This window comes from Leptonotus elevatus, chromosome 8, assembly GCF_054856555.1.
Source record: "Leptonotus elevatus isolate MCC_2025b chromosome 8, RoL_Lele_1.0, whole genome shotgun sequence".
Classification (NCBI taxonomy): domain Eukaryota; kingdom Metazoa; phylum Chordata; class Actinopteri; order Syngnathiformes; family Syngnathidae; genus Leptonotus; species Leptonotus elevatus.
This window is the reverse complement of record NC_141246.1, coordinates 22189457-22260935: the sequence shown is the minus strand read 5'-3', so window position 1 is coordinate 22260935 and position 71479 is coordinate 22189457. Positions and strand designations below refer to the sequence as shown.

At 38.5% G+C, this 71479-nt stretch overlaps 5 protein-coding genes across 13 annotated transcripts; 1 reads left to right on the top strand and 4 right to left on the bottom strand.

Annotated features, from left to right (window-relative positions):
• Positions 1–3382: 3382 nt before the first annotated feature.
• Positions 3383–20613, bottom strand: LOC147170214 (multidrug and toxin extrusion protein 1-like). The gene is made up of 16 exons (XM_086083216.1): positions 20287–20613; positions 17142–17243; positions 16157–16225; positions 15802–15950; positions 15452–15494; positions 15322–15366; positions 15129–15226; positions 14590–14687; positions 13988–14169; positions 12738–12846; positions 7141–7216; positions 6028–6097; positions 5819–5951; positions 5651–5745; positions 5497–5563; positions 3383–4126 (listed from the first exon to the last, which is right to left on the bottom strand). The coding sequence occupies exons 1-16, from the start codon at positions 20443–20445 to the stop codon at positions 3927–3929; spliced, it is 1695 nt and encodes a 564-aa protein (XP_085939342.1). The 5' UTR covers positions 20446–20613; the 3' UTR covers positions 3383–3926.
• Positions 20614–24202: 3589 nt separating this feature from the next.
• Positions 24203–27489, top strand: LOC147170213 (RIB43A-like with coiled-coils protein 2). Of its 5 annotated transcripts, none has more exons than XM_086083063.1 (3): positions 24203–24370; positions 24631–24713; positions 26034–27489. In XM_086083063.1, the coding sequence occupies exon 3, from the start codon at positions 26137–26139 to the stop codon at positions 27139–27141; it is 1005 nt and encodes a 334-aa protein (XP_085939189.1). In that variant the 5' UTR covers positions 24203–24370; positions 24631–24713; positions 26034–26136; the 3' UTR covers positions 27142–27489. The 5 variants fall into 5 exon arrangements, with proteins under 5 accessions (XP_085939189.1, XP_085939190.1, XP_085939192.1 ...); XM_086083064.1 differs by having other exon boundaries at positions 24631–24762; XM_086083066.1 differs by having other exon boundaries at positions 24203–24385.
• A 1331-nt stretch (positions 27490–28820) lies between these two features.
• Positions 28821–41032, bottom strand: LOC147170212 (coiled-coil domain-containing protein 40-like). Of its 4 annotated transcripts, none has more exons than XM_086083211.1 (19): positions 40966–41032; positions 40604–40746; positions 40410–40497; positions 40078–40196; positions 39707–39790; positions 38319–38538; positions 37291–37448; positions 37092–37214; positions 36626–36747; positions 36194–36437; positions 35935–36117; positions 34329–34574; positions 33274–33487; positions 33012–33181; positions 32830–32921; positions 32605–32719; positions 30631–30819; positions 30406–30564; positions 28821–29932 (listed from the first exon to the last, which is right to left on the bottom strand). In XM_086083211.1, exons 2-19 carry the CDS (start codon positions 40739–40741, stop codon positions 29675–29677), a joined length of 2922 nt encoding a protein of 973 aa, XP_085939337.1. In that variant the 5' UTR covers positions 40742–40746; positions 40966–41032; the 3' UTR covers positions 28821–29674. The 4 variants fall into 4 exon arrangements, with proteins under 4 accessions (XP_085939337.1, XP_085939339.1, XP_085939340.1 ...); XM_086083213.1 differs by having other exon boundaries at positions 40422–40497; XM_086083214.1 differs by lacking the exon at positions 34329–34574.
• Positions 41033–42346: 1314 nt separating this feature from the next.
• On the bottom strand, positions 42347–66279 carry LOC147170211 (testis-expressed protein 2-like). Of its 2 annotated transcripts, none has more exons than XM_086083018.1 (13): positions 65987–66279; positions 65488–65579; positions 56164–57669; positions 55822–56022; positions 55278–55584; positions 54879–55102; positions 52960–53124; positions 50648–50747; positions 47656–47773; positions 46066–46173; positions 45139–45354; positions 44874–44994; positions 42347–43892 (listed from the first exon to the last, which is right to left on the bottom strand). In XM_086083018.1, the coding sequence occupies exons 3-13, from the start codon at positions 57652–57654 to the stop codon at positions 43749–43751; spliced, it is 3195 nt and encodes a 1064-aa protein (XP_085939144.1). In that variant the 5' UTR covers positions 57655–57669; positions 65488–65579; positions 65987–66279; the 3' UTR covers positions 42347–43748. The 2 variants fall into 2 exon arrangements, with proteins under 2 accessions (XP_085939144.1, XP_085939143.1); XM_086083017.1 differs by having other exon boundaries at positions 46066–46179; positions 65987–66278.
• Positions 66280–68601: 2322 nt separating this feature from the next.
• Positions 68602–69673, bottom strand: LOC147170210 (myeloid-associated differentiation marker homolog). The gene has a single exon (XM_086083643.1). It carries the CDS (start codon positions 69475–69477, stop codon positions 68602–68604), a length of 876 nt encoding a protein of 291 aa, XP_085939769.1. The 5' UTR covers positions 69478–69673.
• Positions 69674–71479: the final 1806 nt, after the last annotated feature.

Sequence of the window (71479 nt, the reverse complement as noted above, 5' to 3'; positions counted from 1 at the left end):
TCTTTTTTTTTTTTTTTTTCAGGCCAGCCACGCCGTGGAGTACTTGGATGCGTGTGATGGAGCATTGTCCTGCATAAAAATCTTTTTTTATCAGTTTTTCTTGAACGATGCTGACTTCTTCCTGTAGCACTGCTTGAAGAAGGTGTCTTCCAGAAACTGGCAGTAGGACTGGGAGTTGAGCTTGACTCCATCCTCAACCTGAAAAGGTCCCACAAGCTCATTTTTGATGATACCAGTCCATACCAGTACCAGAGTTGGAGGGGAGCTCTCTGCCCTTTACTGATCCAGTCACGGGCCCATCAAGATTCACTCTCATTTCATCAGTCCATAAAACCTTAGAATAATCAGTCTTATGATATTTTTTGGCCCAGTCTTGACATTTTATCTTGTGTGTCTTGTTCAGTGGTGGTCGTTTTTCAGCCTTCCTTACCTTGGCCATGTCCCTGAGTATTGCACACCTTGTGCTTTTTGGCACTCCAGTGATGTTGCAGCTCTGAAATATGACAAAACTGGTGATAAGTGGCATCTTGGCAGCTTCACGCTTGATTTTCCTCAGTTCATGGGCAGTTATTTTGCGCCTTGTTTTTTCAACACGCTTCTTGCGACCCTGTTGACTATTTTGAATGAAACGCTTGGTCGTTCGATGATCACGCCTCAAAAGTGCTGCATCGCTCTGCAAGACATCTCACTAGTTTTGACATTTCGGAGTCTGTCAAGTCTCTTTTCTGACCCATTTTGCATAAGGAAAGGAAGTTGCCTAATATTTGCGCACACCCCCCCACACACACACACCCCCACACACACATATATATATATATATATAAATAAATAAATATATATATATATATATATATATATATATATATATATATATAAATAAATATATATATATATATATATATATATATATATAGTGGTACCTCAGAGTTTGAACATAATTTGTTCCTGCGAAGTGTTCAAAGTCCGAATTGTTCAACCTCCAAAACATTTTTTCACATAGGAAATAATATAAATGCAATTAATCCGTTCCTAAGCTCCAAAAACAGAAAATTCCCATTTTAATTTCTATGATTGTTTTTTTAGATTTACAGTACAGTACAGTATTTAAACAATAAAAATACCTTACCTTTTTGTTGTGGTGTGATTGCCTCAGTGGATGATTAAATGCTATGTTAATGCTAGCTTTAGTTCAGTGCTGAGTTTGTGTATTTTACATTGGGCAAATTGTTAGACTACTCAGCCGTCCTTGCGTGTGTTGTTTAATGTCAGACAGGTTGTTGAACAACTAAGGGTGGTCCTCGTGCCAGTATTTACAGAAGTAGTCATGGTAGTTACAACTATGCGATAATCTCCTTCCTAATTCCACTGTGGTTGTGGCACTGTATGTTTTGCTTTGCTGCCACTGGCACTGTTGTCTTTCTTTGGGCCCATGGTGAGGAAAATTGTCATGGAAAAAATCAAAATGCACTCGCGAGTATGGAGCACCTCCGGGAGTATTCACGATCTGACTGGAAATGAGCAGTGCATCGTCTCAACTACCGCAACGTGAGCATTCAGCATTGCTCGGCTTTGCTCGGCTTCATTCGGCTACCCGTTTTCAAGGTACGTTCGGCTTAGCTTGCTTTGCTTGGGTGTTCAAACTCTGAAAATGAGTTCAAACTCCAAGGCATTTTTTTTTACTAAGATTATGTTCAAACTCTGAGGTTCCACTGCATACCACATCACTTTAGTCTTACCCAGGTGAACCCATACAGGTCAGTCATGCTGAGAGGAAGAGAAATCTCAGGAAGTGGGTAGTGACAGCACATCTGTCTGGGGAAAGCTATAAAGTCATCTAAAATAATTGAGCTTCATCATTCCACTGTGAAGCAGATCATCTGCAACTAGAGAACACTGAAAATGACTACAATACAAAGTGAATGACCTTCTAAAATATCAGCAAGACAAATGATAATTCAGGTGAAAGCCAACCTGTGCATCACATCGAGGGATTTACAGACCTCTTTTGCTGTACCTGGGACACATGTGCATTCTTCAACAATCAGAAAAGTCAACCGTCAAGGCTTTCATGGAAGGCTTGCTAGGTAGAAGCCTCTGCTCACAAAAAAAGATCAAAGCTGCCCATCTCAACTTTGCCAGAGAGTACCTGGACAAACCTGAAGCTTTTTGGAAGTCCCTTCTGTGGACAAATGAGTCCAAAACTGAACTGTTTAGTCACAACTTAAAGAGTCATGTTTGGTGAAAACACTGCATACCAGCAAAAGAACCTTCGCCCAACAGTGAAGCAGGGTGGTGAGAATGTTAAGTTGTGGGCTGGCTTTTCATCCTCAGGACCTGGACAACTCCACATAGTCCAGGGAATCATGAATGAAGAGGAGTATTGTGAAATCTTGGCCTGAAGCCGTTCTTTCTGAAGTTACAGCCTGGTAGACGATGGATCATGCAACATCACAATAATCCAAAGCATTCCAGCAATGCAACCAAGGAATGTCTGAAGAACAACAAGATTCATGTTCTGGATGTGCCCAGTTAAAATCCTGATTTAAATTATTTCAAAATACTGTGGCGCGACCTGAAGCAGGCAGTTTATGCTAGATGCCCAGCCAACCTCTCTCAATTGGCTGCATTTTGCAAGGATGAGTGTCAAAAATCCCCCAAAGTAGATGTGAAAGACTGATAAGTCACTCAAGAAAGTGTTTGGATGAAGTTCTCATTGCAAAAGGAGGTGCAATGTCCAATTAAGTGAAAGGTTCACATACTTTTGTTTTTCTTAAATCATCAACTTTTGCTTAATAATGAATGACAAAAAGTCCATTATTTTCAATGTCAGCATTGTAGATTTGGGTATGACTAAACATTTAATAAGGTTATTTTAATATTTTATACAAAAAATCTGACCATGCATGCAGGGTTCACAAACCTTTGAGCAACAGTGTATATATATATATATATAGTAATTGGCTGCCGACCAGTTCAGGGTGTGCCCCAGTTACTGGGATAGACTCCAGCACACCTGCGACCCTAATGAGCATAAGCGCTACAGAAAATGGATGGATGGATGTTCATAAATATATACTGTTGTATATATTAACCCCCCCCCCCCCCCTCCAACTATAAAACCTAGTGACACCCGACCTGTGTTATTTTTATTGAACCACAAAAATATGGCACAATCTTCAAAAAAGAAGCCAATGGCCAAAAGGAGAGGAATTGGGCGGTAATAAAGGAGAGTGAGGATATTTTCAGAGGTTGCTGGCAAGGAGCATTCGCTGACTGCACGGGTGCCTTCCAGCTATAGAGACTCTGTCACATGTTTCCTTTCCTAACCACAGGTGCAAATAAAGTTAAGTACTATTGTAAAGAACATTATGTAGACACTGTATTGTATAATGGCCTTTTAATATCAAAAACAGTTATGTCAGCATCTACAGTCATCTGGACTTTGTAGAATATGATCGTGACAACAAAATATACTTTTCAAATGATTATGCACAATAGTGTGTAAAGAATTGGAAAATAGCCATCATATCTGGGGTAAAAGTGAACATAAAAAAAGAAACAGTACTTGTATCAAAAACCCCTACCTTCACACAGCTCGTCTTTTTGCTCAGTCAGCATGTATTCAACATTTGCAGTGCTTTGTTTTTGTTTAAGTCCCACCTTCTAACACGTGCATGGCTTTCCAGTCACTATTCTTGCAATCATTGGCCCGTCAATCATGGGGGGAAAAAAAAGTACAAAGGTGCAAAATTAACATTAGTAATTAATTTTACATACTTATTGAGACCATTATGACAGTTGGTCTGATCGTGACGATTCACTCAAAACAAAAAGATCACTTTATATTAGAAGCAACTAAAACAGAACCACTTATGTCTCTTCCCGTGTTCGCTTGATGACTGTCAGGTCCAAACCAACGCGATTGATCATTTCAGGAGTTTGACAAGGAAGTGACTGGCAAAGATTCCAGCTACAAGGATGAGAACCGAGACAAGTAAAATCAAGCCCCGCCGTAAAAGCAGCTGTGTGACGGTGAGAACATGGTCGACTGTGGTGGTCGCACGTTCATGCTGGTCCTCCGCAGAGCTCTCACACCTGGCCGCAGGGGCCTGGCCCGTGTTTGAGTCTGTAGATTGAATAATGCAACTTTAGTTTTACTCACACTTGACCGACAAAAACATGTTTCTGTTTGTACTAGGGCAGGGACAAAATGTTCAGATCACGATATATCACATAATGGAATTTCTCAATATACCGTACAGTAATGACACTCCAGAATCAGATATCGATCCATTTGCTGTCCAACATCCAAGTATGTGCAGTTGCAACTTAACGGTCAACTTTACTTTTTAATGTGGTCTCAGAATCTCCATACTCACCTCCATGGTGTGTAAATGAAAGCATGCTTGGTTGTCTACTTTTAGTGATTGTTTTGCCCAGCTACTTCTTTGCTTGCATGTCGCTTGTGATATTTATGAGGCCAGCCAATATAGTTTTTTTTAATTTGACAGTTAAATTCTGATAATCGATTAATTTTAAAAAGTACATAATGATTTCTTTTTTGGTCCCTTCACGCTTTCAACAATAAATAATTATACAGGGATTTGACTCTTTACATTACTTTTTCCTTCACTATTTGTTCAATTTTAAGTAACTTTGATTTGTTTATTTGTTGAGATGTATTTTGGGCAGGGAATGTTTGAACATCATTATTTGTCTTATGTTGTATTCATGTTTAAAAGAAACATACTGTCAATAGAAGACTTGTAGGTTATCTGGCCTCTTTATACGCATTCAATTTGACTTAAACTTTTTTCTTTGAGGACCTCATACAGAAAAATTGAAGGATGCAAGGGCCACTTAGAAATTATTTGATATTAATTTATTACACATTGCAATCAATCAAGCAGGCGTGTACTGTTTTTATTCTATCTTTATATCTATCTATCTATCTATCTATCTATCTATCTATCTAGACTAGATCCACCCCTACACTCACTACAATTGAATTATCTTTATTCGCCACCGTGTTTTGAGAAATTGTGTTACTTTAGTCATAAATAATTCAATTGTATCTTTGCATATATAGAACATTTCTACAGTATATGAACCAATTTATTACCAGTAGTGGCACTTATTTTTTCAACACCCTCACTTCACGCTAAGCCCACTTTTACCCTTTCTGATCAACTAGCCTTGATGGCCGTGTCAAATGTCATTTTTACGACACGAAAGATGGATGGCGGGCCGCAAAAAGCAATAGTTTGGACACCCCTGACTTAAACATTTGAAAACATTCAACTTATAAAATATACACTGATTCGCATTTCTGGTGCTAAATATATTGTAACAACAATACTGCCATTTGTGTTAAAAAATAAATAAATAATAAATTAAAAAAAATAAGATGTGTGTGTTTTTTTTAAAATTGAACATCATTCAATCATTTCATCCAATGTGTATTGTATGAAATGTTGACATTGTTTGTACACTTACCTGGTTTGCAATCTTCCATCTTAATCGTGTTTTCAAAGGTGACCTCGACGCCGGATCTAATTTGAGCCTGATCAAAGACATTCAAATATATTATTAAGACAAAAACCTCTTGAATTACGTCACACTTGTGTTTTCAGGGAATTTAGTTACACACCTCTACAGCAGCCTTTTTCCAATCAAGTTTGTACAAATATATGAGGAAGAAAATAGCCTGCATTAACACACAGACGGTCAGTCCTGTCCAAAGTCCTGTAAAAGAACCAAGAGCGGCGTTCCTGAATCTCATCTGACACATTTGGATTGCAGAACATGCAAGTCTTACCGACGATGCCCATGTTTGCCGCAAAGGTTAAGGCCACGCCAATGGGAAAGCCGATGAAGTAGTGTCCCACCAGGTTACATAGCGCACCGACCTTTTGTTTGCCGGCTCCTCGGATTATACCTCCGCTCACACCCTGCGGCGACCGTTGCACGTTTATACAAAGCACACTTTCAAGTTATCCTCGAATGTCAGATATATATTTTTCTCACCGCAACAGCATCAAAAATATGGAGGAAGACGAAAACAATCAGGACATCGTAAACTCTTGTCAAAATGTCTCTGGAGGAAAAGGTGAAGTTATGACACAAATATGATGAGATGAGATACAATATTAACATTCCAGCTACAGAAAAGCAAGACTCAATGAGGTGCTGACGTCAAAAATACTCCATTGTACATAAGAGCCATCAAAATATCTTCCCTAGCTACAGTCTTGAGTTTGGGACTTCTGTCATTGTTTCCCCCGCACGCACTTGTTTACATTGTACTGACCAACAGTTGTGTGATGTGACTTCAACCTGTATTGATGTGACCATGCTGAGATTCAAACCGTTAACCTCCAGATGTATCTGCTAACCAATCCATATTAAACTTCTGTATAAAACATTTGGACCCATGCCGGAATTTTATTTCAGTACTTATCAATAGCAGTGTGAGCGGTTGTTTGTCTGTGTGTGCCTGTGACTAGCGACCAGTCGAAGTCGCAGCCTAGTGTGCCTTTCTCCCGACGTCTGTTGGTACGTACGTGAGCTTTAAAAAAAAAAAGAAGAAGAAGTGAGCCATAATTGGACGTGTCCTGAGCCTTTAAGCAATGTGATGTCATTTTGGGTCAACAGCAAGTGGTAAAATGGCCGCCCTCTGAGATGGACAAAAATGGGTGGATTTTATTGCATAACTCATATCCATCCACAAGTGCAATATAATAATCAGAATGCTGTGTTTAGACTAGTGGGGCTGTATAGAACATATTGTAAAGAACATTTTTGAGTTGACTTCTTCTCTAAAGACAATTTCGCTCACTCCTCCATATTTAAGTGCATGATAATATTCAAATTGTGCATAATATTAAATATACCTTAAAGTAATAAAACCTCTTTTACGTTTTTGATGAACACTATTGGTTCTACTATGCCTATAATGGTACTTGACGAGCTATGTTGTTTTGAGAACCACTGCACGTACACCAAGATATATATAAAAAATAAAAAAAAAGCTGCAAGTTGTGGTTGTGTTAAAAATTAACATTAAAAGTGACATCACAAAATATCCAACATTTAAAAGTGAGTGATTTATTTCAGCTGATCAATAGCGATAAAACTCACTGCTCTGCGGTGAAAATGTAACCAATTACACTCCTGGAGATGGTGATGCTAGATCCAACAAAACAGGCCACGATGACTGCAATGGAAAAAAAACACAAACAACAAGAGTAACACATCATGTTTGCATTAAAGACAACAGATCAAGAATGAGAAATGCTGAAAACAGCTGTTCCAAAGTTATTAAGCTAGACTGACGATACAGATCGATCAAACTTCTTTTCTGTTCTGATTCCTGTAACAGCCGTTCAGTCAGCAAGCTAGCTGGATCTGAATTAGCATTACTTTAGCATTACTTTAGCTGGCCGATTCCCATTAGTGACGGTTTTTTTCATTTTGGGGAGAGATAAAATCATGATGATATTGAGGTATTTATAGCCATGGTTTGCACCTGGGTCCACAGTTGGTTGGTGTTAGTCATGCCAGAATTTTGGCCTCAAAGAAGTTCTGGCAAACTGTCTGACACGTTAGGATGTTGAAGTCTGCTAAGTTTGCTAACCTTAATTGACAACAACTATAGACTACTCATATAAAGTTGGGGATTTTCACCTAGTCTTCTCTTGCTCTCGTGGAGTCAAAATCAAAAACAGCATGATGATGTTTAAATACCAATTCTAATTGAGCCAGGAAATGCATTGGATCAGACTACTCAGACTCCATTTTTCAGTTCTGGAGAACCAACCCAGAGGAAACGAAATGGACAAATGAGACATGTTTGAGATCTCAAACATGTCTCATTTACTTCTCCTAGACAACAATGAGATTGGTGTAAGACCAAGCTGAGACTAAGGTGTGTTGCTTCTGTGTCTCATCTTTTTTCTCAGGAGCAATGCCATGCACCTAATCTCAAATTAGTCTCCTTTGGAGTTTTAGATGATATCTCAATAAGGTCTCACATATTTCTTAGTGTTTCTCAGTTCACCGCTTGTGTCTTGTCCAGGTCGTCTCGTCAATTTGTTTGTACTATTAGCTCTATAGTTATACTATACAACGCTAACTTATATATTTTATACTTTATATATAAATATATATATCATATTTATCTTGTATATCTGATATATTATACTGTATATTACTTACTTAATGTCCAGTTCAAAAAATATTTTAAAGACAGTAAAAAAAACACTTGTTTCTGGGGAACAACAAAATGAGGATGGCTCTGCTGAATCAGAACTGCAATTGCATATCATGAAAATACAGTTTAACCTTATTCAGAAAAAGGTAATCAATTATTAGCCGTGTGATATAGTTTCACTTTCAACTTCTTCTGGAGGAGTGTTGTTGTTTTTTGTAATTGCATGCTCCATGCTAAAAACACTATTGCTATTTGACAGTGTTAGTTTTATGTTAATTTTGTTTTCAGGTCCAATCAATAGTTTCTGCTCAAACAATCAGACTTTGTATTTATTGTACTTAAATGTGCAAAGTATGTACATGTCACGTGCCGGTAAGAAGTTCTTCAAAGGTAAACAACAGTCACCAATTTTTGTTGTGATTCAAAAGTAAGTATATTTCCCTTTCGTTTTACATGTGATATTTTATAGCTTCACAATATATACATTTTGGTCTTGTCTATTGGACACAGACATTGCTGTTTGTGGTTATCTAGAATTTTCCTCAGTAGTTATTCTTTTAATGCCATAATATTTAGTGAGGTGCTGTCGAGACAATCTTTTCCATCTGACCAGAGTTTTGCTTCAATTTAATGAAACAAATAGCAAATAAATGAATAATATATAAGTTGGATCGCAGTTTCACAGTCACACCACCAGTGGCGCGACATGTTTCTAACCAGACAGACACACACACACACACACACACACACAGCGTAGAAGAAGAATCTCGACTTGCCAACAGCTGTGCTTTGCTTTTGAGTCTGTGGCTGTGAGCGGGAATCCAAAGGTGGCAGTGTTTCAGTTTGGTAAAATGTGCATTAAAAACGTAACAACATAACATAAAACAAACAGAATGTGTATCACTCTCATTTTTCACTCCTGTAGCTTAGCATACATGGTCTTTAGAGGTGGTTTGACTGAAGAAATCATTCAGAATCATCCTAAACGTTGAAGCTAAGTTGCTAATCATCTATTAGCATAGAAAGCAAGGAGAACTGTGATGCTAATATATGCTAGTAAGCGAACCAACTGCACTGAAATGGGACATGAGTGCTTAAGAACATGAATAAAGCTTATTTAAGTTATTTTTAACATGCTATCACAACAGTTGAAGACAGAACATTGAATAACAATAGTAGAATATGTTACATGTTGTTAGGTTTAGTTTTTCAAATAAATTAAGTGTAATGGTGTTGAAATGTATTAACAAAGTTTATCTGTAACTTGTTTTTCTTCTCACTGTAACTCCTTTCATCAGGGAACTAAGCAGAAAGGTGTCATCTGTCATGCAGCAGGTTTTTCAGTTGGTGAGGCAAGTAAGAATCTTTATATTAATTATTGAGCTAATGATGAACATTGCATTAGTTTCACACTATAATATAACAAATATGTAGATGTTGTACTTTGTTGCTTTTAATATATTTTATTTTCATGTACAGGTTGTTGGTACAGTTTTGACAAGCCGCGTGACGTACGGGTGGTCGCAGCGTCTTCAAAGCAAGATGGCTAATTATTAATTCGCTACTTATCCAAACTTGGAAGGCATGATGTACCTTGTCCTGAGCTTGATGTCAACTCCATAAAAAATAAACAGTCAGGTGAACAAACACCCACAAAGTATTAGATGAATCCAAAGAGAGCTGAGGTAAACTAACTTCCACCACATCCAAGTGTTTAAACTAGTGACAGGGATGTAACTTTACACAGGCTTAATGGGGAGGAAGAAGATGCGCAGGTCTTACCCATGAAGACAAATGTGGCAAAGAGGAACATTTTAAGGCAATGTTGGTATGTTTTCAAAGTTCATAATATGACATAACATATTAATATAATGTCAATTGTGCTCAGGTTTCAGGCTGTGAATGTTTTTTTTCTTTTCCCAAAATGTTCTGGCCATAAAATCCAGGAGAGCAGAACAGGTAAATGATTCTGAACACTACCTAACTTTGATGATGCTGTATTGCTGTCTTTTACAGTATGTTTGAAACTTACATGCTGTGTTGTTGATATTGTTTAGGTGTACAACTCCCTTTTCCAAAACCACAAACACAGTTACAGCTCAACAACAGTGCACCCAGACCAATAGGTAATTTAACTTGTGAGTAATAATAACTACTAACTATGATAATCAAAAAACGCAGTATTCAAATTGCACCTCGCCTTAAAATGTTTATTACGGTCTTCTGCTTGTTTTAGGCAATGACAGTTAAACCTTTTAATGGAGCTTGGGGTCGAAGACGAGGAAAGGGAAATGTCTGTAGTTGGTAAGTTTTCCTCATGTCATTGTTCTGTTCATCTCTTATTTAAAGATCCAATCATCATAAATATTCCAACATTGTTTTTGTTTTCTGATCAGCAGTGTTCAATTCTAAAGGTAAACAGAAAGGTTGCAAACATGCTGGGGAGCACCTGAAACACACACCACCGAGAAGAGGAAGATAACAGTAAGGCTGATTTTTTTGTTTCATGACATCACTGAGGAATGTACACACTACACTATGATTCACTTGGGCCATATGTTCAATAAAAATGCAAGCAATTGTAATGTTGCACTTTTACATGCCTTTATTTATTAAAAGACACATTTTGGATTTTTAGAACTAATATAGTTATTTTGGCCAGTTAAAATATACAATATAATTCAATTGCAAATTTAAGAAGCGAGATAAATATATATTTTAAGTATTTAAAATTACATTCTTTCTAAATGCTCCATTTTTTTTTTACTCTCATTTTTACGTAGGGCCTACCTATCCATGTTTACAGTGTACACATTTGACCAAAATCTCCTTATGATGCAAATGGTTAATTTTTTTGTTTCCAGACAAATCTGGAAAAAATATTTTTGGAATTATTTTAAGAAGGCGTCGATTTACCATTTACAAGGACAAATAAAATATAGTCATTTATGAACACTTTTTTTTGCCAAAATCTCTGTGACTCTCATCCTGCCTAAATTTGGCAATACCTCTCAATAGAACCCAATGTATCACATTGCTTCATTTACACTAATGTTTTGCTTGTTGAAATGTCCTCAAAATGTAACTAAATTGGTGTGAATCATAGAGATATCATATTACAATGTGATTTTTGTGATATCAGGAATTAAAGAGCTCTCAATACGGTCGTGGTAACTGCTGTTACAAATTATGCCATTTGTAATTTGTGCTTTCTTTTATTTTTACAGCTTGCATCATGCGCTGTAGCATAATGAAAGGATGGGCACCAGTTGAAAAAAGTAAGATTAAGAAAGCCTTCATTAACATTTGTTGTCATGTAAAAAAAAAAAACTTATTTAAAATCTTTAAATAAAATAGCTTTAAAATAGACTTATTAATATACTTATTAATGTTAGGAGGCAGATACAGTATCTGTTTCACTTTGTAGTTAAAAGCATAATTAGCCAAAAATTATACTTTTATCCATTCACCCTCATGTAGTTGAATTGTTCAGAGAGGTTTTTGGATCTTCCCAACACACAACTACCGTCATACAGAAACTTCTCCTAACACTGCACGAGGATGATTGAATAAAGGTTACATTTTCATTTTTGATGTTCATTGTTGTTGTTTGTATAATGATAATTTTAGTTACATTAATTGTCTATAAAATTTGACTTTTTCAAGTTATTTTTATTCAGTGCTTTGTTTGTGAATTTAATAAAGAATATTATGATTAAGTTGGATCCAGAACACTTTATTCATCCCAAAATGGAAATTAATTTGTCTGTCATTATCTATAGAATTATAAAGCCAAATGACTATACGTTTGCGTCCTTACCTAGGTTGTTTTAGTTAAGTAAAACTAAAATTGAAAAAAACTTTTCAATAACAAAATAAAATAACAAAAATGCTTTTTAAAAAAACAACTGCAACTACAATTTAAGCTTTCAAAACTAGAATTCAAGCAAAAATGTCGTTGATTTTTGCCTTTGGCAATGAATTTAATACATTTGCCTTTGGTGTTGATTTTAAATATAAGCTTTGAGCAATAAAGTTTTTTTTTTATATATATATATATTTTGCTCAATAGTATCTCAGTATTGCTCATTTTCTCCTTGGAGATTTCCAAGGTAACTCCAGTAAGTCTCACGTTTGACTCCCCTCTATTATTGCAATGTCTCCCTTATTTCTCCTAGTGAATTTTAGGAGAAACAAATGAGAAACGTAAAATGTGACTGTGGTGAGATTCTCAAATTTGTCTCACGAGACATAGACGAGCAAGCTTTGAGCAATAACATTTTCCTTTGGGAAGTTCGGCAATCAGTCAAACTTCATTCCAGGAGGTATGATGTGGAAGTTCATTCTAACTGTGGAACACTACATCAGCTTTAATAATTTATTATTATGTGCCCAAGGACGCTATATGGGCTATTTCAGTTATCTACCTACTGCATGCCATGTGGTCCCTGTACAATTTAGCAGTGTTTTCGACCATGTTCTTGTTGCTAAACAAATGCAAATGTAAGGTTTCAGCATTACTTACAAGCACAGACGATGGAAACTTTGCTAGACAGCTTGGCTTGCTCAATGTTTCCTGCACCAAGAGCGTTCCCAACTCGAACACTAGCAGCAGCAGAAGTTCCAAGTGGGAACTGCAAAGGTAGAATGTATAGAAATGCATATGAGCAATTCTGAATACCAAATGAGAAGGAAAAAAAAACTGTTTAGATCAGGGTGTGGCCAACACAAGGTTCATGAGATGCAACTCGTCTGTCAGTCAGTCCATTTTTAATTTGATTTTAGCATATTTGGTACTGCCACCCAAGATAATGTTGTTTTCAAACATTTTGATAATATGATTATTTTCTTATTGAAAGGTAGCAATAGTATATATATTTTAAAGTGAGTCTGCTACTCTAGACATCTGTGTTAAATTTCACTTGATGTAAATATTAAGTGACAAAAAATATATATTTCAAGCATAACGTTAACAGGTAAAATGTTACTAAGAGATACAGACTTGTTTTTTTCCATCCCATTTAATCGTAAATGTTAAACCTGTTCAATAGTTTCAATGACAAATCCTTCTGTGTGTGGACACATGGGTTAGCAAAACCACAACTCATTATTGTAATTGTAACATTAAATATAACAGTTGCCAATAAGGAAGTACCTGATACTTTTGCTGTTGCCGTACACAAATTGAGAAGCAACCGGTTGTCTTGAGTATTACATACAGTATCTCCCATGTCATTCACCACAATGTAATTACTAGATGAGCTAACAGTTAGCCTAGCACCTTCTATTTCTTCTTCTAGTGCTACACTATCTTGTCATTCACCAAATTTTAATTGCTAGATAAGCTAACAGTTAGCCTGGCTAGCTCATTCTATTTGTTCTTCTGTTACACTATCCTATGCTGTCATTCACCACAATGTAATTGTTAGATTAGCTAACAGTTAGCCTAGCTCCTTGTAGGCCCTATTTCTTCTGTATTACAAATATATCTCCCCCTTTTTTTCCCTCTCAGCCCTGATTAAAAAAAAATTAATTAAAATTAAAATGTGTGTGACCTTACATTGATGAGGGGGATAAAATTGCTTGCTTTTACACACTTAACGATGGATACGTCCAAAATGTATTGTAGGTATATTGGGCAAGTGTAGTTATTGTGTCTAGTGTCGAATACTGTAAGATACTGTTTTTGTGGTACTGCGGGCATCCATTTGTTGTGTGCTTTTGATGTCAATCAAGTTGGCCACCCCTAATTTAGATGAACTAAATTTCAGTTACCATGTAAGCTACAACTGTGAGCTGATATGCAATGGACTGAGCTCCCAGCTCTGCTTCACTAATGATTCCGGCAATGAATCCTCCGACTTCAAACAGCCACCACTCCAGACAAAGCATGAGCATGCTCGGGATGGCCAGCTTGACAAAGGGTCCCCACTCATGTAAACAGTCCACTGTCCACCCTGTGGATCACAGATCTGTCTGTCAAACCCACTTTTTAAAAACATTACATTTTGGGGTATGTTATGTGTTATAACCATAAGATTTGTAAGCATTCGGATTAATTTATCGATTCAAATTGATCTCGCACATGTACTCAAATGAATGAATTCACCCGTAATCACTGAATATGTGTAGTAAATAATCTATGGTAAACATTCTTAAGACACATAAACGTGCTTCTTGATAGGAAAATAATGAAACCGAGTCATCACCTCTCTTATCTGTTGCATTGTTTTGCAGTTTTGTTAAAACATTACACATTTGGACTTTCACCACAAAGGTACAAATGAAATAGAGCAACTAGAGAGGAAAATGAATAATAAAGAAACGCTAATCGTTCGTTCGTGATCAGGTTTATGGTGAGTGAGAAGGCAACTGACCTCCCCATGTGGCTTTGTGCAACCCCCTCCAGGAAATATAAACAAATAAGACCACAGCCAGTACATACTGTGAGATTGAATTGGCTGCGGCAGAACCACTACAACAAAAACAAACACAGCAGGATTTAAACATAGCAAAAAACATTCATTTCATTTGAACTATTCACTTTCCGACAGGTGATTTTAAACTAGAAACGTCTTTATTGATCTGGATTTGTATCATAACTGATCAAGTATTGTAGTCTAAACAAAGCAATGAATAAATAGCAAGGACGGAAATGGGTTCAATAGTGCCATCCATAGAGTGGTGTCCAACAACAAAAATGCCAAACTAAATGCCCTGAAAATTATAGATACATTTGAAATTTGGCAAGTAGAAAGTGTATTACTTAATAGGGACTATAATGACAATGAATCATTCATTTGAACTGTTATATTAGTATTCTGTCTTCACTATACTAGGAAAACATATACACATTATATTTGTTTTTCTAAATAAATTACTAATACCATAAAAAAAATGATTCAGGAGAACTTACGCAACTCCCAAATGCAGAATATGGAGGAAAACATAATTGATAACTGCATTTAAGATGTTTCCAATTGCACCGGTTATGACCTGTGGCCAAATAATTCCCTGGGGAAAAAAATACACACACACACACACTTGCTAACTTATTATTTATGTGTTATAAACTTTCATATCAATGATATTTTGTTGCTACACGGAACCTGATTTTGAAGATATCTCCCCTGCAGCTGGTACATGAATGCCGCCTGAAAGAGGATGTCATAATGTTACACGATTGTTTGTTTAGTCTCGTACTGTAACTCACGGACACAGGGACGAAGGTGACCTCACCGGAAGAGCAGGCATGGCGATCTTCACATAAAGTTGGGACAGACTATGCAACACACAAATTTCCATGTCAAATTTTGGCTTGGAAACATACTTGAACATATTATTTTCTTGTACATTACAGTAATAATGCGTGTATTTTGACCTGGAAATTTTAATTTGGATATAATTTCCAAATATGGGTTTTATGTACTGTATATGATACTTCCACAACTACTACTACTAATAATAGTAAAGGTACAATAATAATAATAACAAACAATTATTACTATTATAATTTGTATTATTATTATTGTGAGCAGTAGCCTCTTTCCAAATTTCCAATGGATGCTGCAGTTTAAATAGTGACTTACCTGGCGACCTCAAGGCTTTGTTTGGCTACGATGAGAAGAGGTTCAGTGTTGATGAGAACAGCCCAGCAGGGGAAACAAGCCAGCAGTAGAATCAGAACCCCCCTCTGAAGGATCACCCCCACACGCTTCAGGTTTCCGCTCCCATAGGTCTACCCAAAGGCAGAGTCAAATAAGCAGTGTTAGGAAACACCAATTTACAGTTTTGATAGATGAAAGGTAAACTAACTTGATACAAAAGATTAGTGTTCAACTGTTTTTCGTTGGAAACCCAGACAATATAAAAGCCCAGTCAAAGTGGTTCTGTTTCTATATCAATAATATAAAGTACAAGTGCAATCTTTGTTGAGGACACTACCTGAGATATGAGGGTATCACAAGTTAATGATAATCCAGTCCCAATGGAAAGACCAGTCACGTTAACCACCTGCAATTAGAGACATTGTCAAAGGAACATACAGATTGAGGACTGTGCTACGTTAATGTGACCCTTTACATAACAGTCATTTTGACATAGAGTAGCTCAATAGAAATAGTAGGATATAAGGAATGGTTGTGATTAAAAATAAATGCCATAAATTTTAAAAATCATATTGTTTGTTTCACGCAGAGTTTAAATAGCAGGTTGACGAAAGTTAGATGTGTACTTTGTGAATACAGTTTTTCCCACTCTTGAGCACCAAAAAAACTACCAAAGTGTTAGCGTATTTGTAAACATGACCTGTAGGGGTGTGCCAAAAAATCGATTCTCATAAGAATCGCGATTCTCATTTAGTATGATTCAGAATCTATTTTAAATGTCCCAAAATTGATTTATTTCAATTATTTTATACTGTCTTGCCCTTGTTTGTGTGTGCCTTTATTGGGAGCACTGGTCATGCTGTACACGATTTGGCCACTGCGGGCAGCGTGGTTCCGCTAGTTCTGATACACTGTTAAATTGTAGCCACATAGAAGCAAAAATTAATGATCAAGTTATTCCATAAAAAAAAATAAAAAATGTTTTTTGCAGTGTAGGATGTTAAGATGCTTCTCTGTATACATTCCTGAAGCGTTTTGTATGAATAGTCGTTCTTTTGAGTGATAAAAGTGCCATGAGTAGCGCGCTAATTAGCTTTAGCGAGTCAGACTAGAGTAGATCATGACAATTCTTTGCATATCTATAAATTGAAGCAGAAGTCATTGTCAATCAAATAATTTTTAATCTAAAATCGTTCAGAATCGATAATCGATTCTGAATCGAACCGCAGACCCAAAAATCGGAATCAAATCAAATCGTGAGACAGTCCCAGTCAGATTCCCAGCCCTAATGACCTGTACCACAGTTGAGAAATTGTACTTACTGCAATCGATAACGACACGGCTGCGAGTTCTGTTTTCCCCAGATGACCGCAGAACACCATGCTGACGACACTGATCATGAAGATCATCATCTGGGAAATTATCTGCAGGAGAAAAATACAATAAATAATGTGTTATACTGTTTTTTTTAAAGTGAGGTCATAGCGCTTCATCCTCGACAAATTGGACTTCCGGATGAAATATGTTCATTTAAAATCATTTCAAAAGGTAATCAATCCATTGTATCAGAACTAGGAAATAACACATTGGATTCATGCATGGCAGACTTTACATGGAGCGCCTCAGATCATGTTGAAAGTTTTTAAGCGAGTTTAGCTTAGCTCGCTAGACGCTAACATAGAGATGTCATTGTGAGCCACACATTGCTCATCAGAAATCAAGTGTGAGTGTAAAGTGGAGTGTAGTGGTTAAGAAACTGTGTAAAGTGGTCATGCTGAAAGCACGAAGTGCGACTGTCACATAACTATTTAAAGCTTTTGAAAGCGAAGGGGAGAAACTTTTTTTTAGAGAAGAGAGAGACGTCAACTAGTGTACGCTGTCTCAAGCCTCACGTGTTACAAACAGCAGCTTTGTTCACTTGTTCACTAGCTCTCTGTGTATTATTAACACGATTCCTGAAAGCTTTTCTTCGTGGAAATTTTACAGTGCTTCGTTTCTAGCCATTAGTGACCTCTCTTTTCAAGGAAATAAAACTGTCATTTAGGCCTATATACAGTCATATAAGCCCTTTTTTTTTAACCCTTGCAAAGCAATACGAGAACACAATTAATCAATGACTATAAATGATTTTACGCGATTCCCTTACAGGAAACATCAGGAATGTAGGAAATGTCACGAGTTCTGTCGAGTATCCAGGGATTTATTTCAAAGACACACTGGCCACTGAATCGTTTCGGATCGGATCGTTCTACATGAACCGATAACAATCTCGAAATATATCAACAATTATATGACAATTGTCATTGTTTTGTTTGTGTTGCTTTTATAAGACCTATCTTTTATAAGGCTTAAGACGACCTATAGTATGTCTATGATGGTTAATTTGGGCAAGTAATGTAAACGCGATGTGTAGCCATCCCCTATGCAGGCATTTTCCAAACCTGGAAAAGACCAAGCTTGATTTACATTTGCAAAGCAAAAAATCGACTAATTTGGAAAAACGCATATGTTGGTGCACAAGTGTAGGCTACAGTTCATGCAAAGGCAGAAAAAGAAACATTAACAAACGGGTTCTCAACTCATCTTTGATACAATCATAGCAAACAAACAGAAATCCCCATTCCTACATACAACTGGTGTCACAAAAGATATATAGTACAATATTTCAAACCCAAATGACAAGTTTTCGCCTTCAATGTGGGTCAGTCCATAAATCAGCACATCAGCACAAGCTCCTGTGGTGTTTGCATCATTCGGTGCGTGAGAAAAGGTGAGCGTTGTGGTCGGACAGCTTGACATTGGCAAAAAGCCTGCCAGCTCTCACTGCTCTGAGCGTCCATCATCAGTCTTAGCTTATTCACTGCCATTGACGGTTATAGACGTCAAAAAATCTTTTTAACTATTTTTATTAGTTTAATGTTTTTTTTTCTACTTTTGTTAACAAGAGCATGAAAACCTAGATTTTTTTAATTGTACATTTAGAACAGATATAACATTTGTGATTAATCATGAGTTAACTATTGAAGTCATGCGTTTAATTACGAGTACAAATTATAATCGCCTGACGCCCCTAATTTTTAATAATCATCTTGTCAGGCAATTAAAATTTTTAATTGTAAATAATCGCATGACTTCACTAGTCAACTCACGATTAATCACAAATTTTATATCTGTTCTAAATGTACATTTTCATACTCTTGTTAACAAAAGTGGAAAAAAATTCTTAACTAATAGAAATAGTTCAAATAAATTTTTGACGTTTATAGCCGTCAATGGCAGTGAATGAGCTAGCTGAGAACAACATCTCTGTGTTCACATTGTGCCTTGTCTTGAGAACTAGCCACACAAATGCAATGTGTTATTATAAGCATAGAAAGCATCTGACATAGCTCATCAATTGATTTAATTTTTTCCTTTTCCTATGTTTTCTTGTGTTCATTGAAAAAGAGGAAGGTTATAATTTTAGGGGGAAGTTAAAATACTCAAGATTGAAGAACTATGAAACAGACTAAATCATGATCTTAATGTCCAACCATAAATCAGTTAAACAATAAATATATTTTACATTTTAAAGAGGTACATATATGTAATTTGAACTTTTTTTTGTAAGATAAGGTTATACCTAATACTGTATTTCTAATTACAAATAGGCTACTATATGAATAGCTCGTTGTTATAGTAAAACATGTGTTTACTGTTTAGTATTGCTTAGTAAAATGAATGTAGGAACTATTATATTGATAGCCAAGTGATATATTGAAAATTAATAAAATATTATGGATAACTACATATTAGTTAGGCCTGCACGTGTTGTCAATTTATTGATCGAAATTATTATTTCTCAATACTGTAATCACAAAATAAAAATATGGGAATAGTTTCTCTCTATTCCTTTTCCAACATGTATGTGTAAACAGGTTATCTATTACCTATATGTTGTGTTGATTATTTGTGTACCCGCTAAACCCCCCCCACCTTTTTTTTTTGTATTGTTGATGGTTAATGTTGCTGTTTCGCCCCTACAAGTTACTGTAAGATGCTCTTATTTTTATGGAGGGCTGGACTGGCACAAAAAATCGGCCCTGGCATTTTGACCCGGTCCAGTACGACTCTTGCCTAACATGTAGTTCTGCCACTGATGTTTATTGATATTACAGTTTGCTATCTATATTCGAAATTGATTAAGGGACTGCTCCCTCTAAATTGTGGGTCAGTCTGTTGGGGTAAAATGTAGGAAAATAACACTTAAAAAGCACTGCATCGGCCCCAAAATAGGTCGGCCCAACGGGCATCTGCCAGTATGCCAGATGGCCAGTCCAGCCCTGTTTTTATGCATGTTAGAAAGAAACTTTTTTTTTTTTATATATATATATATAATAGGGCTAATTTGTGCAAACACTTCATATTGTATATAACAAAGACAAATACACCTTCGTATTGATTCAGGCGTTTAAGGAAGGAACTTACCACTGGTCCCGCCAGTTTGAGAAGTTCAATTAGTTCATTGCGGTACTTAAGCGGGATGCATCCACAAATGGGTCTCAAACACGAGCCTCTAGCAGCCGTTTCGTTTACTTCTGAATACACGCCCTCGGAATCTTTCATAGTCTTCACGTCGACGTCCATGGTGATGCAGAATGCAGAAGCTGGCTCTTATCACGGTTAACTTGAAGTGTCCTTGGTGCAGTCTTGATGTGAAGGACTCACACTTGCGGCAATCATTGCAGGCGTCAGGAGAAGGGGTGGACGGACACCCGTTTATAAATCCAATTTAACTTGAAGCGTGTTGGTAATATTCCCTCCTTCCTCCGCCCCCCTTGCCTCCCCCGCTACCCTTCAAGTTCACTGTCCAAGTCGGTGCTTGACGCACGTGGATGGTGCGTTCATGACCCATCGCACACAAACGGTAACCACGGGACACAACAGGCTCCGAGAGACTACAACTTCAATACTGTTGTGCCTAACACAACTCAGACATGATAACCTTATGTAGCAGGCCTCTCCAACAATTAGATGACGTTGACTTATTGAGCAAACAACAGATGTCATGGAGGCAGACAAATACATTTTCTGTGAGACTTTTCTGTGCAGCATCTCCCCTCAATGCATCACAGAGTTGCCATTACATATTCCCTCAGTAAGAAATGAGTGAAATGGACTGCAACAAAGTATTTTGCGTCAAGGGCTGTTAAGGATCACTGAAGCTTATTATACAATGACGCTGCAGTGTCTGATTTTTGGTTAATGTAAAACTGTCTGCATAACGTTGTGAAAACAAAAAGCAGAAAACTACTGTAACACAAATGTGCTGTTAGAAAGCATCAACTACTGTCGACCTTGGTCAAAATGTGAATACAGTTAAATTTATTAGTAAAAAGCACTAATACAGTATTTGAACACAATTGCATGCAGCAGTGATTCTGCACTAGGGTTCATTTACTGTAAGTAGTAACCAAAAGACGTCATTGATTGACAATAATTGTAAACCTACCTGAAACCAAATGCAAAAGAAAAAGACAGATCCTTCCTTGATGCCTATAAAGTTCTCGTTGTTCGGAGAATGTACCAAGTATGAAGATAATCAAATAGAACAGAGCAGACCTTAGCGTTGTCTCACAACGGGGACATTCGGATTTTACAGCAGCAAAGTGGACAGTAATAGGACATGTCAACAATTATGTCAAATAATTAACATTATTTCACATATTTATAAAGTCTGGTAATGTGACTGAGCAGAATGACAGCAACAGTTTATGTGGCAATTGTACATGATAGATACAGCAGTATCTTGCGTATACACAATTCTATTGAACATGAGCAGCAGCAAGAATAGTGAGCAGCATTGTGTATAGTGAAAGAATATATATCCATGCATCAATAAATAGGCTAGTGTATTTATAGGCTGATGTCGATGTATTGTGTATATGAAAAATACTACATCCCTATCGCCCCGCCGGGCTGGTTCCATATGCCCGTCGGTGGGCGGGTGTGCCTCCTGTCCAATTTTAATGCACCCCACACACACACACACACGCACACACCCACACACACACGCACACACACTTGTATATACACTGGGTGGGGTCATATTCACAGTGTAGGGGTAGAGTTCGCCAGGCGAGCTGGTGAACTCAGTAACAGTGTTAGCTTTCACTAAGTACGCTGGCGTGACGACCGGGGCCTTTCCCCGCTGGGCCTGGGGTTCGGGGTGCCACCCGTCCCCCGATGCTCCCATCTCCCCTTCAGCCCCCAGTGTTCCGTCCCACCAATGCGGCTGGAGGTGGGGTGGGCGCAGGTGCCCTCGGGGGATGGGGGAGCGGGGGGCGTGGGGGTTGCGGGGGCTGTGGGCCGGTGGGGTGCCTGGCGGGCCTACCGTGACCCGTTCTGCTGCGTTGGGTTGGGTGCGCGGGCCGTGTTGGGGTGGGGGGGTGGGCGCTCCTGGCTCCTGAGTTTGCGTTCTGGCCGGTGGCCCCTGGGGTGCCCGGGGGTTGTCCCTTGGCGCTGCCGTGGCCTGGGAGGCCCTGGGGGGTTGTGCTTGCTCTGTCCTGGCTGGGGTCGACGGCTCTCCTCTTTGGTGGAGGTTTTCATGCATGCCAGATCCACCACACCAGCATCTATCGAAATTCAAACACAATCTGCTTCTTCCTCTGGTTGTTGAATCGGTGGAAGCTGATGTCTGTGGATCTCGCTCTGCTTCATCTATCCTTCCTTCCTTTCCTCAGTCTCTCCTTTGGTCTCTTGAGGTCTTCCTAATTTGTTGGAATTTAGATGTTTCTGGGGTTGGTGAAAGACTCTGGTTGGTAACCCCACCGGGTAGTAGGCAATGTCTGGTTGGTGCTGGATTTCACTTTCCTTTCTTTTCTTTGATCCTTCCTCGGGTCTCCTGACAACCTCACGACTCTAGCTGGATTCTGAAGTATTCGGTTTAGGTGAACGGTATGGGACTTAATAGGTTTTAGGTGATCTAATATACTCACACGCACGCACACATGCACACACACATACAAAATAAAAAATAAATAATAATAAAAAATTAAAAAGTTAAAAGAGAGAGCAATGATGATGACATGTTAAATCGGTAAAATTACCGGATGAACAATACTGAGCTCTCTCAAGAAAAGAAAGAAAAATACTACATCTTTTCCACATAAGCAGATGTGGATTAAAAAAAAAGTAGCTCGAACAGGTGTTGGTAAATCAGTGTCGGCAAGGCCTTCCCTCTAACCTCTTGGTTGCACTGCTTCACTATTGTATGTGTTTTATTATTTTTTTCAATCAGATGTCAACTTTGGTGTTGCCATTTTTATGTAATCCGCCCAGGACCTTCAGAATTAGTACCACTGGCCGATTCAACTTCAACTATATTAGAATTAGGAAAGTGACAGCGTCTTTAACCAATCAGATTTCAAATCTATCCTCCCAAGACCAGTGAACTAGCCCTGATTGGTTGGTCAGAACAAGGCACGTTTGGTTCAACAAACATGTTTGCAGCGATCCTGCACACGTTAATTGTGTGGATGTGAACCACAGTTTGACATATATGTGTACTATTATCATCTGTCTTCAATGAATTGCTCTCATTTATTGATGTTTGTTGTTACTTTTTGTTTTTGTTTTATTATCATGATTACCACAATTGCAGTTTTTGTTACTATTACTGCAATTAACTGTGGTAATTGTTAATATCAACATCATTATTTCCTTAAAAAAAAAGTATTTTTTTACTTCATAGGTCGAATTGGAGACTCTCAGTAATGCACATGACAGGTTACACCTTGGTACTCTGGGTTGTCCGGCCCTCAATGCAGGTGGAGCATAACAGACTGATTTCAGGAGGTTCACACCGATGTTGACCTCTGAATCTTGAGCGACCCCGCTCTCTCTGGACCCCTTCTGTCCTGATATTTTGTATGTCTCTCTTATTCTTTGTAACTGATTGATAATAAAAAAATAAATACATGCAGTGCTGCCTTAAGATACGAGTGACTCAGCTCAAGAGTTTGGGATACTATTTAAAATTAGATTTTATTTTTATTTTTTTAGAGAAAGCTGAAATGGATTGATGGCATTTCCATTAATTCCAACGGGTACAGGTAAAGATGATTTGGTGGTGCAGGGGCGTCCCCCCCCCCCCCCCCCCCACACACACACAAAAAAAGAAAAGTGCCATCTTGAGGTCATTATTATAATTTCTATGATGTCACCCTTTGTTGCTGACTCCAGGCGATGTATTACTTTGAAACCTTTATGATACCACAACTTGTAATAGTCTGTGACGGATGAGTTCAGCTGGGTCGTTAGGCGCTCAGGGCTTTGTCAAAGACTGATGTCATTCCTTTACGCAACAGGCTGACGATGACATTTCCTTGCGTTTGGAGGTGATGTGATGAGTTGTGTAATTTTGTAGTTGATTAGGTAGAAGAGATTATTGAGTGCAAAAGTGCAGGGGGTGGAAGACGTAGCGTTAGAATAGTTATGTCAGGGAAATTCCCGCATCAATTGCAATTTTTTTTTAACATGATGGGAGACTATGACAACGCTGATGCCTATGGTAAGACAATAACAGGTAACTGAGCACCAAAGATTGCTTCTTTTTTATCAATGCTGATGTTTAAAAAGCTTGTCAGGATGCAGTTTTCAAGGTTATAAGCGTCATGGCTTATCATTTGTAAAAAGTGCTCTTACTCAAAACTCAAAAATAATGCAGGAAACTGCATTTCAAAGCTCGCTACTGCCACGTGTGGCCCAAAAATGAAACTGCACACTCCCCTTCTTCACGTACTCACTACACGTATGATGTCCCATCCGCAGGCAGTTTGGAAAATTCGAACCCGAATCCAGTCTGAAAACATTTGGCCAGAGGCTTGCAGGAGTACCCGTTGTGGACAGCTAAGGTTTTAATCTGCTAATTAGAAGATCCCCAAGGCAGCTGTGGCTACTTAAGTATCTTACCGCCACCACAGTGTGAATGTTTGAGTGCATGAATATTGTATTCCATTGTAAAGCGTTTTTGAGTTTCTAGAAAAGCGCTATATAAATCCGATGCATTATTATTATTTTTATGTTTCAGTCATGAATGGTCAAATAAAAAGGCTAATGTAAAGATATATTTGGGCAAAAGCCTACACCGCGCAGCTTTAAAACCGGCAATTGGACTTATTTCCTTTTTAAGTTACGAACAATTCTAAAAAAAAAAAAAAAAAGTTCTAGAACATAAAGCTACGTGGCCATGTGTGGAAAAAAAACCCCTATGAACCTGTTAAACCTATTAACTGGGTGGCCCACCTAAAGCAGTAAAACCCAAATCAAGCATTTTCTGCACCTGTCAATGAGTCTTTCACATAACTGGAATGTTTTCAAGCATGAAAAAAGTCATGCAACAGAATTTCAATCATATTTAAGTCTGGACTAGGCCACTCCTAAATCTTCATTTTGTTTTTAAATCATTCCGAATTTGACTTGCTGACGTGTTTTTGGTTGTTGTGATGCAGAACCCGATTGCGCTTCAGCTCAAAGTCAAACTGATGGTCAAACATTCTTCCTCATGATTTGTTGGTAAAGAGCAGAATTCATAATTTTATTAATCACAGCAAGTCATCCAGGTCCTGAAGCAGCATAGAAGCTACAGACCATCACACGACCACCACCTTTGACTGTTGGTGTGATGTTCTTTTTCTGAAACACTTCACACATTTACAGCAGAAGTAACGAAACACCTGCATACTAAAAAGTTAAACTTTCCTTTTGTTAGACCATAGACCATATAATATTCTCCCAAATGTTTTGGGAGTCAATCTAATGTGTTTTGCAAAAGTAAAATGAGCCTTTATGTTCTTTTTGGTTTTTGCCTTGAAATGAGATGGCCAACTTCATTTTGTCAGACAGATTATGTTTCGGTGATTTCTTGATTGATATGACATGGGAGGTTTTAAGTACTTTTCACAAAGGGTCAGGTAGCTTTGAATAGTTTTGTTTTCCTTAATAAACAAAATTTGGGGTCAGGGTCTAATAAGCCACGTATGCCTTTAACCCGTCAGCCTTTTTTCTTTTCGGATGTTGTAAATGATGTGTTTGTGAGGTGTGTTGTAATTTAAAAAACAACAAACAAAAAAAACAGCATTTAAAAACTGCATTTTTCCAAATTCAGCGTATGAACAATTTGGGGCTTTAGTGTATAAAATCTCAGCGTATGTTTGTTTTGTTTTGTGTTTCAGGACCAGCCGTAACAGAGATCTAGTGGATTGTATGTGAGTGTGTTGGTAAAGCACTTTTAACAGGCTGTAAATTTGAACACAAACTGCACATTCGTCAGCCAAAATGTGGAATAGCTCTCGCTTTGAACTGGCAAGTATAGAGAGGCGTCGCAACAATGAGCAAGAAAGAAAAGAGCGAATTTTTAACGACAAACTGAGAACCATCGGTATTGACAAGGAAGGCCTTGACAAGCAGCTGGATGACAAGAAGAAATGGAGGGATGCAGAAAAACTTGAACAGGACACCTTTGAGGCCCAATTCTTACACGATAGCAAGCAAGCGTACCTTCTTCAAGTCAGACGAGATAAGGAGAAATATACAAATGAGAAGAACAACTTTCTGGAACAGTACGAGCATGCCATTGAGGAGAAGTTGAACCAGCCTGACTCCGATGAAGTCATCGAACACATGATGCCTCCGGGAATGGCGGGTGAGGACCCGGACAGTGAAAGCCGAATATGCAGGCAGAAAGAGCAACTGAGGGAGTGGCTGCTGCAACAACAAACAGAGCAAGCCAGGGAGAAAGAAAGAGAGAGGAATGAAAAGTTGGATGATGACAAATTCAGAGTACATATCGACAATGTCGCTATGGGGCTGGAAAACGCCGAGATGGAGAAGAGGAGGAAAAACGCCATGGAAATGAACGAGTTCAATCATGCTCTGGCTGTAGAAAAGCAGCGGCAGGAACGGGAACTCAAAGACGACCCCAGAGAGATACAGCCCAGTCAGCTGGGGGTCCCCGGGATTCTTCACAGCTATGATAGGAGGCCGCGTCCCGAGAGCTACCAGCAAATGAAGAAGTTCTGGAACCTTCAGATTCAGGAGAAAATGATGACAAAGTTAGAGGGGATCAGAGATATGCAACAACACGCTCGTTGGAGCTCCAACACGGCGCGTACGGCTCAGATCCTACAGAAGCAGCAGGAGCGGCACAAGAAGGAGCTGCGGCAAGAGCTGGACCACAACAACATCACCACCGCCGAATATGAAAGACGCAACAGACCCGACATTAAAAGAGGACGCATCGATGAAAGTTTCTTCGCAAAATTCAACACCTGCAGTCGCTGAAACGACACTCAGGATTCAAGACATCTCCACACATTCCAATGGAAAAATATGTAGCATTGCTGTTGCTAACAAGCTCAACTATCGTAGTAAAGAGGACAGATGCTGTTAACACTCAACCTTGCTCACTTTTATGACCCTTTTAGCTTGTTTGTGTTTCAACTCACATCAGTTCATGTCATTAGTTAAAAATATTCAATTGTAGTTTTTCATCAATCCGTTTTCTATACCTATTCTATATTCTGTACTTCTTATCCCTATTAGCATCACAAGCTAGCTGGAGCCTAGGCTTTTTATTTAAGTTCACACTTAATGTTTTTAACCTTTCAAATTAAAGACATCCTAACCACACCCACAAGTGATACACATATTGTACAGCAAGATGCAGGAGTGGGGGCCAGCGTTGGTGACAAACTGCTGCTTCATAGGCCGTCGGGCTGACGGAGCTAGCGTGAAAATGGCTAGGCTATAGTGTGACCCAAAACAGGTGGATACATTTTTCCTAAGGAGACTACACTATGTTCACATTCCTACTTTTGTTTATTTATTTGTGCCATGAACGACAAAGATGGTTTATTATATTATATTATAAACAATAAAAGCGTTAACGTGAATCGTGGTCCCCAACCCAAAAATTTACTGAAATCATCAAACATTTAGATAATCTACATTTGTGCAAAAATATGTTGGCTACTAGCGATGTAGTGTGAAATGAACTGGGTCTGTTTAATTGGCAATATAAAAAAACAAAAAGCTCATGATACGTTATAAAAACACTATGTTAAAAAAAGAAAAAGAAAAAAATGCTAATTGACATAAATCAAGTCAGTTTGTGGAGGATCTCAAACATGTTACGTTCCCCGTCATTTGACCATTAGCGTGGGTCTCAAATGTAGGTTGCCAAAACTTGCTTAATTAAAATTGATCTGCACTACTGAGCTAAGGTTCTGGAACTGCACAAATGGAACTGGTCTGTTTAATGCCACTTCAAAATAAAGTGAGAAAAGGTAAGCACTTAAGCAGTGTGCCTATTTTTAATAGAATAACTTAAAATATCGGTATTATGGTATATCATAGTGTGATATAAAATGTTTTTCCAAATCGCCCAGCACTAGCCACAGTATACATCAGAGCATTCATCAATTCAGAGATAATTGCTGACAACTTGACTAAGCAATTTGTCTTCCTTATCAGTACACAATGACTTGTCATTCTGACGGTACTGACATGTTCAATGACACATATTACTTTTGGCAGATGAACTAAGAATTCTGAGCAACAGTATGGCTTTTGCAAATAATCCACAATATTTAGGTATTTGTATGATTTTTCAAAGAGCCCAGAGTCAGACTACTGTATTTACATGTTGCAGTACCATCACTACTTTAATGTGACACCTTGACAGCAACGCCTCCCTCGGTGCTTCTGCTCCCAGGCCTTTTCAAAGGGGATTCCTATTAGTGATGTTGTCATGAGTTTGGGCTGCTCATTTTTCCTTTGTCAGACTGACATTTTCATTGTCCGCGCTGATTCTGTGGCGCCGTTGCAATCTGAATTTCCGCTCAGTCATGTGTTCTCCCTGTGTTCACATGGGTTTTCTTTGGGTACTCCAGCTTCCCCTGACAGGCCTACTGTATTACAAAACAATGAATATTGGCTTAAATTTAAGTGAAGACTCTAAATCAGTGTTTCATAAACTTTATTGAGCTGAGGCACGGCACCTATTTTATAGTACAAAAATCTCACGGCATCCCACCAAAAGTGAATGCTAAAATAATGCTAATCTCATTTCAATGTACTCACAATTGACTTACTCAAGTGTGAAATGAACTGGGTCTGTTTAATTGAACATGACGCTGATGCATGCAAGAAGCCATCACTTACTCTGTTCTTTTAATGGCAACATGATCACAGCCAGGTTTTATTAAACCTTAGCATGTAAATGTTTTGCATGTCACTATAGGTTACTGGCATAGGAAGATGAACAATAGTATATTTGTAATTATTAAATGATAACTTGGGGACAAATTACTCATTAAAATTGGATAATTTCCCACTGTATCATATATGGGTGTTACCTCACCCTCGTTGGCCTCGTACTGCTTGTTTATTTTAAGTATTGAAATGACAAGGAGTTCACTTCACACCTACTTGCACATGAGTAGAGACAGACTAGAAACAATGGCAACTATAGACCAACAAAATTAAGATAGACAATATTATACCCACTACAATGACTCTGTGGAGTGGGTTATTCGCCTGACTTGTGCATTGTGGGTTCACTTCCCACTCAGTGACAGTACATATGTGTGATTGTGAATTGATGTCTCTCTCTACATATGCACCGTTCTTGACTGGCAACAAGTCCAGTGTCTGCCTGTCGCCCAAAGACAGCATTTCATGGCCTCCATGTCCATCAGACGTAATATAGGGGGGCTCCCCTTATGTCCAATTATATATAATTGCAAACTGCCTAGCTGCAACTTTCGAATGTTTCTTCCAGCTCTTCAGTCCTCTTTGCACTTTTGCACCTGACTCATGTTGCTTCTTGCTGCGGGAGACTGTGCATACCTGCTGCCAACAACAGTAGCAGAGCACAGACAGCTGCTCGGTGATCGGGGAACTCCTCACACACACGGTGGATAACGGCGTTGACGGCGAGCAAGCGCTCCTTTAGGCTCCGTGTAGCAGCTTCCACCGATTGGCTTGATGAGGAGGACGGTCGATACTTTCCATCAGTCACCTCTTGGAGTTTCTTAGCCTTGCTCTGAAATTCCATCAGGTGGGCTTGGTCCTAGACAGATGGACAATGAATGTGATGCTTTCACTGGTTAAAAATGTGGCCATAAAGCGTGGAAAACCCGGGAAATGTAAAGTGCCATGATTTAAAAAAAAAAAACGGTTTCCCAACATTTATTTAGCCAGGTCACACATTTTACATTAGAAACATCTATTTAAAAAAAATGTCCAAAAGGGCTGAGCTTTAGTCACAAATTGTCACAAATTGTCTTAGTGTGAAATTTGTGCTTAGTTGCACAAAGCAATTTTTTGTTAAATGAATGGCAACACACTAGTTGTATCTCCTGCCATCTAGTGGAAAAGAATGATTATTTGCAGAAATTACTTTTTTACAACAATGAAGTAATTTCACATAGCACACCACAGGAAGTTGTCACTGCTGGGAAAACACTGACTGGGCATGGACCTGACTACACCAACAGTGGAAAACACCATCATATACTTTATTGTATTTATTTTGTACCATACCCTGCCCTTGGCATCCTGGATTTGTGCCAGATGAGTCTCAAGGCCACCACTGGTGCCAGACAGTTCCATCAGCTGCTGTTTGTGATGTGCAACAATGTTGCACAGATTCACCCGGCTCTCCTGCACTTCTTTGATCTCCTGCTCCCACTCTTTAACCATCTTCAAAAGACACAATGTCAGGTAATGACGCAACGAATCATGTATACAAACAATAATAAGCATCACCTTTTGTGTTTCCTTTATTTTGCGCCGCAAGCCATCATTGATGAGATTGAGCTCGCCCCTGGTCATTTGCTTCTTAGAGCTTCGGGCCAGGGTGTCATTGCGCTCGATGATGTTTCCTCTCCTTTCCACGACTGTGACGCTCTCCCTCACGAGCTGCTCCCGCTGCTTCATCAGCTGGTTGAGCTGCCGCTGTAAAGCACAAAAAAAAAAAAACTCCATCAAAGAAACTAAATACTCATAGTTGTTGAGACCCACATGTTTTTATTGTTGCATAATAAACGGTATTATAGAAATATTTATTTAATTTTACTGCAGTGGCCCCACTAATTTCATATATGTGCATTCACTGAACCTTTTGTAAGTGGAATTTTTTTTGTTTATTTGTTTGATTTAAATTTTTTTTTTAATCATACAGTACCAAAAAACACATTTTATTAGTTTCAAAATGAACCCTCCATCAGTTTTCGTCAACACACATTTTTCACCAGACTACAGTAATTTCTGGACTATAAGGCGCACCTGACTATAAACCACGCTAGCTAAATTTGAGGAATACTTGAGTGTGTTACACATATAAGCCGCACCCGGCTGTGTGTTTTAATGTTACCGCACCGGGTTCCCGCTTTCTTTTCTATAATGAGGGCGTAAATTGTCTCGCTCTTGTCCTGTCTCTCCTACTGCATTTGGGCTCACTTGGTTTGTTTTGTTCTGCCTGACGCTCTTGCGCTTCCTTTATAGTGCAGCCTCTTGTAATCTGATAGATAAACCACATTTGTATTAGCCGCAGGGTCGAATGCAAGTGAAAAAAGTAGCGGCTTATAGTCCAGAAATTACTGTAGACTAGACTAAAACCCTCATTAATAAACAATAACTGGGACAAAATCAGTATGCATTTGTATCAACTAATGAAGATAAGATGAAAATGTACTTCACTTAATAAAAACTGGAATAAAATCTGTGGACATTTTAGTTCATGAACAAAGACAAAACGAAAATGATTTTGTAAAATTCTGTCTCTGCTAATTTGTGACACTGCACAGTGACACGCCCCCTTTCAAATCTGCAGCTACCAAGTGCAACATGCACAAACACATAGGATAGACAGGAGGTGCATTCACAGTAAAAGAAAAAAAAAAGAGTAAATTATAGTTATAATGTAACATTAATCCAACGTCTTTAACGTTCCAACAATAATGCTAACGCTAACTAATACTGGCTAACTTATTAGCACGTAGCATGGAACCATAGTAGCCATTGTAATTGTGTGTGAAGTTGTTTTTCATTAAAAAGATGAGAGAACAATTTATGTGAAATAGTTTTTAGATCCGAAATGCTCAACATTATCTCCTGACAAAAAATTATACAGGGGTAAAATGATTATCTATTAAAACGTTGACAGTTTTTGTTGACTAAAACTAGACAAATAAAATTGTTTTTTCTTTCTAAAAGTTGACTAAATAAAAACGGGATGAGGCTGACTAAATTTGATTAAAACTAACAAGCGTGATTGAAACTAGACCAAATTTAAAAACGTCTGATAAAATTAACACTACATCTGTTGCACACAAAAGCACTATGCTCAAAGAGCAAAACCATCAAAACATGACTCCCACACACAAAACAATTAATATTTATTGCAAATAAATGTGACCTTTGCTGTGGCCTTAAGAGACAAATTCCCAAATGTGTGGCAGGTGCCATTCTCATACAGTTTTCGCAACAAAGGAAAGAATTGTTTGCAAAGATATGATGTAATATATGTCACGAGTATCTCAAGGCCTTTCTGAGCAATAAGAGGCTATTTTAAGATTTAGTGACACCTACAGGTCAGGTTGAGAGCGTTAGAAATTGCAGCACTGAATTTGAATTATTTCATCGTGGTATTTGTCATTGACATCTACCGTCAACCCACAAAACATGAACAGCTTTTTCATCAATGCTCATGCACGTGTATCAGGCGATCCAGTACAGTACCTCCATACGGTGGACATCCTCCTTCATGATCTGCATGTCTCCATGATTCTCTTCCACAACTAAACGTGTCTCTTTCATCAGTTGTGTCTTCTTTTCCCACAGCATGATCTGTCGCCTGTCAAATAACACACACGACAGATGTTTAGTGAATAATGCATGCGTTCCGGAATCACACGTCTACTTGATTAGAAAGATATGTGAATTCAAATTGAGCAAACAACTGACTCAGCCTCCATCAAACTGCTGAGAAGTTTCTCTTTTTCCCCCTGGGTCTTCTCCACTTTCAACTCCATCTCTATAGACTCCCGCTCTGCCTCCTGATCACAAAATATTACAAAGCCTTCACATTTAGCGACACCAGTTATACAAAAACATGAAGACTGGTATGTCAAACAGTGGGCGTATGCCTTGAGTTTGTGAAGGAAGTCAGTCTCCATCATGGCGTTCTCCTGCTCCAGAGCTTGGCGAAGCTGCGTGTTCTTGCTCAGAAGAGTGTTGAGCTTCAGCAAATCTCTTTGAAGCATCTTATTGCTCTTCTCCACTTCATTCTCCTCACGATGCAGGATTTCAAGCTGGCCTGGTGGGGTTGAGCGAGTGTTACAACTCAAGCGTTACCTTTGACGAATTTGAGTTCATTCGTAAAAATGTGTCATCAAATATGGAACATACGCTCCAGATAAATCTTCTTCTGACAGATCACAGTGCATTTTGCCTGAAGTTTGTTGTATTCCTTGTTGTGTGCCTGAATCTCTAGGGCCAGTCCTACAAGCGTTCCTTGATGCTTCAGCCACAGCTGCTTATCATTTTTGATTTTTTCTGATAATTCCTCACTTTGACTCTTTATTGCCTCAACCTTGATTTGCAGCGGACTGAGGTCCTCATGCTGGGGAAACAGACACACAAACACATTTTAAATTTAATTCCTGTCAAACTAATTCATATCAGTGTAAAATTACAATAAAATACAATAAATGAGAAACTAATGAATTAAAAAGAAGCAAGGGGAGAAAACATCGCTTAGAAGCCAATCTATAAAAGTGAGTATTAAGAAATTATTTAAAAGATTAAACCAATCCTGCCTTGTCTCAGTTGCACAGGTGGGTCATTCCAAAGTCGAGGGACTGATGGAAAATGCTCCGGACAACCAGAGGGCCCTCACCCAAAGATCTGAGACTCATAGGTGGTTAAAAGTCCGGATAAGTAGCATACGTGCTTTAAAAGTAATCAGTAGAATCATTATTATTATTATTTTTTTTAATCAGTAGAATCTTAAAATCAATTGTAAAACAGACTAAGAACCAATGAAGTGATGCAAAAATGTGGGTTTTGTGATGCCACCTATTGGAATTAGTGAGAGGCCTATCTGCTACATTGTGAACCAGCTGGGGGCGAGAGTGAGTCAGTTGCAATAATCTAACCTGGAGAAAAGTAAAGCATGAATCAAGCGATCTAGGTCGAGTTTGTCTAGTATTGATTTTATCTTGGCCATGATGCGTATATGAAGGAAATGTGATTGGACGACTTTATTGATATGTGCTGTGAAGGTAAAATCTGAATCCAAGCTGACTCCTAAATTTCTGGCTGTGGAATTGACCAGTTCATCAGTGAATGAACCAAACTAGATTGGTTGATTAGTATTATTTCAGAGTGAGGAAGTTGTGAGCCATCCAGCAACTGATTTTTTTTTTTACAGCGGCCAGGCTAAACAAAGAAGGATTCCTCACCCCAGTACGCGCTGTGATGAGATCCTTTTTTTTGTTGTAGTTAGCGATTGTGGTCTGTTTCTGTGTGATAAGTGCATCATTGGAAGCACTTTCAGCCTGGTTAGATGCGACCATTTCGTTGTAATTTGTGATTTCCTCATTGAGTTCCATCTGAGATTGGGCCAAGTTTCCCAGTTTCTCGTCAATCACTTTACTTTCCACCTTAGCCGCCATTACCTCACTTTCCAAATGCCATAGCTGATAGACCTAATAGGAAACAAGAAATTGTGATGTCATATTGGTGAACAGTTGTAGAACACAAAGATAGTAATGAATGTTAAGAACAATACATGAGTAGGGAAACGGCATATGCTAGGAGACGCTATTTTTAAACCATATTGGGTATTGTCCAGGTTAGAGCCGGGACGGGACGTCTAGTCGCCCTATTTTAAGGGATTCAAATTATCATATTTACAGCAGTTTAAAATAAAAACATTTTTAAACATAATTAGCCTTGCATTGGATTAATGACTTTTTTAAACCAACACATTTATTATGGATAACTCCTAGTAGACTCTACACTGTCTAAAGAAACACATAAAAAAAAAAGTGACTAACTCAGTCAAATACAACCTGGCAAACTTCAGACAGATAAGGAACTCATTACCAACCGCACAGTGCTGATGTTTTTACATTGTATGATCCTTTCCCATACTGTATAGACTACTGCTTAACTGGCTGGTCTCTGGCATGTGCTTCTGGGCTCAAACCAATAGAATCTCTATAAAAAAGCACTGAAGACTCTGGACAAAAATCCTCTCTCATATCACATCGGCAGTGTTCTCAAAAAGCACAACTTTTTAAGCTTCCATAGCTTTAGGACTTTAAGATTTGCCTGCTTTGCTTTATATATCTAGTAAGTGTCTCCATGGTCTTGCTCCATAGCACTCAAAAAAAAAAAAAAAAAAAAAAAAAAGAAGGTCTGTGAGAGGCATGAACACCAGGGCTTGTGACAGAGGGGACTGTGAGATTCCCCACAGGGATGGGGGATAGGCGGGGATAGTCTGCCTTGCACAATAAGGGAATGTCCCACATACTCTTTCTTCAAAGGACAATCAGAAGTGTGACCATTAACTCTTTTTAATATTGTTTTGTTTTTATTTTGTCGTCTTAACATTCTGTTATTTTATTGCAATGCTCTTATCTGTTTTATCTTGACTTTGTATTTAGTGCTTTAGATGTATTTATGTATAGGGGACTACAGATGCAAATTATCAATTGCTGCTGGAATCTGGCATATTTACAACTTAATTTGTTGTTCATTAATGTGCAATTTCCCTTTCAAATAAAATGAAATGAAAATGACATTTTGAAGTCAGAAGTCAAGGAAAAATAGTAGCAAGACACTTGTCAGGGAAATCCATTTCCATCAATGCATAAAATGATTCAGCCTGAATCTGTTTCAAGGTCCTTGAGTTTGACACCTGTGGCCTAGCTTTAATTGGACTTCCATACCTCCGTAGCCGGTTATAATTTTAAAATGGAAATGATGTGAGAGTTTGAACCTGAACTTGCAAATTTGTAACCATGACAGCCACAATACCAAAGATGCTTCTTGAAGGTTTACCTTCTTTTTCTTGAGTGCCGCTTTGTTGTTGGTAATTCGCTGGTAATACTGAGCAGCCTTTTTGTCCATGAGCTTCTGCAGCATTTGAGTCGTGATGCAGTTTTCTAACTCCAGGTGTTTATCGTTCATTTTCTCCAGCTTTCGCCTCTGATCAGTCACCTCGGCCTGAAGAGTGCTGTTCTCCTACGAAATAGAGGACAAGACATTCATTCTCTGGCCAATCAAGTTACAGTTGCCTCATCAGAAGTCTTCCGTCAACCTTGGTGAGTTGTTCCAGTGTCCGCTCTGTCTGCCCAAGAGCACGGAGGTAAGTGCTGTACTGGGCCAGCAGATTTTCATGCTGGCTTTGATTCTGACTGATCATCTTTTGGGAGACATCGCAATCCATCTGGGCGCAGTTAAGCAGCATGGTCAGAGTCTCACTTTCCTCCTGTAGCTCAGAGATGGATTTCTGTATGCCTTCAATCTCTCTGTCCAGCACAATCACTTGGTGCTCAGCCATGCTGTGGACAACACAAGTACCGGTAACTGAATGAGAGAAAATAAAGCATGGCTTCATTTTCGTGTTTGTGTTGTGTGAGCAGTAGTTTTGTGTATTTATTTTCCACTACAGAGGAGACCATCAGTCACACTTTGCCAAAATAACTTCGGGGAATTCTACATCAATACATTATTGCTGTAGAATCCTCACCGAATAGCCTCCTGCATTGCTCTGAAGTCTTCATCTCGTCTCCTCAAATCCACCAGGCTCCTGTTCCACTGCTGTAAAAGATGTTTCTGTGACATTGCCAGAGACACCATTTGCATTTCCGCCTGAATACAAACAAACACGCGCACACAAAATGATACAACAATACGGTCAAAACAGGGTTGTTGGCTGCATTTTCACACTTTTGTAGATTAACCTCTGATTTTTCTGTGATCTTTAATATCAAGTCAGTGACATTGAGTAGAACATGGATCTGAAAAAAATAACGTTGGCCACTCAAATGCTTACTCAACCAAAAATCTCCATCATGACATCAGCATGTCAGTACAGTATACAACATGACCTTTACTGGTTGAACAAATAATATTATTTGTTTTAACTACAAACTGTGGATCCTGCATAATAATAATAATGAATTTACAGCCCAAGTATGTTGTGCGGTATATACCTCAGAAAGAGCCTCTTTGGTTGCTTGTGTTGTTTCTGCCTGCGCTTTGGTCTGGACCTCATACATCTCCTTCTGTTGTGTCAGTCTCTCCAAGCTCCTTGTGAGGCGCTCCACATACATATCCTGTTGGTGCACTCATTAAAGTAAATCACTCAAGCCTGATCATGGATGGAGCAGATTCTGTATATTGTATTTAAACCTGTTTGAGTTTCTGATCTTCGACTTGGGACTTCTTAGCTGCTGTTTTGCGTGTGACTTTTCTCACGGCTTTCACATTAGAATGCAGATCTTCACTGACTTCTCCTGTGAAGTTGAGGTGTGATCGCAGTTTGTCGAGTTCTGTTTGTAGGTTGGATACTACGGATAAGAAAAATGCACATTTTAAAAAATTAACTAATTTGCTCCCAGCCATTCTCACTGAAACAACCCCCTTTGCTGCCGTCTGTTTTACTGGATTTTGACTGATTTTGCAAGGCCCACAGAATATTGTGTTCTATTGCTATTAAAATATGGAACCTACCAAAAGAAAAATTAGAGTCTCTTCTTTCATCAGGAAAGAATTATATTTATATCTGTTTCTGTTTCGCAGCAATTAGCATTAGAATATAGCTAAGTTTCATCATTATTCACAAATCAGTTTAAAACTGTAGGGTAAAAGAGCTTTTTCCAAAATGGCCCTGGTTGATCTCTTATCCTCTGCTGCCACCTGCTGGCCGTTTTTGTAATAACTACCATTGCTTCAAGCATTCTCTTCAGTTCAGAGACTGCATCAAAGCCTTCTGTATGCTCTGGCATAAAAAAAAACATTAAAAACTTATAAATACGTCTTTGGGAGCATGGTAATATTTAAAATAGAACATATTTATACTTTTTTTGGGAGCAAATGAGTTAAGCTGCTTTGAATATTTGTAGCACGGTGACCGGCTGGTTAGCACGTGCTTCAAAGCTAAAGTTCTGGGTTAAAATCTCGGCTTAGGCCAACATGTGTCAACTTCAGAAAATTGTGAGCAACTGTGACGTCATTTTCAGCTAACAGCAAGCGACAAAATGGCTGCTCTCTGAGATGGATAAAAACAGGTGGATTTTGCTGTTTAACTTATATTGCCCAAACACAATAATTATTATTCGGAATATCGCAATACAGTGGGAGAATATTGTACATCAAGGAGATAGAAAGGCATTTGCCAAATATGATCATAGAAGATCAGCGCAATGGGAGCATCTCACCATTAGCCCTTGTCTTGTTGCACTGGTTGGTAGTGCTGGACTGGCAAGACTTGACTGCCTCAAGTTCATCTTGTACCTGCCGATGTTTGCCTTCAGCCAAGAGCTTGGTCTGCTTTTGGCCATCAAGTCTTGTCTGAAGTCGTTTCAGCCTCTCCTGTTCCCTGTACAACTGTACGTATATTTCTTCTGTTTGCCTCACCTCTGCCTTTTCAATTCCCACCTGCACAGGTCACAGAAACCACACACGAGAGCCGATAACTGAGGTCAGCAACCTTATTGTCAAAGGAGTCATTTATGGTCAAATAAATAAATAAAAATCTGTCTGGAGCCGTAAAAACCTTTGAACATTATGATGAACGAAACAAACGTTTGTTAGTGTTAGTCTAATATACTGAGGGGGCAAGAGCTAACTAGAGCTGCACCATAACAGGAAATATGCAGCATCCAATACTTTGAGATTCATTTTCTTCCACGTTGTCTTCTGTTTTAGGATTATTATTTTTGTAGCGTTTGTAATTTTTCACTTAGTTTTTCATGTATTTTTAGACTTTTCTGCCTTTCTGCCCAATTTCTTACATTTTTGGCAATTTTATGAACACATTATCATCATTTACTGCCTCTCTTCTTCCTTTTTTGGGATATTTTATGGCTATTTCTTGACATTTGTTTCTGCCTTTTTGCTAGCAATTTTCTGAATAATTTTCGGCAATTTTGTGTACATCATTTGGTAATTTTCTGGATTTCTTCTTTTGTTTTAGGACATTTTATAGTTACTTTTTGATTGTTATTTTTTGACTTTTTGGGCAATTCCAAAGACATTTTATGGCCTTTCTTGTTTTGTTTTTGTTACTTTTTAAGGTTTTCTTCTCTGCCTTTTTAAAAATAAATTTTTCTGACTTTTTTTGGGCAGTTTCGTGTACATTATCTGGTCATTTCTGCTTTTCCTCTTCCCTTTTGGACATTTTATGGTCACTTTTTTGGATAAGTTTAGTTTTTTTTTTAATCTTTTTTTTTTTTTACTTTTTCACATACTTTTCATCTCTCTTTTTCTGACAACTTACAAATTTGACTCTGACTTTTTTTTTTTAATGTTTAATTATTCATTTTTAAAATCTAAATGATTAATTATTTGAAGAATATTTTCTCTAAAAAAATAAAATATGTAGAAAAAAATATAAATTTCTTTCTTTCTTTTTTTAAAGAGATCCACGGGGAGCCACAGGAGAGGGACTATAGAGCCACAGGTGGCTTCAGAGCCGCAGGTTGCAGACCCCTGGTCTATAAATATCCCATGAGTGATCTGAGAAATGTTAACAGTAAGTGTATGTGCACTACACATTATCAATCTTAGGCTCTCAGCATAAAAAGGCAGTACGGTATAATCTAACCTCTTCCCTTAGATCCAGTTTGAGCCTCTCCAGCTCCTTGATGAGTTGATTCTTCAGTGCAGCTTGCTTCTTTGCAACCAGAGGCTGTTGGCAGATCAAACACCAAATGTGAATCAACCTGGTCACATATGCAAGACATCCAGAAGCAAATCTGTCTCTGTAGAGCAGTGATTCCCAAACATCCTCATTTCAGTACACTTTTTGTGAGGTGAGAAACACTACTGCAGAGCATCAAAATAGAGTTTTGCAAAATGTGTGACCACTGTAGCTCTCTATATTTTAATTGGATTTTATTAGATGTTTGAAGGGAATTTGAAATGAAATCTACAATGAAATGAATATATTTGTAGAAAATTTAAGAAGCTACAAACATGTTCAGCATCAAGAACAATGAGTTCGTCCTCCTCCTCCTCCGGTGGTTCTTCTTCCATGTCCTCTGATGAGTTTGGAAAGTAGCTCGGTGACCCAACCTGGGAAATATTGTCCTGCTCTGATACACACACAAAAAGCATTGTACTTTTTTTTTCTTTTTTAAAAGACTGTACTTGAGATTTATACAAAACTCAATTGTGCTTCTTATTATGCCTGTATTGGACACTGTACTCTATTTGAAAGTAGCTCACACAGGATCTGTATGGAATTTGCAATTTTATACTACAATGTTCTTCTTTTACAGCCCAAATTTATGTTATATGAAACAGACCAGTATGTTTACTTGCAGCAGGGTCTCCATCAGCACCAGTGTTGTCAGCCTGAGACTGTGGGCCCACATCAACAGGTTCCAATCTTGGCTGATGTGAGAACAATTAAGGCTTCAGTGCTTATTATTTTTGATTGAATTGTTGAAATTGATTACATTATCTTCAAACTGGTTTCTTGTCGGTTCCGCACATTTACCTGAGGAGGAGGAGACATCTTTTTTCCAACGGAGTTTGCTTCTTGTTCATTGGCATTGCCATCAAGCAGCTCGGTTTGTTCCTCTTCTGCCTCCACCCACCCCTCCCCGGCTGCTAATTGTTCTTCGGCTCTCTGCATCGAGACTGATAGTCAGCAACAAAACCACATTAGTTACGTTAACTCGCAATAATTCTTGGGACACTGTATAATAAATAACCAGCTAGTGCAGTTTTGCTAGCCTAGCAGACTATGCTCACAATATAACGTGGCTTTCAGCGAGTAGTCACAACCTGACGCGCAAGTCATTCCGACATTAAACAAACTGACACGCGTATTTAGTATTCATTACATTGGCGACTTACCCCCTTAAACCTGACTCAACCAAATGTCACTTCCATTGCACTGCCGCAGACCACAAAAGGGTTGCCTGGCAACCCTAAACTTCCGCTGGAGGAACTGCGTGTCATTTGTCTCTCGCAGTTGAAACCACAAGGCAGTCATCTTACGTTGCCACTGTTACTGACAACTTTTGGTTTTTAACGCCGCCCGCCCGCTGAAAACAATTTTATTAATGCGTGATTTACGACAGCATCCTTGTATGGAGTATTGAGAGCTTCCCTAAAAAAGAGCTAACTTCACTGTTTGCATCGACCATTCAGATTACTTTAGCTCGATATGAATCGTGACTCATTGGTTAGATTCACATTTATTTTTTCTCTCTTGATTTTGGTGATGATTGGTCGTAGTTTTTTTCTGACATTATGCTGTTTCTCTTTGGTGAGTGCTTATAGGAAAATGATTACAAAATTATGTGGTGATCTTTCTATTATTCTCAGAAGTTGGGCATGAATTTTGGTGAAGATTGATTAAGTTTTTGGACATTAAGCGCTGTTAAGTTTAGAGTGGTTTTAGACTGCCCAGTGTTCCCCATGCTGTTTGAATGTTGGCTTAACTTTTATCTTATTAAAACGTATTTTATAGCTTTGTTAACGTTGTGAACAACTTGCAAAATTAAATAAATGAAAAAAATATGCATACACACACATGTTTTTTGGGGTTTTTAAGACTCAATAATTTTTGAACACCAGAAGCTGGTTGGTTTACATTCGCCAATCATTCGTTTGCAAACAACACACAAAAAAATTCTTAAAAGGCCGTGCGGGGAATATCTTGCTTGTCCAAGTATGATGTAGTCATTGTTAATCCTTTCGAGGTTAGTCCCTCCATGTTGCTTCTGTCTCCGTCTTTCCATGGTCCGCCTCATTAAAAGCCAAGATCTCAATCATGATGTGACCCATGGTTATGTCATGCCGTCATCCACTGAAGTTGAAAAAATAACGAGCCCCGACAGAAAAAGTGACGAGTAGAAAATACACAGTATACTGTATATGATTTCAAATGTAGGTTGGAAAATGAAACGGCACAAAAAAACTCAGTATAAAAATACTTACAGTACAAAAGTAACAAAATACTTAATTACTTCCGACCACTTAATGGTGTGTCTACACATGTAGTGAATTTACCAAATAACAGTAAATAAGAAAATTGTACTTTGTACTTTCTACTCTACTAAGCTGAAAATCTACATTATCAATGTGTTGCTATTCTTTTACTGAAAATTACTAATAGGCAGGGACAGACAAGCAAAGGTTATTGGAGCAATGTATTAAAGTCTCACGTCTAAATTCAGAACCTTTAATGTTGAGGCAGAGGCACAAAAACCAATAGACTTGTTCCAATAAAAACATTTTATCGATTGAGATTTATTTTGCTCCATAAATAAGGCAGATACACAATCACCGAATTTGGCCTTAAAAATTGCACATCCATTTTAACAGGTCAGTAATAATTCACAGATACAAATAGCCGTGATCTTCATACACCCTCAAAATCGTGATTCTATTAATTCCAAAGTAGACAAAAACAGAAGCCACATGCCATCTCATGTAAAAACAAAACAAAAACAACAAAAAGCTACCAAGGCATACTGGTAAACAATCACATCAAAAGATCTATTGTGTTGTAGCCCATTAGTAATCTTACAATAATAATAATAATAATGGAAAAAAACCCAACAACAACACATAATTCCTGTAAACAATGCTAAGTGTGTTAGAAATTAGCAATTGCAGCAAACAGTACATTGCAATGAATGTGCCTACCATTTAGAAGAGATGGATGGCACTTTATGCCTAATGATAGGACTTTGGTTAACATTGGAAATATGAATAGAGTACCTTAGAATCATCAAAGTATGGTCAAACTTAAATGACATGTCTACAAATGGTGAGTAGAGCTCTCTGCAAGCATGGCCATTGATGTTAAAGTTGTTTGAATCAATTTACATCTAATGCTTCCATGTTTGTTAAATATAAATCCTGTAAAGTTAATTACACCACATTCATTATTCAGACATACTGCACATTGTTTTATCACAAGAATTTGAGAACTCTTCTTCGTGCAGTCACTTGCATACCTCAATCAAAATGTTAGATACTGTCCATTATAACATTAAGAACCCAAATAATTCACACATACATTCAATAGATCTGTTAAACAACAAACATCTCTGTAGATCTCTTCCACATCATTCATTAGTCAACGCAGCATTTTTATCATTGCACTTGTGTTCACTTGTACGTATGGAATGTACACAGTAAATTGTAATTTTCTGCCCTTGAGCATTATTTCCATACAGACATGGATAAAGGACATTATTGGCATAAAAAGTGGCATTCAGGTTGTAGTCAACAGCACAAACAAATACTGTTATTTAACACGTGATCAATAACAATCTGAGCTTTTACCTGCTTACATTTGAGTTAACCCTCAACACCTGACACACAATCTGTGGCCTCAATACAGTCTTTATTATTTGGAGGCCTTAAGACATCTGGTGAATGCTTCTATAATTGTAGCGCAATGAGGTGGTCATACATTGCACCCTAAGAGCTAAAACCAAGCAATTCTATCATTAGTACATTCTTTCTTCAATGAAAATCCTTCAAAGACATGACAAAGGCTAAAAAATTGAGCAGCACGTACCTTCTCGTTAGTGACAGTATTCATTTAACTAGCTTGTTCGTTTAAGTTCTGTATTGGTTGGGTGATGAGTATTCACACAGTGTGGGTTTACTTTTTGTGGCTAACTGGTGCTGTCCTTCTCCAGGTGAGATGGATCTTGGTGTCCTGCAGACCAAGCCAAAGGTCCAGCAGCACTTCGTTGGTCCATGGCTGAGTGCATGATAGTCAGCCACACATCGTCCATGTTTGGCATTACAAAAATTTTCTGAAATAATTATGATGACAGGTTAGACTTAATTACTGTTTATGAATTTTGACTTGTGTTTAAAAAATAAAAAAAATAAAAATACCAGAAATCTGCATTACCTCATTCATCCATATTTGGAAACATTTTTTTTTTCATGAAAAGAAAAAACTTCCATGGCCTAAGTGACACAATTATGAAAATATCTCTGTGGCAAGCAATCAGGTAAACCAAGGAAAAGCTAAACACATCCAGACTGGCCTCTGCAGAACAGAACTCTAGTGAAGTCTAGCATAAAGTCAATGGTGGAGTTTCCATCTTTTGTCTTACAAAAAAGTCCACCACAAACCAAAGAAAAACAAACACACCACATGCTCTATGCACTGCAAGATCACGTGACCAAATCCGGAAAACAGGTTAGCCGGGTTCCTGTGTATGTCGCAATTATTAGCAAGACAGCAGGGTTATGACAAAAAAAACTAAAAAACTTTATGGCTGAGGTCTTTGGACAGAAGTTAAATACATATGTACATTTATTTATAATTTAAAAAAAGATATGATAAATGGGGCAGCACAGTGGATGATTGGTTAGCAGATTGCTATTTGTGTAGATATGTATTTGTATAATTAGGAAACACAAATTTTAAACTAAATTGTAAGCATTCATAATTTAAAACTAAATCTTTACACAAATTATTCTGTTCATTTTGTGCACCAACTGCCAACTCATATTGGCCATTCCTAGTCAGCACTTCCAAATTAATATAATAAAAATGATTGACAGTAAAATGCAAACGATTCAGTGATGACTTTCAATGCACCCAATATGTACAGTCTATGAAACTAGATTTGCTCACAACATTATCAGGCCAAATCCTCTAGGCTCTCTTCTGTCAACCATACAGGAAATACAGTAAGTTGTTGCTCACTTTAGGACCATTCTCTTTTTCGGGGAAAAAATCTAAATGCTATGCAACAATTAAACATAAGGCACTTCAGTACCTGAAGCTCCCGTTCCAGTTTTTTCTCGATCCAGTCAGTGACATGAGCCAGAGTGACTTCTCTTTCTCCCAGTTTAGGTCGTGCCTTCATTTCCAAGTGAGGGGGCTTCCTAAAGCCATACCTGAAAAACATTCCCAAACATCCGGGAAAAAAACATACACACAGTTTACATTGACTTCAAACACAAGGCCAGATAACTCACTGCAGTTTTTACATTTTCAGTGCACGGCAATCATTTCACAGCTCATGAAGGTGAAAATCTTACCAGATCCTGTCAGTGGGCGGGGGAGGTATATTGACAGCAAGCGTTCCTTGGAGTTTCTGTAACTCCACTGTTAGAAGGAGAGGCGTGTTTGACACCTCCTCCATCTTCTTTTTGATGAACTCTGTCTCCGTGGCTTTCTGGAAGTATTTGGACTTGGTGATCTTGTCGACAAAGCGCATGATTTTGCTGGGTTTGTGACCACCAACAAAAGTATATCTAGATAAAATCACAAGATAACATGTTAAAAAATATGATAGTAATTTCTCTTACTTTGACTTTTGGTCCCTTAAAATAATGGGAAGCATACTGTGTCAAGAAATTGTTGTATATTTCCTACATTATTCACCTGATTTGAATGTAAATACCCTGAAATTAAAGCTGAAAGTTTGCAGTTAAAGCCCATCTTGTTTGTTTAATTGCAAATCCATTGGGGTGTTGTTAAGTGCAAAAATAAAAAAATAAAAAAGAGAGAAAGAGATAATTGTGTTCATGTCTCAATATTTTTGGAGTCCAGAGTATGGACCTGACTGTATATGCCAATTTAGAAAGAAAAGTTGCTTTAAGGTTCATTTTACAGATCAGATTACAGACCAGTACAAACAAGCACCTTTCTCCAGTCATTGAATTGAACGCAACTGGACTGTTCCGGTTATCTAAAGACATTTCGCCTCTCATCCGAGCAGGCTTCATCAGTTCATACACATAGACAGGACATGTGTAGCCTGACAGCTCCCAGGCATGAGATTAAAATGAAACGGGCACCTTTTATTTAATTTCCTAATCAGCAGGGGGCAGCATAGTGCCCAAAAGCAAAAGGGGGCAATCACTCAAGTAGAAAAAATTAAATAAGAAAATCATGATCTCTTCTTATGTAATACATCGGTATAACAGAATAAGGTGCCCAACACAAGCTTGACCCTTTCTCACCCTTCTGCTCCAGGGACTTCATTTGATTGCTCGGTGGCATCTTCTTCATCCGATGAGCCTGCACTGGAAGACTCCTCGTCGCTGTCAGCCAGGCAGTAAGTTCGGGGTCTAAATCTATAACAACACCAACAGACATACAAATTAATTAGTGCAAGCCCCGCCCCCTTACTCACATGTCACATCTGCACATGGCTTGTGCAAACTGCAAACCCATAACATACTTCTTCTGCATGTGACTCTGAAAATGTACTGGGACATTGTAGATTAATTAGCAGTTGTTTATTAACACAATATTATTCCTCTACATTTCAGAAGAGTTCTAGAAAATAATGCTATTGCACTTATAGATATTAAATGCCACATCCCAAGGTAGACAGTGTCGAAAGTGGTCAATCAGCACTTACCAATAATAGAAATGTATCCATTTAACAGCAGCATAAAAGCAGAGTCCAAGAAAAGTAGAAAAAAGGAAGAAAAGGTATAGAAAAACCAAGAAAAACAGGTGAGATTGTTTCGACAAAACGTGAGCAGCATTTCATAAAACCCCCATAAAATCAAACACAGAAACAACCGAGGGCCGAATCCACAAAGAATGCGCTACGTCCGCTGATAGTGCCATTAATTGCTCTTCATTTGCACCTGCAGTATGCTCCGTCTTAACATCCTATTCACAAAGGTTATTGCTCTATATTATATACCAGTGCAAACACGGCCACAAAGTTTGACAGCGGAGTGCAGATTGCACCTGATTTACCACACATGGCAATGATGATTTGCGCCAAGAACACCATGGCAGAACAAAGGCAGTTAGGAAGAAAATATGAAAGGATCAGAATGCAATCTTAGACCGAGGAGGTGTGAATGGGACTGTCAGAAAACAGTTTATGGACGCAGGACGTCATATCTTGCACATTGCAAAATCCCCCACACTCATGGCGAGTCGCACCCTACGCACAGTGCGTTATCTGCGTGTATAAGGAGGCGGGCGTCTCTGCCTGGCATGAAGATACTTTTTCTCCATGTTACTGCTGCTAATATGGACAGCCTTCCACAGATTGTGCCAACTTTACACCAGCTTTCAAAAGACCATGGATCTTCAAATTCGGTCCTCGAGAGCCCCTATCCAGCCTGTTTTCCATGTCACCCTCCTCTAACACAGCTGAATCAAATGATCATCAGCAAGCTCTGCAAAAGCCTCATAACGGTCCTGATGATATGATTCACGGAAAACAGGTTGGATCGGGGCTTGTGAGGACCAAATTTTGAGATCCCTGCTCTAGATGTTATCTGCGTCACTCTAACTGCTCGTGGCTATTGAATCAGACGCTGTTTATCAATGAGGATCATTTGCATAGAGGTGAGCAATTTCACCCCCAAATGCATATTACCTAATTTAAATACACACAGATACCACTGGCGCAACACGACGTATTCTGCTAAGCATCCCAGTTAGTAAGGAATTTCACCATTTGCGCATGGTTTGTGAATGAGACACTGTTTGCTCCATTTTTAATAGCGTCAAAAGCCTTTAGTGGATTCGGCCCTGAGTCACTTTATCCAATAGAAAAAACAAGCATTTGTATTCTTTACCCATCTTCTCCTAAACGGAGGCTTTCTCCTTCCTTGCCCAGGCGAATCAGGTTCATCTTCGTTTCCAGGGTCATCAGGAAGGACCCACTGTAGGAAATGTCCAAGTCAAACCACAGACCTGTGAGAGCAGAGTGAAAATGAGAGGGGTCACATTTTCAAAGGGGTTCAAAGAGCTGCCTTGAATTTTGGCTCATGTTCCATAGCTTGCGTGGGTTTTCTCCAGGTGCACCAGTTTGCTCCTACATTCCAAAAACGTGCAGCAACTGAAGATTCTAAATTGCCATAAAGTGTGACTATGCTGGCTGCATATTTGCTTATAAAGTTTGAAAATTATGTTAATTTGTATGAAGTCAATACCTGGTTGCGGCACCTTTGGCATGAATTAGTGCAATACCAAAAATGAAAAAAGTTGAAAAGGTGTAAAATTGGCATGGAAAGCCAGGTTTCTTTGAAAGCGGCACTAAATCAGGTCTGGTGTCTCTCAGCATCCTCTTGGCAATACTGTACGCCATATTTCTAAGGGGTTCACATCTGGCAAGTTTGCTGGCCAATCAAGCACGGCAATAATATTTTTATTTAACCACCTGTTGAGAGGTTTTGGGATAGGTGCTAATTTCTGCTGGTGCGTGGAATAATTATTTTCATAAAGCTCCTGTCAGCAGAATGACACCTTAAGTTTTTTTTTTTTTAATGTATTGGCCAACAGTTGCGTTGACTTTGGACTTCAGAGAGAATAGTGGGCCAACACCCGTAGCTGACACGGAATTCCCAACAATCACTTTACTTTTGACTGCGACTAACAACTCTTCCTCCCGAATCTGTGTCCTTTAATCCTGGATGTAATTTAAAACTGACTTTCTCCTGAAAATAGTACTTTGCACATTGGCTCCAGCCTCAGTCTACTCCTTGTGAACCCCAAATTCTTGAATGTGTTTTGCTTCACAATCTTGTCAAGGTTGCAGCTATCAGTATTACTTGAACATCTTTTTTCCACCACATTTCCTTCCGCTCAACTTTGTATAAATACGTTGGTCTACAGAACTCTTCGGAACTGCAAGGTTCTTCAACATTGCCTTTATGACTTCAAGGTACACGTAGGACAGAGACCTACTGTACAGTGTTGTATCATTCATACAATTCTGATGGCAGATACAGCCACTGAGAAACTAACAAATTCCAACCACTTTCACAGTATCATGAGCAAGTGCGGGTTCATCTTTTTCTTTGTCTGTATCACAATGGGACAGGATTCGATTGTCTGTTGCAGTAAACCTTTCTTGGTTAACCATTAGAGGGCAGCAAATGTACACATTTGATGAAAGTCAAACAGGTAGGAAATGGGAGAAAGTAAACAACTTATGTAGGTGCCAGACATATGTCACTTTAAAAATATTTATCTGAGATAAGCAATAGGTGAGGACTATCCTACAGACGATATGCAGCCTGACCTTACATAGCACATTAGGAAACAAGAGGCTTGTAAGCTCACAAATCCATCTTTAAGAGCTTCATTCAGACTACCTGACATGATCAGTTAACAATATTGGAGTGAATAACTTGAGCAGCCACAGGTGTGATTTAGCAGTACTGCGCACAGTTCTAGAGCAAGATTGTGAACAATGTTAGAGACAAAGAGTAAGCAGCGGGTTTACTAAATCGGAACTAAATTAAAAGTGTGTAATGAATACGGTTGCTAGTGGAAATTGCTACCACTACTTGTTGATCAGTTAAGCGATTCACGTGTGTAATAAATGGATTGTTCTTCCAATCCACAACTTCCCTCAGAGTGCCTGGCCTTTCCCAAACAGTTTCTATCTGTTCGTTTCCAGATGGATGTCATGCAATCTATATGTGAAACTCAGTCTTTGATATGAAGCCAAGAAAGTACACACTTAGGAGATATGGAAAACTGACTTGACCAGAATTGTTTGTATACAAATAGTTGCGCTTCTGGAGTGCCAGCATAGCCATCAAGTGTGAAAGTAAACAACCAAATAGCTGCTGACTGGATTTCCCCAAATACGTTTCTAAGCAAGCTGTTTGTAATTTTATGTAATAACAGACGCGTTTGGAAATTCACTCTGACGCCCGTGCACTACTCTGAGAATGTGTGTGTTCAGAGAGGCCTGAGTGCACTCCCCTTCCATTAATTTCTGAACACAGTCTATGTTTTAAACCAATCATCAGCCAATTGTTTCTATCTGTACTGTACCTAGTTGGAGCGCCAAGAGCACACACTGTTTTTGGTGCCTCAGGTCAGCAAACCAGAAACTACTGGTGGTGCCGAAGACTAAGCGGAGGCTCCGAGGGAATCCAGTCTTTTCAGTTGCCGGTCCCTCCCTTTGGAATGACCTTCCATTAAGTATTAGGCAATCCCCCTCGCTATCCACTTTTAAAACTCGTCTTAAAACACATTTGTCTTTGGCTTTTGATTCAACATAGGACTCGGGATTGTTTCAATGTTTTATGGTGCCTACTGTAATTTTTACAATTAAATTGTATTTATTTACTTATTTATTTACTTACCTACTTATTGTGTTATTATTCCGTCGCTGTCATGTGAGAAAACAATTATGTCAATTTTTGTCTTTTTATTATAATAAAATTTTACGTTTATGCGATGAAACTGTATGCAGACATCCCTCCCCAAAAAAGGACATAAGTCACAGGACAGCACCAATTTATTGTATTTACCTACCTACTTATATCTATTAATGTATTTTTTGTTTTACCTGTTTTTATTGCATGACTGATTTTTACTCCACGTACAGCATTTTCTATGCAGAGATGGTTGTCTTAAAGTGCTTTATAAAAACATTTTTTGTTGAGTATTAAGGGCACAAAACTATTCAAAGCTACCAGGAGGAAAAAGTACTTGTTCCCCTTGTTAAATTATGAACTATAGCTAATCACATTGAGTGGAATAACCAATGGGATAACTGATTCTATAGAAATTCATTAGTGACAGCACCAATTATTTTCTCTCACTTACCTTTGCAGTCGATGGAAGGACTGGATGCTGCATGGATCCTTGGTGTGGCCACACCCATGTCTAGTTCTGTCAGGGTTAGCTCATTCATGAAGTATGGCAACTGGAAAAGAGAAGAAGTATTTATCTGCTCCCAAAAATATTTTTTTTCAGTTTTGAATAATAATTTTTAACAAAAAATACAAACCCCAATTCAGATTAAGTTGGGACCTAGTGTAAAATGTAAATAAAAAGAATACAGTGATTTTCAAATCCTTTTCAACTTTGGAGTGTATTCAATTGAATATATTTGATGTACGTATGATATAAAAACATTTGTCTTTCTTTCTTTCCCTTTTTTTATTTTTTAAATATTCTCTCCTTTTGAATTTGATGCTTGCATAAGTTCCACAAATGCTGCGACGGGAGCAGAAAAAAAACTGTGAAAGTTGAGGAAACACCTGTTTGGAACATTTCACAGGTGTAGAGGTAAACTGGAAACAAGTGAATGTCGTGATTGAGTACAAAAGAAACATCCCCGAATGGCTCAGTTGTTCACAAGAAAGGATGTGGCGTGAGAAAATAGTTAAACAGTTTAGCAGTAGGGGTGCAACAGTACAGGTAGCCTACGGTACGGTCCTTACCTCGGTTTTTGGGCCACGATTTCGGTACGTGATTTGTGCATAGAGAACTATTTTCCCCCCAAAAAATTCTCTTAATTTTGCTTGTCAGCTAAAATTGTATTGTGCAACGACTATACACTCTACAGTAGTATAAAATATGTATACAAAATAAAATAATAATAATAATAATAATAATAATATACAAAAACATCAGTGTACATCAGGGCATGACGCTGGAGATGCTTGTGCATGTTGCTCGTGTTTCCTTTAAATTAACCCATTTTGGCCGGGAGCGAATTGTTGCGGGATCTTAAAACTTTTACCACATAAAAGTGGCCATTTTTCGAAAATGTTCCTTGTTCCTAACCGTAACCATAACCTTAAACTTAAAAAATGTGGAAGAATAATGAAAAAACATTAACATTCATCAGTCGTTTGAGCTTTAACTATGTATGGTGAGATTTCCTCCTGTGTGCGTGGTCATTGAACGTACCTAGAGCCCATTGCAGAATGCAAGCGTGTTCTTGCTGTTTGTCTGTGATAAATATTCTTTTTTTTTTGTTACAAAATCTTGTTTGTAAAACTAAAAAACACACGTCTTATTGAAAAACACCGTCTGTCGCCGTCATTAGTTTCATGGCTCCCGCGGGTCTGCGTCGCCTTCACGTGTGTGTTCTGATGGATTTCATCGGCTGGGGGACCAAGGGTTGGTGTTGGCAGGGCAGGGTGCGTGTCCGCTTTCTGGCTTTGGGGGTGGAGGCGCGCTTCTGCGCTGATTCCGGCTCGGTGGTGGTAACGCTCCCGGTCAAAATGGGTTAACGTATGGGACAGGTTTCAAGCAACGTTTCGCTGTTTTCACTCACTCATCGTCGTATTCGATAACAAAGCTGAAATTATTCCACACCGCTTCTTCAAACTTTTGTCTGTCAACTGCGCAGCTCGTGCTTGCAATTTTGTTTTTACGCTTCTGTGTGAGGGGGTGAATGGGCGGACCCACAATAGTAATTGGACATTAGCTCGCGGGGAGTGCTTTTCTGCAGCAAGCTGCCTCTGCTTGTGGACACTGAACCGGCACGCGCTCACATGCAGTGGCGTTTAAAGTGTCAATACAAAATTTGTTGCGGACCGAAAACCCACGGTCCATAAGGGCGTATTGTCCCGTGCACGGTCCGTTATAAAACAGAGGGCCGCTGCATCCCTAGTAAGCGGCAAGGCTGAAAACCAAAATTTAATGCCTGTGACCTTCTGAATATAGAACGAAAAGGATTTTTAAATCAAGTATTCTGTTTTTACTTATCTGTTACACAAGGTCCTGGCTCCCAACTTAATTGGATTGAGGTTTGTACTGTATATACCACAGATACAGAGCGATACACATCAACAAATCTTGTTTCTACATGTCAGTCCCTTGTGGATATGTCTGAACTCAAACATTTTCCAGCATGGTACTGAGACTACAATATTAACAACCTTAAGATTTAAATAATTTAGGAACCATTATGGAGTCTAGAACTTTTTTACTATCAAACAAATAATACCTTGAAGATAGGAAACAAACCATTAAAAGAAGCAAGATGAATCAAATTAAAATGCAACTGACTGTATTCTTTGTGTTCCTTCCGAAGCCTTAAAAAGATGCATAATGACTTTTTTCACTGTTTGAATGTCTTATACTTTTAAAAGAAAATCTACAATGGGCCTCGATCTGCTCACCCGTATCTTGCTGAGTTTCATTTGAATCTTCTTGGAGACAACTTCAGCCCAATAAGGCTCCCGCAGAAAATCCCAGAAGAGCCGGCCAGCAGCTGCATTCACCCAGGCAACAGGATCCTCCCCCTCCTCCTTGAGCTGCTCCTGCGCTGAGGTGGCGCTCTGAAGCTATAGAAACAGCATGTTGATAAACATACATTCATTAAAGATCATTATATTATATATATATATTACACAACTGTGCTAATTTACATACCTAGACAGAATATTGACCATTTTTGGGGGATAATATGACTGACCATGTGAAAAACTTTTATTTAAGGATAGTGATTGGGTGAAGCGGTTTGTTGTTGAAGAAATGTGTGTGTCCTTTTAAAATCATAATGACAACTTAAATTACCAAAATGGCCCCGATCAAAAGTATCATTCCATCCACTTGAATGTTTTGACTCATGTTGGCACACAGGTTTAAATGGCTATTCAGGGTGAGTTTTCACATATTCAATATTCAATGAGTTTCTAAGATCTTGAGAGACCACTGTATATTTCAGGGCTACACTGACATTGCTGCATAGCAAGTCATTCGGTAAGCTAAATAACTGACAAAAGAAGAAATCTCGAATAGGATATAAAAATATCTAGATGTTCGAAAATGTCAATTGGTAGTGATGAAGAAGTGGGAAATTAGTGGCTCTGTTGATACAAAGCCACAGCCAGGTAGACCAAAATCGACCAAAAATTGAAGGTTTTGGAGTGGCCATCACAGTCTGCAAAGCCATCATTGATGCTCAACCACAGTATTAGGAACTGTGTGCACTGTGCAGACTTTTGAATGGGCACCGTCTCATTTTCTTTATTCCCAAGTTTTTTTTTTTTTTAATGATTATTGTTTAATTTGAATCCCATTAACGATAAAATGTGTCTTGCCAGATCACTTTTTTGTTTGCTTAAATGGTACAACTATATTCTACTCCTCTAACATGCTACAATTGCTTACAAGTAAAATACTGGAAAAAAAGAAAACTGATGTACAGAAGCGTATTGCATTCACTTGAAAAAAAATCCACCTGTCTTTCTGACAAATTTTTTGGGGGAGCTTTGTTTTTTGTGTTTCTTTTTTAATTTTCTGTTTTTCAGAATATTTTTACTGCATTTGTTTCTGTCCTAAAAAAAAAGAATCCGAAAAACAGAGAGGGGGGGCGGGGGTGTGGTGCTGATTCAGAAAATCCGGAGGAAAAATTACCGTACTCAGAAAACCAGAAAACAAATATTCAAGAAAAACTGTGGGAAGAAATTATAAAAAATAAAATAAAATTAGCAAAAATTAAAGTCCGAAAAACAAGTTCATTTTTATTTTTATTTTTTTACCTCTGAACACCAAGTGACTTGTTGCAGACTCGATAATGGTGGACACTTTCCCGCATGTAATACACTTCCGTAGAAACTTAACTGTTAGCTTACTAAAATCATGCCGATCGATTGACATGTTCGTATACTTACCTTAACTGAGGCAGTAAGTAATATAGTTGAAGGTACGTTGGAGGTATGCGGGAAAGTGTCCGCCATTATCGAGTCTGCAACAAGTCACTTGAAGTTCAGAGGTTAAAAAAAAATACCCAGAAAAACAGAGCACCAGCTTCTGTTTTTGAAGTATTTTTTTTCAGTTTAAAAAAATAAAATAATTGTTCCTCCTGTTTTCCTGAATAATCCACCAACCCATTTTTCAGAATATTTTTTTATGACAGAAAAAAGAAATCAGTAAAACAGAAAGAAATATTCAGAATTTTTTTTACAAAGCTCCCCCCAAAATTAGTCAGAAAAACAGGAGTTTTCCCCTCCAAAGTGAATGCAATATACTTCAGTACTGATGTGTCATCTAACTAGGAACTTTTGCTTTTGTTTTTAAACGGTCAATGTGACACCTTCTTTTCGGCTCCAGGGCTGCTCTGCAGAGAGTGGAGCTCAGAGCTGGTAGCTGGGGATCTGAGTGCAACCGGTTTTGTCAATAATGAAGCCATGTAGACACTGTAGTCCAAAATCTGGATTTTGGCACTGCCTGATGTTGGGGAATCTTTTGTCCTGGGCTGTGATGCTAGTATATCATCCAGACTGCTGCGGCTACTACTACGACTGTGAGAGCTCAGAGCTGTAGGCAATAAGAACAGGCTGAGGAATTAGACAGTTTTCAATCCATTTAAGATTATTCTTATATTTATTTATAGTTGATAATAATGTAATGAATAATGAATCAATTACTAAAATCAACAGTTGTATGGGAGCAACAGAGATTTTTTCTCTCTAGGAAAATAATTAATGCTCACCACTTTTGGAGTTTGCAGGACTTGCAACTTTTTTCAAATCCACCTTCAGCATAGAAGCTGATATAAACCTCTGGAACCACTCCTCCTTCTCTCTCCCAGTCCTTCCAAACAGATAGAGAGTCAGATCTCTACTGGAGGACATTGGCCGGGCTGGCTCTTGAGTTCCTCCTGTCCCCTCTCCTCTCTTCTCACTGGTGTCACTTTCCACCTTGGATATGAAATCATCCTGTTTGCCGAGTTCAATGCAGATGGGATATTTTTTGTTCCATATCCGTTTCCTGGCCAGGCTCTGAGGCACTAGATGCACCTAGAAGTTGGTTTGGGTTAAATTGGAGAATTATTGGGCTTGGTTTAAAAAATGATGAACTAGTTAAAGACCTAAAAAAGTTGAAAATGGTCATGTAGGGAAAAAAAGCAGCTTTGTTAAGTATCATACTTGCAAAATTATGTAGACTATGTAGAGTGCATGTGCGTGTGAGTGGGCGTGGGCGTGTATACACACGCGTGCGTGATTTTTTATGGAGGAAATAAGTCAATAACATACTTTGCTGTTTGTTAGATCATAGATCTTCTGACTGATGTAGGTTACATCCGGCTTTGGTTCGTTGTGTATGGCACGTCGAGCAATATTGTGGTTTGGCCGAGACAGGCGGATGACAGAGCCCTCCAAGCGCACAAACACCGAGTGTGTCAATGTGGCATGGTAGGTTTCTGGGTCATAGTTTGTTATTTCATTCATCCAGCCCTGTAGAGAAAGAACATTTTACAGATTTTAAGTTTGGACAAGGACTGCAATGAGCTTTCAATAATAATAATCTTCGATGAAGAAAATATTTGGTTGCATATCTGACTAATAAATTAAGTTTACAAATACATTTTCACTGACCTTTAAGATTTCTGGTTCTTCAATGTCTAATTTTGTGAGACTCCACGATTTTCCATGGTGTTTAGAATATCTGAAGGATCTGTCAGGTTTTGGTCCAGTCAGCCACACAACCCCTATTGCCACAAAGAATCCTAATGCCACTCCAAGCAGCATTCCTCTGATGTGGTCCGGCAAAGGCAATATAAAACACCCATAGACCAGAATAGTAAGGATGAAAAGGGTATAGAGAGGAATGCTAGGCGAGGGCTCAACATCTTCAGACTGATTCTTGCTGCAAGCTTCAGTACTTCCGCTTAATGGCACTTGAGATTGCCTACCAGTTCCAGTCCCAACATCAACATCAGTGTCAGTAGTACAAGATTCAAAGTCCTCGCTGTACAAAATGCAAAAATCCTCATCTTCCTGTTTTGCAAGAGCAGACATTGAGCACTTGTCCAAAGAGATTGGGAATGAGGATGATTTGTTGGCACTCTTAATGTCAAAAGGTGCCACCTGAGAATCTGCTGGGCCAGAGGTCCCGCTGTTTGGGCTTTCCCCCTCCAATTCACTGCTTTCTTCCTCTTTGATGCAGTCGTTGTTGTTGCTCTCAGGGTGGCCATTGACAGAAGTAAGGTTGTAGAGTTCTGATGCACTAGCAGATAGAGCCTTTGGTCGACCAAGGCTGCTGCTGCTCTTTTCATCCATGATCTTACTCAGGAGTTGAAGTGGTTCATAGATGGCCTCAGAGAGACGACGTTTAGTGTCTTCAATTCGTGCTTCGACCTCTGACACTTTGAAGAAACTGCGGTTATCTGGTGAGATTAGTGGTGAAGAAGGGGCTGTTTTTGAATCACCAGTCGCTGACGTCGTGGTACTGTTCATCCTGGACTGAGTGAATTGTTTGAAGAGTTGCAGATTAAGGCGGGACTCTGAAAGGCGATGGGGTGAGGAGTCCTGAGATGTGTCGGACGATAAGGATTTAACAAAGGATTTTTTAACAAAGGATTTTATGAGATGCCGATGCTTTGTTGTGGGAGCAACTCCATCTTTAGACTCAACGTCAGAGGAAAAAGATTTCATTAAAGTTAGAAAGGACTTGTCAGTAGATGGAAAGCTCGAAGATTTAGTGGGTGATGAATTTGAACTTGTGCCTTTTTGCTCAGCAAGATGTGGCAATGAAGTTGTTTGAGAAGTAGAAAGTGGTGAGAGTCCGATAGATTGAGGTGCGGGAGCCACATTAACTGAAGGGCCTGATTGCTGTGCTTCAAACATCTCCTCACTAGCCTCAACGCCTGTCACAATATTCAATTCATCTTGAGTGGTAGATGTGGAGGAGACCGATGTTGTGTACAGCTCTTCCTCCTCCTCCTCCTCCTTCCCAAGCGCTGAGAAGTGGATCGTAAGGGACTCATTGGACTCGGATCGATGGACATGGAGCTTGGAGGCCAAAGGAGGTGGCTGTTTGTCTGTGGAGTAAGTGCTTTCTGCATGGCTAGGGTGCTGGCTAGTCATTGCAGTGCACTTAGTCTGCCAGGGGGAAAAAACACACCACATAAATAGAAATGTACTGGACATGATATAATAAATACAAATAAAAACAACAACAACCATAGAATACAGCTGAGATGTGTTTTATTGGTATATGACAATATGACCTTGTCTGGTGCTAAGGTACACAAAGTTCTGTGGCCGTTTGTTTTTTTGGTTGTGTGTGTCGCTCTGTGTGTGTGTGTGTTCCTTTCTGATTGGTGGCCCACGTCCCCTACTCAGTCCACCAATCGCTGTAAGGGCCCTAGCACGTAACATTGTTTAAGTGCAGGAAAACTATCAAATAATTTCATTGTTCAGTGTTACAATTCTGTATTTACTGTACATATGACAAATAAGCATCTTGAATTTTGGTTGCCAACATACCGCAAGCCTTAAGTTCCTCCACAAATCTTCTATAAGCTTATCTTTACTATAGTCACTGTTTAACTGTTTTGACATAAACTTCAAGAATATGTATTTGTCTAATTGTTGTAATTCATACCATATACAAACAATCCAAATTTGAACTAAATTAAAATTATTAAGTGCTGCAGCCTATCTGAGCTGACTTTGGTAGTGAGGCAGGGTAAACTCTGGACTGGTTTCCAGAGTCATATAAGCGTGAATCCTGCTAGTACAGTCACTCTTTGGATACAATTCTTATTCTGTTAAATTATCAGTTGGGCTAAGATTAGACCCCTTACTTCATAAATTAATTTTTCTGGGGATAGTCTGGATGTGGCTCTCCATATAGACAGCTGAGTTGGCCCATTGAAATGTGATGTGGTTTCCAATCAACTCGATCCCATTTCAGATGATCAAATGTGTCATCTGATTGCATCGTTGTGACGCGGTGGTCATATCACTAGCACATGTTAATCGGTAATGACATTAGGTAACAGCATCTTGTCTGAACAAAGGAAGCGTCAGTTCTCACACAGACAATTTGGCCACTTATTGTCACAATTCTGGGTGAGCAGTCTGTTGACCAACTCAGTCCACACCAAAACAACTGTTAAATTGTTTGACAAAACTTTCAAAAATATGTGTTTGTATAGTTGTTGTAATATATACATTATACTATGTATAATAGTACTGAATTAAAATAATACAGCAGCATATGAGACTGTAGGTTACTTGTACGTCGTAATCATTCCACCTACATAATTTTATAGCGCCCTCTCATTTGTATATATATTGAACAAACAACAGTCTTGTGCACTGATATTGCAAGTAATGTAAAATAGATCTGCTAAATTCATACTTATCAGGTAAAGCCTGTTATTTTGTATTTGGCTCTTTACTGTTCAAGGGTGACTGATATGATTAAGACAGCATAATATTGAGGCACATCGACAATGTGTTCCTTGACAATTTGACATGCCCTTTAAATGACAACCATAAGTAATCAAACCAGTATGATGTGGATTTTTTTCCTGAAAGAAATGGTCATACTTTCTTTGCTTTTTGCTTTAAACTCCAGGCCATTCGACTAAAAGATTGAATTTGTATTGCATCCTTTATGTGCTTTCACAATATTATCAACAGACTGAATAGGTCTGATTTGCCACTTTCAACATCCTAACTTTGCTGCTGCACAAGCAGAGGTTTGTAAGTAATAAGACGACAGCACATTCTGCATCAGAAATATTATTAGGGGTGTCACATGACATTTATATTCATTTTCTGATTTTTCTGTCGAAGTGTGGATTACAGAGGAGTACCAACTTCCCACTCGAAACATGCTAGGAAAGCGACAGGAAGTGTAACTACTTTGCACTCTCAAGTAAACAAATACAGTGCCGCTTAGCCTTTGGCTAGTGGATGACATGGCTAATGATATGCGTTTGGTAGTGTGTCAAACTCAAGTGAACGTGAATATCAGAGCTGCATGATAAATCTAGCGCAGTGAAACTTCCAGTGGTATTTAATCTCTCTCTCTCTCTCTCTCTCTCTCTCTCTCTCTCTCTCTCTCTCTCTCTCTCTCTCTCTCTCTCTCTCTCTCTCTCTCTCTCTCTCTCTCTCTCTCTCTCTCTCTCTCTCTCTCTCTCTCTCTCTCTCTCTCTCTCTCTCTCTCTCTCTCTCTCTCTCTCTCTCTCTCTCTCTCTCTCTCTCTCTCTCTCTCTCTCTCTCTCTCTCTCTCTCTCTCTCTCTCTCTCTCTCTCTCTCTCTCTCTCTCTGTCTCTCTGTCTCTCAGACAGAGAGACAGACAGACCATTAGCTCTAATGTTTTGGTAAATGACCCGACCACCACCATTTTTGTGATTGGTCCGACTTAGAATGAATAAAAATTGCCAGAAAACACGCACAATAGCGAGGCAAAACAGCAATAGATGAAGCTATGGTAACAAATCCCCAATAGGAGGATCCTGTATGACGTCATTGTTTCGCGCATTGCATCACGGGAACTGGGTTGCAAGAAACAACGCATTTTACATGTAGTTTGATGGTTTTGCACATTTGGAGGAGGATTAAGAGAAGCAGATGGTTCATTCTTGTTGTGCCATTAGTTGTACGGCCCATCGGGGGCTTGATAAAAAGTTTTATCGCATTCCCACAGAAAGGGTCTGTGAAAGAAAGAAAGAAGTGGCTGTGTGCAATCAGAAGGGTATAACGATGCTCAAAGCCTGGATTCCGGCTGATGCTGACAGGGTTTGTGAGGCTCACTTTATTACTGGTAAATACTTGTGACAATATATCTGTTATTTGGAGAGGATTTTAGAAAAAAAAGAACAAATTGAGTTTGTGCAGTATACAAATCCGCTGAGTTATATTGTTTTCACGGTCTCATTCAGGTGTTCCAAAGCGCGATCGACAACACCCTTACTGTAGGTTCCTTGCCTTGAGATGGACTATCCTGGATCACTAAAGCTGAAGGCTAAAGAAGAAAACGTCCACGCATTACAAACGGTGGATCAAAAGGCAACAAGTACTGTATCAGAATTGTGTAATGGATTCCTATAAATTGGACAAAATATTTTTTGTGCCTGGTTTTATACTTGAGTGTCCATATCTTGTTCATCTTATCCAAATAAATATTACATTCTGCATCCGTGTTTTGATACCTGCCAGCCTCACTTGTGTACGCAGCAGCCTAGTTGTAAATCCTATCCTGACAGCTGCAGTAAAGGTGCTACAATGCTACGTAATATGTTTCTCCAAACTGGACTTGAAAAGAAGAATTCTGATAAAAGATCTGATATTGCCTGTCATTTGCCTGTCTTCTTAAAGAATACCTCAACACTTAATCAACTTTTTTTGCAGATAAACTGTACAAACTGGTGTCTACATGTCCTGGTCATTATTTTTACATTTTAGTACATGTTTGTTGAAAGCTTGATTTGGGGGCAAAGACCGTGTGTTTGGTTTGGTGCCATCTTAAGGTTAAACACTGAGATAAAAACTATTTGGCTGTTTGTCCTCTCATTACACTAGACGATACGTACTACATCACTTGTTCCGCATGACGTAGTCGCCCGCGCCACCCACTGGCTCATTCTCGTACACGCCTCCTTAAACGGCTTCTTTGTGAGTTGCTGCTGTCAATCACAGCCAGACCATACCCAACCCGGGACTTTTATACATGGTATGTTGTGTCAAACTACAATCAATGTTGAAGAGCTCTTGTCACTTGCATCTATATTGACATATCTGTACAAGGTTGCCTCCTATTTTGGCAAAACATTGCCCATGAAGTCTGAACAACAGGGAGCTTATTCAGAAACACAGAAAAAAACCATGTTTCAAGATTGCTCATTTAATTTGTGAAAAGTAGTATGCATGTGCTTAAGGTTTTTTCCCTTTCATATCACAACTGCATGCACATGACCATGTCCAATCAACCTTAACAAAACATCATTGTTGTCAGGGCAATATAATTGGGCAAAGCATTTCTCAGTTAAGCCAGAGTGACAAAGGGCTACATTGTTATTAAGTGAATGAACAGCTCATGGGAGACTAAAATGGAGCGTGTTATGTCATTGTTTAAAAATAATAATAATCTGAAGCTCATTGTGAAAGACTCTGCTCAAAATTCTTAAAGGAGTCACTTAAATTCTGTAACAGATAGCTGAACTATCCTTCTGGGCACAAACTGAAACAGTAACTGAAACTGTTCACTCACGCTCAGGCTACTTTTCAACAAAACATTGCCTTTGACATTATACAGACAGAATGATTAACTTAACTCCATAAGTGACTCTGTAGAAGGTATGCTTATAATTGTCAAACCTTGAAATTAAGAGATCCATTCATGAATGTAAATACGAATATGAGGATTTAGAACAAGCTATAAACCACTAACAAAAGAAGTGACAACAATTGTCAAGTGTAAAGGGTGCAACACTCTCTTCAGATTCAACCAAATGCTAGTTATTTAATGCAAGGGAAAATAATATTCTGCAAAAACAGACCTATGAAGCTATAAACACCTGTAACAAACAAACTGATATTATTCTAGCATAATACTATATGCATCAGAGTCCCAAGGCATTCATTTGAATGCTTGCATAATTCATCTAGTAAAAAAAAAAGGGTCCTGTGTCTGTCTGAAGTATAAATATTGTGTTATGCTTACATAAAAAAGTGAATAATGAAGGAATTGTCTTGTGTTCAAAGAGAATATAACGATTACACAAGTTACAAGATTCAGTTATAGGTTTCCATTTTTATCTCAGATGGCACTCAAAGCTTTGCCTGAGTCCGACTTGTGAAAACATTCAGCAAACGAGAGAAAACAAACCTAAGTAAAACAAAACTGCCACTACCTGTTTTACTACATTTCAAGAAGCTGAGAACAGCTGTTTGCCTTTCAAACAGACCGCAAACCAAGTACTGCATCAGTGAACGCTTGGGTAATTCGACCATTCCTAGATGCACTCCGACGAGTTGACATTTAATGCTGGGCCCATCATATACTTATTTTTAACTGGCTTTCATCGACAGATAATAGAGATCTGTTTCACACAACCATTTGGATATGCCACAGACTGCACTGCCTTGAGACATTAAACTGTTACATTGCTCCTCACCTCGCCTGCTGCTCATTACAATTAGCCACTCCCACCTTTTCTTGCAGTTTTTTTTTTTTAAACAGAAGACACTCAAGTCTCTATTTTTTAACAGTGCAGAAGATGGCACTCAACATATTAGGTGCTGTCTGATCTGTAGCAGGGAAATGCATAGAGTAGACGGAGACTAATAGTTACTCCAGCCTTAATTAACCATTCATTTCAAAATACAGTATATAAACATACACGTATACACAAACAGATAAAATGGTTGGTACCATTCGGATAAGCACAGAAAACCCCGCAATGGTCACTGAAATACGGTACAGGCCAAAAGTTTGGACACACTTCATTCAATGTGTCAATTGCTTTAATCTCGTAGATTCTCACTGATGGCATCAAAACTAAGAATGTGGAGTTATGTACTTAACCCCCCCAAAAAAGGTGAAATTACTGAAAACATGTTTTAGATTCTAGTTTCTTCAAAATAGCCACTCCTTTGCACACTCACTTCTGGGAACTCCTTCAATACTGTTGGAAAACCATTTCAGGTGACTATCGTGAAGCTCGTCGAGGGAATGCCAAGAGTGTGCAAAAAAATCAACAGAGCAAAGAGTGACTATTTTGAAGAAACTAGAATATAAAACATGTTTTCAATTATTTCACCTTTTTTAAGTACATAACTTCACGTGTTCATTCATTGTTTTGATGCCTTCAGTGTGAATATACAATGTAAATAAATAGTCGTGAAAATACTGGCAAAGAAAATGCATTGCATGAGAAGGTGTGTCCAAACTTTTGGCCTGTACTGTAACTTGAAACTGACGAAAGGGTGCCTACACCAGATAGCACATTTCAACTCATTCTACAGAAGGCCACTTCAAGTTGAGAATAGTCGACAGCCATTCTTAGGTGTTTGTCGCTGTGTGTTTTGGATCTTTATACTGTTGGAGCCACAATCAATGACCCGTGGCTGAGAACAAGCTTTCTAATATTGGGCGGCAAACATTTTACCTGCAGAAGTCTTACAATACCTTTTGAGATTACTTATGTATCCTGCACCGATTCATGAAAAACAAAAACATCTACTTCTCTAATCCAAATACATCATAACTCCCTTCACATACAGTTTTATTCGCTTTGTACATGTTTGAAGCTAGATCAACTCAGGTTTGCTGCAAGCTGAGTTTGAAAGTAAACAAGTAACTGTAGTTTTCTAACAGCCGATAGATTGTCCATTGGTGACTAACACATACACAAAAATCGGTTCAATTCTCCGTTCCCATTTAGTCATCTGGCTTGATTCATTTTATTCATTAGCGCAGACTCATCCCGCTGCATGTCTCCTCCGGGATGCACTCGGCTCCACGTTGGAGGGTGAAGCTTCACGAAGCAAAAAAGTATTTTGGAGCCATATGCTAAACCTAACAGGAAGTCTGCTATTTTGACTTTACTTTAACATTTGCTACTAATTTGGGCTTTTTAGAGAGACCATATTTTATTAAACTCCTGGAGAATTTATCAGATCGTCGTCTTCAGACTTTGGGTGTTTCGACTGAAGATATTTCAAATGAAAAGTTATTAAAAAACGATTTATTTTGTTGTACGCTTTTGCCATAAAGGTGTGCTGTTTGCAAAGAAAAATTATGGCGTTTTTGAGGGTCTATCCCTGGTGAAACCACACAACAGGCCTGACAAAGACATTTTTATTTTAGAGGGTTGTTGTCCTATGCACCAGTACCCAAACGTGACCACCAGGTTTGTGAGAGCCCTTTAATTCAATACCACCAAAAAGTGAAGTGATATTTGCAGTTTTGTGTTTAACTTACATTGCTGCTCCAGGTTTCATGTTTGTGGCTTACTTCACATTTACAGTAGACTTCTATAAGTAGTACAAAAAGGTTAGCATGCCTGAGCAAAATTGCATCAGTTCTGAATATGAGTCAACACTATTAATAGTGACTTTTCACAATTATTTTCTGCACTAGATCTCTTTAAAAAAATAAATAAATAAATAAAAAAACAAGGGGCAAATCTTTCTTTAAAAATTCTGAAGCAGCAAAGTTAGACAAACAAAACATGAGTCCGTCCCTATTTAATCTTTTGGCCACAGCTGTTCTGTATGATAATAATCATTGTGTATGCTATCTCCCGCAAAACAGTGCTAAATCAATAATCAGCACATGGCTTTGTTTATAACTGACATAGTCAAATGTATTTCAGGTTGTCAGAGCAGATGTGACAGTGTAACTTGTGTTAGATATATGGAAGAAGTAGAAACAGGTAGTTGAAGGATGGGGTGAGTTTCTGGATAGCAATCTTGCAAAGCGAGATACTAGCAAATAAACCTGCAAAAACCCCTTTTTTTAAATCAAATATAACAATCCACAATTTTAAACACACATTTAAAATGTTTAGATTTTCTCCTGTCATTAGTCCCATAGGTCTGCAACTTTCTACGTATTTGAGTAATTGTCTTGGGGCTACGTTTCTGGTCTCTCTCCTTCAAGCATATTATATTTCCATGGAATGAAAGTGGTATGACTTTGAATAATCCTTTACAATATGTGTATTAAGAATGAACATGTATAAGATATGAACTTGTCCCTATAACACATAGTGTTATTGATTAATTAAATTAATATGAGAAAAGACTTGCTTATTGTTATTTGAACCAAGCTATTTCCATTTCTTCCACTCTCCGTCATCTTCTCTATCTGGCTGGACTTTGTCCTCACAACATAAGGTCATTTGTAGCTCAGGAAACCGATCGATAATGAGTTCACATTTACTGGAAAGTGCTTACCTTGTATTCTCAGTGCCATTCAATCTAGCGGGGGACGTACATCTGCCCACTGCAGAGTCAAGTTTCACATGTTCATGATACTCAAGCGACTTCTGGAAAATATCACAAAAATAATTTTGTGAGAAAAACAAAAACCTCCGTGGTAGTATTGTCGGCAAGCATAATGCAAACAATAAAAGCAGTGTAAGCCACAACCCGTGTTTCAACCCGAAGGAGTGGTAATTGCCTAACTTATAATTGTGCTTCAAATATCTCCTCGAACTCTTGACAAATATCAGCCAACGCTCACCTGACATACTCCTGGTTTACCAAACATAGATTGTAAGTCTTCTTCATCTCTTTAGCTCAAACGTGACGTTAGACAATACACGCATGACAGAGAAAGTGGTTAGTTTGCTACAACTTAAATCCCTCTGTTAAAAAGTCCATGTTCATGTTGGACGAAGGTTACCTCGCCACCAGTGCTATAACAGGCTTGTTAAAAACAAAGGGAGCTTACCGTGGACAACCGAATTCATTTTTCTGACAAAAGTCTAACAAAACGGACCGTCCGTAAAATAATCCAATTCCTTTCCGCAACACATGTACAAAATGCGTATCATCAGTTGCCCAACTGGTCACCGTCTTGCTTAGCCTGTTGACAACTGGCTCAATTCCTTGTAGAAAAAACGATTGGATGTTGTAAAGGCAATACTAGTCAAGCACCGAGTATCGATCACAGACTCGTTTAGAGCGATTTTCCGAAAATGCCCCTTGAAAGTCTAGAACAGATGAGGCAGATGTGAAGGAAAACAATGCGCCGCTGGGAGTTGGAAATACTCTAAACGTTACAGTGTAGAGTTGCGTATTTTGTCCCATCGATGAACAAAAGAAAAATACAAAATTATCTTGTTTTTTTCCTTTATAAATAACTGAATCACCAAGTTGATTAATTGTATTGTTTTAAAAGTAAATTGCAGTAAAACAATCTTGTTGCAAGAAAAACTGTCAAGAAATACCAATAAATTTACAAAAATCTAGCTCAACATTGACGTTTGCATGATTCGTTTCAATGGATACACTGCCATCTAGTGTAAAAGTTTGGTAGTACGCGTACCAAAAAAATCACTGTATGCCTGCCTACCACTCGTAATACTGTACATTTACTTTGCCTATGCTAATTACAGTTGTGTTCAAAATTATTCAACCCCCACTGCAGTTACGTGTTTTAGAAAGTTGGACATTTATTTATTCTTCTATGTATGTATGTATGTATGTATGTATGTATGTATGTATGTATGTATGTATGTATGTATGTATGTATGTATGTATGTATGTATGTATGTATGTATGTATTTATTTATTTATTTAATTATTTCTAATCAGATTAAATGAGGACCTGTAAAACGAACAAATGCAACTTACATTACAGCAATGTTTTTTTCAATATACCAATAAATTTTGTTTTTGTGATTTCTTCATTGACAAAATTATTCTACCTCTTAGTCACATCCGTACTTGGTATAGTATAGTAGTATTTGGGAATAATAACGTGTTTTAGATGTGAAATCTAGCTTGACACAAGGTTCTTGCAGCCATCTACAGGTATCTTTGTCCATTCCTCATGGAAAAAGGCCTCCAGTTATTTAACATTTTTAGGCTAATATTTGGCAACTGTCTTCTTCACGTCCCATTAGAGATTCTCTATTCTATTCAAGTTGGATGACGGCAGTGGCCCCTTCAGAATCTTCCAGCACTTTTTTCTGCAACCAAGCTACGGTAGATTTGAAGGTTTGCTTGGAATTGTCATCCTATTGGAAGGTCCAACGTCTCCCAAGCTACAGCTTTATCACCAACTTCACACTTACACCCAATATCTCCTGATAGATAATTAAATTCATGGTACCTTGCATACTCTGGAGATTCCTTCTATTCGAGAAAATAATTTTTTTTGTCTGGTTGTCCCAGAGAACAGTTATCCACAATATTTGGGGTTTGTCCACATGTTTTTTGGCCTACTGGAATCAACTCCTCTTGTATTTTAAAGTCAGTAGGGGGAGCACCTGCGAGTTTTAGTATGGAAGCCTTGAAGCTCACACTATGCACCTTACTTTCTGGATCGAAAGCTGACTACGCCCCTCTGACAAGTCCTATTACAGTTCCTTAGCTGTCATCCGGGAATTTTTTCCAGCCTTTTGCTAAACAGCAGTTACCGACAGCATCCTCTTTCTGGCGTGCCCAGGTAATGGTGGCTTTTAGCTTTGAACTTCCCAATTATGTTTCAGTTGTCTCTCTTGAAACGTTTAATTTCTTTGCTATCTTTTTCTATTCATATCCTTGCTTATGAAGGGAAGTGACCTCTTTCCTTGACTTCTTTGATCATTCCCTGGACCTCCCCATTTTGCAAAGACACCATTAACTGTCTGGAAGGAGGAAGAGTATCACAGTTATTTTAAATTTGCTTAATTTTTGACGACTATGGTTCTGTTGACACCTAAAGGTGTTCTCAATACCTGAAAAAACAATCGACTGAAAAGTCTGTTGCAAAGAGTGGTAATTATTAACCATTAATTTTGTCAGTGAGAAAATCACAAAAAGTTGGTATATTAATAGTGTAGTGATTTAAGTTGTGTTTGTGTATTTTCCAAGTTCTCGTTTGATCTGATTATAAACAAGATTTAAAAAAAAGTCAGATTTATTATAGATAGATAGATAGGTAGAGAGAGAGAGAGAGAGAGAGAGAGAGAGAGAGAGAGAGAGAGAGAGAGAGAGACAGAGAGAGAGAGACAGACAGACAGGCAGGCAGGCAGGCAGACAGACACTTCAACAAAAATGTGTAACATAAGATGCATGGGGTAAGGTGGATGCAAATTTGAATTTTTAATATAATTCAAGTTTAGTCCTTTGCAAATACAGCTTTAAGATTGATTAAATACAATTAATAGTGAGTATAGTGAATGTTTTTCTATTTTGATATTTATTACATTATGAATATTTTGTATTTTCAAGGGAACAATTCATACCTGTATGAAGATCATACCATTGAATTAGTTGTTTACTAATACATCATTTCAGTTTTACACTTTTGACATTCATAGAAAATTATGTTACTCACATTTAGCACAAAGAGTTCATTCATGTCCGACTCCTGTCACACAAGATTCTAATAGAGAATGTCAAGTCCACAGTATAGGACAACAGTGTGATACAAGCAACCACCGTCTCCATTATAGCCAACTCTAAACTTCTGTTGGCACTGTTTTTTAGCTGTAGTATTTTGTTAAAACAAATCACTGTAGCTACCATGTATAGCAGCATTCCAGTAACAGTGAAGCCAACCATGAATCTGTCAAAAGGGAGACAACAGTTCCCTGTAAATTCACCCAATATTACTACCAGAGTGACAAGAGACATGAGGATACAGACACCATATGAGGTTCCAGACACCCACGACTGCCAACGATGGAATCCATGATCTGCTTCCACAAATAGAGGAATCATCTGAAAACCACCCCACAGTTGCACAATCTTGAGAAGACCAGGTGGACTGCCCATGAAACCTCTTTGCTCCTGGACTTGGGAGCACAGGATGTAGGATTCCAAGATATAGCCGAGGAAAGTCAGGCCTGATGACATAGCAGCTGCCACGGGACGTGGCCAGGCCTTTTGGCGTTCCATGATGAGCCATGGAAAAATTATGGTGGCACTGAGACACATCAGTGAGCCCAAAACTGCCACGGTCGCAGTCAGGTTTTTCCATGACACTGGAAGGAGGCTGTGAAACTGGATGGTGCTCACAACGTGGATCAGTAGAGTAAGTGTGAAGAAGAAGCACCAGGTAAATATGCAGAAGATCCTGATGGTCGGAAGGTGTTGAAGATTCTTGGTTAGTTCTGAGGAATCTAGTGCAATCACCAGACTGAATGTAGTACAACTGGATAACACCTCCCATGACCTCACCCAAAAAAGACGACTTGCAAAGTCTCTGGCCTCGAGTACAATCGCAGGCATTGCAACAAGGTTAAAGATAGAATCACTATTTCCTTAGTAGCGTAAAAATATTCCTCTTTCTCAGTTCTTCTAGAAAATGTGGTTGTTAACCAAGCAATATTGATTCCAAAATTGTTAATCCAATTGAGTTCCTGAAAAAATTAAGTAAAGTCCATAACAAATTCAAAATTACAAAATCTCATTAACATTAGTCTATTGTTCTTTACACCACTGTCCTTTGACCAACAATTTACATCATGGAATGTATATTGTGCATCACACTCTGTCAAAATAAGCCACGCCTACTTCCTTTTTGAGGTTTTAGCAGTGACACTAAGGCTCACGGAAGGAAGGTGCAGATGGCCACAATAAAAGGTAATGCAAACACTATGGCTCTTGCTTCTCACGAAATGCTGCTGCTTTTTTATTAATATAATTTTTTACGAGACACTAGTAATAAAGACTTATGACCATAGCTTCTTTATTATCGCAATAAACGGCACTTTGTCACCACTAGTACAACAACTAAGCAACCATGAAATATACAGTGTATATATACTTTTGTTTGTTTATGCAAGGTAGCCTACTGGAAACTACACATTTACTGCACAGTGTGTGCTTAAACCTCAAGGAATAGGAGCCTGTTCTGTAGTACTTTTATTTTCTGTGTGTGTGTGTGTGTGTGTGTGTGTGTGTGTGTGTGTGTGTGTGTGTGTGTGTGTGTGTGTGTGTGTGTGTGTGTGTGTGTGTGTGGTACTTTTCACACTATGTATGGTTCTTTTCACACTATGTCACTGTGCTTGTGTAGATGCACAAGGAATCATCTGAATATCCCAGCTAATCATTGATATGTGCATGAATGCCACTACCAGCTTCAGTGTTGTATGAAATTACAGTTGTGGATGGTGTATTTTTAATTCCCTTGTGTCATTAATAAAAAAAAAGAGAACAAGTTTTACACCAAAGTAAATGAGGCAAATCAACAATTATAACTTTCCAGTTTTTAAGGTATTCATAGGCTCTGAGATTATTTTGGATAGAATACAAAGCAATCTTATGAAACTTCTACAGCCTGAAATTTCTTCTTCTTTAAAAAACAAACAAATCATGTCAGACGTTTTAAGAAATTTACAGTATCAAAACAAACGAAGGGGGCAGAATAGCGCCCCGCTGTGGTTATTTTATATAGCGCTGGTTTTATTGCAAAAACTGGTGGTGCTTTGCTTATTTATTTAAGGTACGCGGGTAGTTCCGATAATAACACAAATTCAATGAAACATTATACAATTATTTGCAATCAAGTTGAGCCTCACCCACAGTTTTCTATACTTAGACAGTCGTTAAGTCAAGGAAACTCTAAAAAATGAAACAAATAGAATAAAAATGACTTCAACTACACTGTATCTTGGTCTTTTCTTCAAGGTCTTTATTGCGATTGGTTGGCGACCAGTTCAGGATCAGGTGCACCCCAACTCTTGCCATACTGTACTGTCACATTCACAGAGTTCTTGAATTATTATTATTATTATTATTATTATTTATTTTTTTCAAGCAAATTAAGTCATCTTTATTTAAATAGCGCTTTCAAACAGCATTGGCTGTCACAAAGCGCTTTACAAAAAAGGGGAAAACATCATGTAAACATCACCCAAGAAGACTGAAGGATGGGATTCAACTCCAGAACCTTTTGATTGCGAGGCAGATTTTGTGAAATATTACTGTGCTGCCTGCTGCCATAAAAATTAAAAAAATAACCTTATTGAAAACCTCTGAAGATTTTTCACAAGCTAGGGAATGGCCCCCTCTAGTGGAGCTTTGCCCACCCAACAACGGCACTCTTCAGGTCGCCAAGACCAGTGTTTCCCAACCCTGATTCTTGGGGAACACTATCCAGTATCCAGCCTGTTTTCCATGTCTCCCTTCTCCAATACAGGTGAGGATTCTACATTGGGAGCGGCATCTCTTTTGATTCTTGAACATTACAAATTAAAATGTTCCCTCTACCACACCAGTCCTCAGATGC

Excerpts from the sequence above, each read along its gene's own strand:
- LOC147170214 (XM_086083216.1), bottom strand. The coding sequence starts at position 20,445 with ATGGACGTCGACGTGAAGACTATGAAAGATTCCGAGGGCGTGTATTCA. Across the intron at positions 14,688-15,128 it reads ATTCTGCATTTGGGAGTTGC|TGGTTCTGCCGCAGCCAATT; the intron begins GTAAGTTCTCCT and ends TTTTTGTTGTAG. Across the intron at positions 14,170-14,589 it reads GCACAAAGCCACATGGGGAG|GGTGGACAGTGGACTGTTTA; the intron begins GTCAGTTGCCTT and ends TGTGATCCACAG.
- LOC147170213 (XM_086083065.1), top strand. The coding sequence starts at position 26,137 with ATGTGGAATAGCTCTCGCTTTGAACTGGCAAGTATAGAGAGGCGTCGC.
- LOC147170212 (XM_086083211.1), bottom strand. The coding sequence starts at position 40,741 with ATGCAGAGAGCCGAAGAACAATTAGCAGCCGGGGAGGGGTGGGTGGAG. Across the intron at positions 37,215-37,290 it reads AAGATCAGAAACTCAAACAG|GATATGTATGTGGAGCGCCT; the intron begins GTTTAAATACAA and ends GTGCACCAACAG. Across the intron at positions 36,118-36,193 it reads CACTGGAACAACTCACCAAG|GAGAACAGCACTCTTCAGGC; the intron begins GTTGACGGAAGA and ends TCTATTTCGTAG.
- LOC147170211 (XM_086083017.1), bottom strand. The coding sequence starts at position 57,654 with ATGACTAGCCAGCACCCTAGCCATGCAGAAAGCACTTACTCCACAGAC. Across the intron at positions 55,103-55,277 it reads TCCTGCAAACTCCAAAAGTG|CTCTGAGCTCTCACAGTCGT; the intron begins GTGAGCATTAAT and ends TATTGCCTACAG. Across the intron at positions 43,893-44,873 it reads AACTGGAACGGGAGCTTCAG|AAAATTTTTGTAATGCCAAA; the intron begins GTACTGAAGTGC and ends TAATTATTTCAG.
- LOC147170210 (XM_086083643.1), bottom strand. The coding sequence starts at position 69,477 with ATGCCTGCGATTGTACTCGAGGCCAGAGACTTTGCAAGTCGTCTTTTT.